The sequence below is a fragment of the Adiantum capillus-veneris genome, chromosome 22 (genome assembly GCF_014529385.1).
Source record: "Adiantum capillus-veneris isolate H3 chromosome 22, ASM1452938v2, whole genome shotgun sequence".
NCBI lineage: Eukaryota > Viridiplantae > Streptophyta > Polypodiopsida > Polypodiales > Pteridaceae > Adiantum > Adiantum capillus-veneris.
Window position 1 is genome coordinate 62,361,647 of NC_140952.1, and position 60,084 is coordinate 62,421,730.

At 44.4% G+C, this 60,084-nt stretch overlaps 2 protein-coding genes and 3 pseudogenes across 2 annotated transcripts; 3 read left to right on the forward strand and 2 right to left on the reverse strand.

Annotated features, from left to right (window-relative positions):
- Nucleotides 1-2,843: 2,843 nt before the first annotated feature.
- LOC147429466 (mRNA cap guanine-N(7) methyltransferase 1 pseudogene) lies at nt 2,844-3,578 on the reverse strand (annotated as a pseudogene).
- A 668-nt stretch (nt 3,579-4,246) lies between these two features.
- LOC147429467 (uncharacterized) lies at nt 4,247-5,265 on the forward strand. Its single transcript, XM_086495025.1, has 2 exons — nt 4,247-5,185; nt 5,242-5,265. The coding sequence occupies exons 1-2, from the start codon at nt 4,247-4,249 to the stop codon at nt 5,263-5,265; spliced, it is 963 nt and encodes a 320-aa protein (XP_086351151.1).
- A 214-nt stretch (nt 5,266-5,479) lies between these two features.
- LOC147429468 (uncharacterized) lies at nt 5,480-7,882 on the forward strand (annotated as a pseudogene).
- A 1,190-nt stretch (nt 7,883-9,072) lies between these two features.
- On the reverse strand, nt 9,073-13,435 carry LOC147429469 (uncharacterized). Its single transcript, XM_086495190.1, has 13 exons — nt 12,524-13,435; nt 12,222-12,395; nt 11,893-12,098; nt 11,678-11,806; nt 11,418-11,597; nt 11,191-11,328; nt 10,993-11,086; nt 10,820-10,918; nt 10,651-10,712; nt 10,252-10,311; nt 10,013-10,156; nt 9,617-9,718; nt 9,073-9,163 (listed from the first exon to the last, which is right to left on the reverse strand). The coding sequence occupies exons 1-13, from the start codon at nt 13,433-13,435 to the stop codon at nt 9,073-9,075; spliced, it is 2,391 nt and encodes a 796-aa protein (XP_086351316.1).
- Nucleotides 13,436-42,684: 29,249 nt separating this feature from the next.
- LOC147429470 (uncharacterized) lies at nt 42,685-44,194 on the forward strand (annotated as a pseudogene).
- The last annotated feature ends 15,890 nt before the right edge of the window (nt 44,195-60,084 follow it).

Sequence of the window (60,084 nt, forward strand, 5' to 3'; positions counted from 1 at the left end):
TCTTCTCAACATGCAGGCAAAGTTTGGATGGAGTGACACTAGCGTCACAACGCTTTTTAGGTGATCTATTACAATTAGTTTACTTTAATAAAACTCTAAATGTATAATGATCTGATAGATTTTTACACGACTGTATCGTATTTTTATGTTGTGTAGATTGCTTAAAGAGCACATACTACCAGCTGACAATGTGATGCCAGATTCCCGAGATGAAGCAAGAAAGATTTTGCGAAACTTGGGGATGGATTACAATTCTATCCACGCTTGTCCTAATGACTGCATTCTTTTTAGAGGGGAATACATAGACATGGAGAAGTGTCCGAAATGTGATTCCAAAAGATATCGAGTAGATCTCCACGGGACAAAAATTCCACAAAAGGTTTTCACGAATTCTGCAAACACAAGCGTTCCGAAGTGCAAAAAGCAATCAAGCATGGGTGGAACAGGCCAGATTGGCTGGCCAAAGAAGATTGGAAAAATGCAAAGAAAGCAGCGCGCGAGAATCCCGACAAGTGGAAGCAACAAAAGGATGCAGCCAGAGCGCGAGTAGAGGCAGGGAGCTCGCACCACTTGGGGAGCGGTGGATGGGCATCATTTGAGGCCGATTTTGTAAGTGTTTTCGCATTGCTCTTTATGTTCGATAGTTTAGGGTTTATGAGTTTTTTAATTCTAACATAATGAATTCTTTGTATGTTTTGACAGTGGTCGATGACAGGACGTGATCCCACACCGTACGAGCGTGAGTACGCAGGCAGGAAGGGCTTAAACGCCCTGATGGACATTCTCAGTTCTCGCGGCGGCATGGTTAGTATTAGGGTTTACTCTTTTCTATTTTTTGTATTGTTTTATAAATGTCCTTATATGTTTATACTTACTGAAAGCTGTCTTATTGTCTTTTTTTGCAGAATCCGACAGATACGCCGCTTGGACGCGATGAGACGTCTGACTAGACGACGTCAGTTTAGCCGTAGCTAGATAGCATTAGTTTAGGGTTTCTCATAGCTTATGTATCATGAGACGGATTTTATACGTCTTTTTGAACCATGTATATTATTACATTTGTCACCGCAATTCATTTTGCCAATCAATTCTTTATGCCTATGATGTTGTACAATTGTCATTATTACATTTGCCAATCAATTCATTTTGCCTATGATGTGTACAATTGTCAATTTTACGCTTGTCAATTTTGCAAACAATGCGTCTTGTGGGTGACTATTTTGGGTCTATTATCTACCCTTGCACTTTTTTTTAAAAGTGAATCAAGTACAATATGGTTGATGGGTGGCAGGGCATTCAATGCCCTGTCACCAAAAAAAAATTCTCTCGGGCGTCGCTATAACCGTCGCTATTTATGGCTCTGTAGCGTCGTTATGAGCGTCGCTATAGACTTCTGTGTAAACGTCGCTATAACCGTCGCTATGACCGTCGCTATGAGCGTCTCTATATAGCGACGCTTATAGCGACGCCTATAGCGACGCTATTAGCGACGGTTGTAGCGACGCCGGGGGTTATAAAAACCCAGTGTATTTCCGTCGCTAACAGCGTCACAAGAGCACACAACCTCTTGTAGTGTGTCAAGGTAAAGTAAATTCCAATTTACTTCTTTGGTATTTTTTATACTCTTCCAAAAAACAATTGATGTTTTATTGTTTTATGGAGGTAAAAAATAAAGGTGTTCATTTGAGCTACCCAAATAAGCATCTTTATTTTTGAATTGGCGTATAACGATAATAAGTGCGGTAATAACAACGACAAAGGTTGCGGTAATAGCAGCGGATATATTGTCGCGACTATTACCGAGAAACCACTACCGCATTAATACCCGCGGTTATTGCCGACCCTGCAAATTTTTCTCTCCTTTTTCCTTTGTTTTTCCGCGACAATGTTAGCGGTTATAAACAACTCCTCTTATAGTGTAATTTAGGAAAAGTTTCTACATTGGGTCTTTTGTATACCTAAAGAGTGTTCATGACCGGCATGGACATTACATTGTCTGAGTGTGCTCGGGTATGCTAGGGTCCCCATGCTAGTAAACTTCAGCAGTTAAGTTTTCATGTAGCCTTTTCTTGCATGTGTGTGCGTGTGTGTGGAGCCCCGTACATCATGTGTGAATATAAGACGGGATGATGAAGATCAATGTTACATCTCATATATTTCCTCAACTAACAAAATTGTGTATGCTTCAAGAATCTCTATTTGAACATAATAAACCTTACAATGTGGGCGAGTTTCTATGGAGAATAGCTACTGTAGTGATCCACTTGAGACTTTTGGGCTTTCAGTATATGAAGGGGTGATATAGATTGATGACGTCACATTGAAACAACGCTTACTTCTGCATGTAATGATATCAGAATACAAGAGAAACTGGGGCCTGTTGTGAAAGAGCAGTGACAATTTGTTTGCACACAAGTAAGAGTTTGAGAACTTCTTGTACAGCATCTCCTTTTCCAGATCATCTTCCGTTCCAGCCGATGAAGGTTGCGGGAAATGGGCTCCATTTGATGCGATTATAAACAAGAGCAGATGGCAAGGCTATTTTTAGCATTTTAATCAGCGAGGTAGCTTTTGGGGGGAGCGTGTCTCGCATGGAGCGGTGATGCGGATGCGTGCATGGGGTGCCCGGCATGCCCAACCTTGCGGAAGACGAAGCTCATGTACAGGTGCGCTGTGTCCCACTCGTCATCCGAGATGTGCACCAGTGCCTGGGACCTGTGCATGAGCTGTGCAAAGCAGGGGTGGTGGGCATGCTGATCGACAAATGCATGGAAGTTGTTCTGATAGAGCAGCTCCAGACCAAACTCGTTGGCGAGCGCCTCGAAGGTGGCAAAGTGAACTAGCTATTCTGGGCAATCAACTGCGCCATCGAGAAGGTGGAAGCGGTACTGGACACCGAATGGTTGAGACGAGAGGTCGAAGTCCTTGGAGGGGAAATGAACGCGGTAGCAGGAGTTGCCTAAGCGCAGGCCATCTGCGTCGCGGAGCTGCTGTACGATGACTGAGGCATCGGGAATGGTCCCGATGAAGAAGCCACCCGGCTTGAGCAGGGCAGAGATATTGTACAGCGCACGCCGGGCGGTATGCTCGCTGGCCCAGGAATAATGCAGGGAAAATTGGCAGCTTGCCACATCGAAGCTGGCGGGCGCGCCCACAGTGGCATGGGCAAGAGGGCTGGAGAAGCAGTCCGCAAGGAGGAAGCGGGCGGGGAAAGAGAAGCGGGCGGCCTCGTACCGGGAGCGGGCGAGCTGAATGGAGCCGGGCGAGCAGTCGAGGCCTGTATACGAGGAGATACGGGCCTTGTTCCACTTGGACAGGTCCCCACCCTTGCCGCAGGCGAGGTCCACCACGCGATTGCCGCGACTGGTGTAGGATGCGATAAGCGTGGACTTGACTGCGTTGTTGAGTTCCTTGAGGTGGATGAGTGCGCTTGCCTGCCTCTGCTGCCAGGATTGTGCGTAGAAGGGTCTGGAGTTATAGTGGCGCGAGATGTGCTCCACCGTAGGCTTCATGAGCTGATGAGGATCTTCTTGTCCTGATTGTTCTGCGCAATGCTTGTGCAGAGGAGACGTTGACATAGCCGGGGGCGTCTTCTTGGTCGACGGTGTGGTGATCCGCTAGAGTAGGCGGAGGGTAAAAGCTGGCAGGTCACGCAGACGAAGAAGAAGAGGAGGCAGGTGGAGTAATCAGCAAGCAAGGCAGAGATCAGGGGGGTTACGTTCTTAAGAAGTTGCGCGCACGCGCTGTTGCTTTTCAGGCCCTACGTGTGCTCATCCCCTAATAAGTCACACTTGCGTAGAGTGAAAGAGAGAACAATAAGCAAAGAACGTGTGAGCTATTTAATTGGATAGAAAGTAGGTACACACAAGGAGAAGAAAAGGTTGCCGTAACATTAGCCCCCGCTCCCTTCAGGACTATATAACACATAGCATTTAAAGAGGGGGGGTAAGGGGATCAATGGCAGGGAACTGGAATGGGGCTTATCGAGAGGATTTGGACCGTGCATACCTGTAAAAACTAAACCTGGACAGCGGGGGGGGGGGGGGGGGGGGGGGGTTGGGCAGGCTGGCCAAATTCAAGCGGATAAGGCTGAGGGAAGTGCCATGTCATCAGGGTGAAAATTTGAATTTGGGACGCTTTTCAGGGGGGTCGACAGGCGGGGAGGCCACGCTATTGGGGTTTGGGCAGAGAGGCCACGCATTATCTCTGAGAGGCAGGAGGGTAGAGGGAAGAAGCCACAACAGGTATGGAGAGCAGACAAATGCTGGACCTCAATGTACCTTGGGAGGCAAAACAAGTTATGCAGTCCATTGACTTAAACGTAACCTGGAAGGCAGAGGGAGATCGAGGGATGCCGGGCAGGATGGAGGCACGATTGGATGCTTTCAAAGATGGGGAGAAACAAAAGCAATATCGTATATTTGATTTGAATGAGGAGTTGGAGGAAGGCAACTCGTCATCAACAAACTCAAGTAGTGCTTCCATGGAATCAAGATCCCATTCTAGTGGTGGTGACCAAGTAAAGGAGTTTACCGAATTCCCTTCAACCTTCCTTGCAGATTCAATCCATAGGAGGAAACCCATGACCCAATATTTTGACCCAGAGTTGCATGCTTCTCACCATTTCTTTAGCTTTTCTCGGGAGAGCTATGACCTTATGCTATTAGATCTTCAAGGGATTTGTAAGCCAACATTGGGTATGCTGCACAATGTCGGCATGCATGATGTAAAACGGTGGAACAAGATGAAGGACAATCTTGTGATCCGAGGATCCCCTCGGCATGGATCAGTTAGGATCTTCTTGAAGGGTCTCCCTCCCAGAGCCATTGCACCAAAGGAGGAGTGGACAACCATTACAGAACAATATCATGTCGACCAGCAAGGGGCTCATTTGAGCATGTTGGAAACTATGAATCAGATGAAAACTGCATGGTGCACAGATATCAAAAGGCATGGCATACCTACTTCATTCATTAGAGATGCGGTCAGAAATTGTCAGGTATGTAAGAAGGATCCTATCCTCCAATTTGAATCGCTTATGTTTCAGAAGGTTGGAGGGAAGGGCAATGCCGGTGAGAAAACTCCAAGTGAAAAAATTATTACAGATAGATTTCATGTGTGTGATGTACTGGAGAGTATTATGATAAACCATAAAGTCAGGCTTGTTAAGATAAGATCAACCAAGGTAGGCGAAGGAAACGTAGAGGACTACTATGTATGTCATCGTGGTGGTTCAAGAAGGCATCATGGAGAAAACAAGCGTAGAGAGAGGAAAACGAAGAAGTGCGGTTGTCCTTTCAAGGCACAGGTTCAATTCAGTGAGGGAGTTCATGAGGTCACGATTTTGCTTTGTGCTACGCATGAGGGCCATGTTCCTGGCTCTCGGGCTGACTTATATCATCTACCTGTTCATCCAAGTGTGCTTCAATGTTGCATGGAGGATTATTTTGATGTTGGAACATGTCGCCATGTTGCCAAAATGTCAGTTTCAAAAGAAAACTTCCACAAGCAACGAGCATCCTTGTTAGATCTCACAACTTTTCGATTCTTCATGATCTCAAAGGAGGTCCAACAGTTGGCATATAGCCTACGACATGAAGCTAGGTAGCAAGATAATTTTCTTTTCCTGTCACCCCTTTAATTACTTAACCATTTTGTTTTCTCTAGGTCGTGCATCTGGGAATGATTAGTCTACAATGTACATGGAGGCTCTAAAGTTACAAGCCGCAGGGAAGGTACTTTGGAGTGCCCTATCTTCATTTTTATGTTTTCCTTTTTCTTATGTCCTTATTTAGTTGCTTATTGCTTTTGAAAGGTCGCATATGTGCAACCATACAACCCAAATGCTTTGCAAGACGTCAACAAGCCATTTGTCGTCATCATTCAAGATGATTGGATGCTTCAGATGTGTATTCGATTCTCACAACATAATGCATGGGCCGTGGACAGCACATTCAAGACAAACGTTTATGGGTTGCCATTGTATGCAGCTGTTTTGCCAAATCAAAATGGTACAGGGATTCCTTTGTGGTTGATGATGTGCACAAGTGACCCTGAGACATGTCAGGAGAGCGTTGCCCTTGAATTGACCATCCGGATGATATTCTCGAGAATGGGCAGCATACGACCGAATGCAATTGTGATAGACAAATGTCCCCAAGAATTGAATGCCATCTTGAGTGCCGTCAAAGATGATCCTGCTTGTTGGGCTGAACACAGTGAAGGACAACGAGTCCAAGTAGCATGTCATGTCCTGGTTTGTTGGTTTCATGTCAAAAAGGCTTGGGTGGAGAACCTTTTGCCGCAAGTGCCAAGACACATGCAAGACCATGTTTATTCTTCAATGTGTAACTTGATGCACTCCAGCTCCGAGGACGACTTTGAAGCTCGCTTTCAGCGCCTCTTGCTGGACTACTCCAATCATGAAAATATTCAGCGTTATGTCTCCAATGGATGGTGCTCGAAGTCATGCGTATGGCGTGAACGCTGGCTGAAGTTTGGACGTCTTTTTCCCCATGGCAATGTGGACACAACGAATTTGGTGGAAAGACTATGGCAATATGTCAAGTATACTCTCTTGGATGCGAGGTTAAATAGGCCAGCCTTGGATCTACTACATGCACTTGTTGGCAATGCGAGGAGTGGAAGCTGGATGGGAGGAACTCTCTTGGAGTTCTTCAAGCAAAAGCAAGAGCTAGGTGAGATATTGTCCCACTCCTTGGACTTTCTCTTCGATCTACCTCTTAGTAAAGTTCATGGCATGTTCATTGACAGCGGATTCTGGACGATTTGCTGTGTATGGTTCAAGCAAGAGTGCAACAAAGGCACTATCTGCTGGGGAGAAGCTATGCCAACGATACAAGACTAATCCTGAAACTCTTCAGGTGGTGAACGAATCTACATTACTCTTCAAGATTCAAAGCATGACATCAGACTCTTGGTACCATGTGAGCATGCAATCCTCTTACTGTGATTGCCTAGACTGGTCCTCCCAATGCAAGCATCTATATGGGCTTCAGTTAATACTTCAAAGCTATTTTCCAATGCTTCATGCAATTTTACCTATTGTGGATAGCGTGCATGCAATGGCTGACCTTGCAACCAGCGATGGAATGCAACAATGTGCCCAAGTCTTTGAAACAGGGAGTGGATGTGATGACAAAGCACTGGATACTGATATGAATGGCATTGGACCATACTTGCAACACGTTGACATGGAGATAGTCAATTGTATCGACAAATCTAGGGAGTTCTTGCAACAATTGGCTGATGTATTACCATAGTAGACATTGCAGCAAACGGAGGTTGCTCTGAAGAAATTAAAGATCTCTATGGAGAACTTGGAGAATCTCCATGAGCCGGAGGAGATCAGCTTGCCAAGAAAGGGTAGCATCAAACAAATCCAGGCAAATGTCACACAAACACGGCTTGGGCATGGCAGGCTATCGTGTATCATTGATGGCATAGGTGAGGCAGTTGAAGGTTGTCCAGAACCAGCAAAAAAAACCAGAAACACAGGTTCCTTGAAACGTAAGCACCAGCGAGGGCGAATCGAGTGCGTTTTGAGAAATGGCGACGTGTTAATTGCCGGCATTGTTGTAGCAAAACCCTTCTTGTTGATGGCTCAAATATAGTATGTTGCCATACATGCCATGCTTTGCTCCCGCTATCTCAGAAGCACATGTCTGCAAATTCAACTTCCCAAATCATGACCCACCTTGTACAGTTATGGGATGGTGAGAACCCGGCCAATGGTTCTATCATAGCATGTGACCACGAGGTATCACATATTGATTGTGAATGACATCTCACTGTGAAGCTTGATGATGGACGGATATATGAGAAGATCTATGCCTCGCGGACACGAATTACTTTTATATGACTTGCGTACGGTTTAGGGTCATCCTCATATGTCATGCCTCATTGGAACTTTGCAAGCTATGTATGTTTTGTGAACATGACTTGGACAATTGCAATATAAACAATTAGATTGATATGATGTGGTCCCCAAGAAGCTAGACTAGTTTGTAGATATCCTAAAGTTCATTTGGGTTGTCTTAATCTGGTTGTTTGTTCTTTATCACTCGTAAGTGGTCGCAACAATGAAGTGTTGTCTCTTTGATATCACCAGCAAAATGAAACCATAATGCATCAACACAAGCCTTTTGCCAGGTGGTTGACAACAAGCTCATGGACCGAGTTTTCTCTGGCTTTTCCCAGGTCTTGCATATCTATATAGGGCTATAGGTTGAGCCCAAAAGGGTCATGCTTCAACTTATCTTGATGGCGATTTTGCTAGGTTTAGGATGCGTGCACATCAGCCATGTACATATGCTTTTACCAATTCTGGGATTCTGATTTTTGCTCTTGCTCTTGCTAGGTCTTGCATCTTCCAGATCAGCCTTAGAAGAAGGTCCTTAATATAGTTTCCATCCATACACAATGGGACCTTGCCATAATCTCGGACATGACCATAAACTGATTGCCAAAAGCTCACACACCGAGCATGACTTCACCATAAACACACACACATTCAGCATGACACTAAAAACAAACCTCGCCATAATGCCCTAAACGTAGGGTCGGCACAAACACCACCAATTGGACCTCGCCATAATATTCTCGGACATGACCATAAATTGATTGGCAAAAGCTCACACACACCCAGCATGACACTAAAAACAAACCTCGCCATAATGCCATAAATGTAGGGTCGGCACAAACACCATTCGATGCTCGCCATACTCTGGGACATGACACACACAAAAACAAATCTCGCCATAATGCCATAAATGTAGAGTCAGCACAAACCATAACATCAAATTGATCGAGCCGGTTTAGGGATACATGATCAGTTATAGGAGACTCGAAATGGACTGCAACGGCACAAACACCAATCGGACCTCGCCATAATGCCATCAACCTAGAGCCGCTCGGCACAAGCACCAATCGAACCTCGCCATAATGCCATAAACCTAGAGTCACCATAACATCAAATTGATCGAGCCATTTGTATTACATGATCACTAATATACACATAAGCATTGGCTTATCAGAGAGTACATATAATAACTAAACCCGGACGAAGCCTAAACCTGCATGCAGAAATAAACATGGCCGTTGAACATACATCTGATCACTAAACCCAGACGAAACCATAAACCTGCATACAGAAATAAACATGGCCCAACAACCACATCCGATCACTAAACCCGGACGAAGCCATAAACCTGCATACAGAAGTAAACATGGCCCAACAACCATACACCATCGAAACTCGCCATAATGCCATAAACCTAGAGTCAGCACAAACCATAACATCAAATTGATCGAGCCATTTGTGTTACATGACAGTTATAGGAGACTCGAAATGGAATGCAACCTTATTAAACAAAAGACTAAACCTTGATTGTAGGAACTCGCCATAAGTCATATATACATGAGTACTAGGCAAAAAGGATAAATTGTGGTCAGAATGCATCAGTATAACAAAAGGTTGTTGGACCACTAATATTAATACACATAAACATTGGCTTATCAAAGAGTACATATAATAACTAAACCCGGACGAAGCCATAAACCTGCATACAGAAATAAACATGGCCGTTGACCATACATCCGATCACTAAACCCGGGCGAAGCCATAACCCTGCATACAGAAATAAAAATGGCCCAACAACCATACATCCGATCACTAAACCCGGACCTCGCCATAAACCTGCATACAGAAAGAAACTGAGCCCAGAACTGAGCACCTAAAACATACATGGCTCTCAGACATAGCCATAAACCAACCCAAAACCGAGCACCTATTATAGATCCAGATATAAACGTGAAACATTGCACCAAAAGCTTGTCACAAAGGACAATGCACCACAAATTGGGAACACATTACAAAACCTCGCCATAAACAAAAGAGTCGCCATAGACATACATAATTGGGGAGTCGCCTTAGACAGAATCGGACCTTGCCATAAATTTTACTCAACAGGAAATAAAAATCAAACATCACCATAAATAATAATTTAGCTGGACTAGATGCATGTCCAGAAATGGATGAGGAATCGGGGTTCGATCGAGCTCAAGCATAAAACTCTGATACAGCCCGCTTACACCATAAACACTGGCCACACCTAAACCCAGACGTGGAAATAAACTTGCAAACATAAACAAACATGGCCACTAGCCCCACATGGAACTAAACCCGGACGTAGCCAAAAACCTGCAAACATAAATAAACCCAACCGTAACAAACCTGCTTGTATACATAAACATGGCCACTTCCCACATACATCAAACATAGTCCTGAACCTGCACATAGACAAAATATGGATCTCGGATGTGGCTAGCCGCCATAAACAAGCCCACATAAACATAGTCAGTAGCCAATGATTTGCTTTCTTTGAACGAATATTGCAGCATAAAACTTGCCATACATACTTTATCGACACAAACCCCGGACATTACATGTAGGCTGATACAAAACCATTGTGCATAGACTGACGCAAAACCTCGCCCTAAACCCAATCATACATAAAGTGTCATGGGTTGTTTTACAAAACGGCCATAGACCTGGCTCCCTTTAGCGCAAAATGCAACACATTTGGTGACCAGCCATAATCTCATTCCCCCCCCACTATATGTAAGCACCAACTATGGAGGCTTTGCCTCAATGCCAACACATCATCGTGTATGAACCATGTCTTCTTCACCTGCACAACATCGACAAACACAAGAGGATTGAAGGAAATTAGAAAGGAGATTAATATCCAGATGCATATGGTAGAAAGCTAGCACTAGACACACACTCTAAGCATACCCAACTTTTTCTCTTCTCCTGCAAGCAAGACTGAATTATGTAGCGAATGGCAGCCATGACATAAAACCCACAGTCAATCGCATTTGGTTGAATTGGGCCCTGCAGCATCAAACCATTAACATGACTAACATGCCCTAAATTTTCCAAGCATGAGAGAGCACAAGGAGACATACTTTCAACACTTTTAACTCAAATTTGGTGGCAGGTTCAAGCAATGCATGTTGGACATCATGAGCTTTTACTCCTTGGGCCATCGCCTCCATAGCACTGCATATTCATAACAAGCAAGATAAAAAACCATTGATAGCCATATCAACTTGTTTCATATACCGACCTCCCCAAGCTATGATGAACAAAGTCAACCCATGTACCTGTGCAAAACAGGTACAATATCCATCATGGTCGTCCACCCAAGTGGGTCATAGTAGAGAATGTGGTTCTTTCTCTTACGTAGCCCAGCAATCTTTGCATGTGTGGCAAGATACATAACACAACATGTCCAATGCTCCCTGTTGCAAAGAGAGACAACATCAGCATGTCAATGAGAAGCCATAATGTAGCATACCTAGCAGCCCTTTGTCCTCTCCTTACAAACCACCTGTAAATGATTGGAAAAAATGTAAGCACGCATTCACCAAAGTCCCTCTCCCCGAAGAAGTTATGTAAGACCCGCATGGAATCTTGCTTGCCCAAAGTCGCATCCACAACAGAATACCACATAGAGTCCACAAGCATCACTTGCATGAGGACATCTGAGCCTAGCGTGTACTCCATCCACCTGTAAAAGTGAGTATGTTAAGCACATGCTTGCTCACCATAATTCATACCACTCAATAACAAAAACATGGCGGTGATTACATTGCAAATAGATTCATCGTGCGCGTGGATGCTTTATTTGATAAGATGAAGCGTAGAGCTTGATCATCAATGTCCACTCGTAGGCCAAAGCGAAGAGAGTTGAGCGATATAGGCAGATGTGAAGAGAATCTACATCCAACATGCCACAATCATGAACATAGTGAGTATCAAACAATTAGAAAACTGTGAACATAGGGATGGTTGACAAAAGCCACCTGTACAAGGCCCGATTACTACGTGTTGGAGTGGCAGGGCTGATTTCATGGCCTATTTTTTCAACTGTCAGCTGGTTATTACCGACATAAAATAGGAGAGCCGACAAAGATGCATCATTAGGAGAGCCTATTTCAATAGCTTTCTCTTGTGTCTTCCCTCTTTGAATCGGAAGCTTTTTCTTTGTTGGAGTTGTAAGCAATGTAGGCTAGAAATGAATGCACATTTATTAGAACACATCAGCATGCTGGATTTTTTTTCACCGCTCTCAACACCTAAACAAAATTACTTATGCACAAAAAAGCAAAAGTTACAAATCCTAGACACATACATCCTCATCGAGCTTAAGATTGCTTAATGTCTCTGCAAGTCCTGGGCCCTCTTCTCTCTTGTCTTCATAATTCTCATTGTCGTCCTCTCCTTCGGGAGCATATTGGAAAGGGTCCTCATTGTCAGTGTCCTCCAAGGCTGCCTCAAGCCAAGGAGGAATATCATGCATCCTCTTCTGTGAATTTCCATAGCATGGTAGTTAGAGAATTAGTAGAAATGAATGAACTAATCAAACATGGTGTGCAAACATACTATGAAAATTGATGACAAAAGAAAATCAAATTAGACAAATCGGAAACTTACATGTGTGTTGTAACCTTCATCAATGCGCTTTTGAATTTTTGCCAGCCGGAGAGCCTTGACTGCCATGTAGTCTCGCATCTTCCCAGCCACAAATTCCTCAATAAAAGCGGCCTCTGACATGTGCTTGTACTGATTTCCGAGGTCCTTCCATACTTGGTGAGCCCGTATGCGCGTGATGCGCTGATACCTTTTACAATTTTGCCTAAACTTCCTATCCTTGTCGCCAAATCTCTTTAAAGCTGCTTTATGCCAAGCTTTCACTTCCAGATTAGGCATGAGGTTTGCTCTTCTCTCAGCTTCTTTGTGGAGGGGGCGACCTCCAGGGCGCTTTTCAATCTCTACAGTGATTCCATGGAAAGTCTTGAGGTGAGACATCATCCGTAGTCTTTTGAAGATGAAGGCCCATCGCTTTGGGCAATCAGCACTTGCGCGGCATTGGCGTGCTAGCCGTCCATCAGGGAGCTCAATCTCTAAATAGACTTTTGGTTCTTGGATGCTGGCTGCCTCTTCTTGCTTGGGAAGATCCTCAAATACCTCCTGTGCTTCTCCCTTTGCTACATCCTCTGTCTCAACTCCACATTCCCTTGAGCCCACCAACTTCTTTCGCGGACGGATGTTTAGGCTCGAGGGTGTGCCCATCTCATGCAAGGTGTGCTTCCGTGGACTTCTCCTTGGTTGAGAAGTAGCCCCTTCTACATGAGGAGATGTGGGAGGAGTAGTGAAGCTCTCCTCATGACACAAGGGTCCCTTTTCTTGCTCTTTAGCTATGTCCACCTTCTCGGACTTCTCCGTAGGCTGGACCTCCTCCCCATTCTTTGCCTTTGGTGAGACATCGGCCTTTCCTCTTGTGATGCGAGAGCAACCACCCCTTTGCCATGTTCTCTTCCCCTTTCTAGCATGTGAACGAGCCATCCCCTAGCCACAACCTCAAGCCAAATTAGCTCATGAAAAGCATGACAATAATTCCCTCTATTTCTCTCTCTCTCTCTCTCTCTCTCACACACACACACACACACACACAGAGACACACACAGTCAGCCACACAACGCACTCCCTTTCTTCACATGGCCAAGCTCATGCATAACCCCATGGTCGAGCCCTGAGATGCTTGCAGAAAGCATGCATGGAACCCACGCATCCAACCCTTCAGCGAGAAAAAACATTGTGCTCACCTTCAATGCTTTGCCCACACAGAACGCATGCATCCCAACCTTCATAGCCAGCGAGAAAAGGAGATGCCCTCACCCCACTTGCTGCTCCTCCGCTTGGCCCTCAAACGATGCTGAGCTAGAGCGATGACCGATAGCGACGACGGGATTATCCATCAGTAGCGCAAAATCCTGTAAGGACCCTCCCCCCATCAAACCCCCGTATCCCCCCACTCGCGGGCTCACCATGCAACCAATCAGTAGTCGCCACGCGTCCCATGGCCCATGTTTTGAATTTGGCCAGCCTGCCCAGCCCCCCCCGCTGTCCAGGTTTAGTTTTTACAGGTATGCACGGTCCAGATCCCCTCGATAAGCCCCATTCCAGTTCCCTGCCATTGATCCCCTTACCCCCCCTCTTTAAATGCTATGTGTTATATAGTCCTGAGGCCCCGCTCCTTTAGGTACAATCAACCAAGATTCTTTTTCACAACGTTGTGCCTTGTAAATCTATACTATATATTAAGGAGACTGGTTTTCAGTGCCATGTGTCGTAATTTCCTTTATCCGGCTACAGTGAGGACAATGCGCACGCAGAGGGGGGAGAGAGAGAGAGAGAGAGAGAGAGAGAGAGAGAGAGAGAGAGAGAGAGAGAGAGGCAACCGAAGGCCGTCGGTCACACTAATGCTCCTTAAAAAGTCCCGATTCGATGATGTCCCTTTGTACACCGATTCTCATCTCTCTCTCTCTCTCTCTCTCTCTCTCTCTCTCTCCTGCCTTCGTGAATTTGTTGAGCCCTCAACAAGGAAAAGATTGCGAGGGGATCGCCACAAAATTAGGCTCAAACATTTAGAGAGTGAGAAGAAGAAAAAGAAGAAGAGGAGCATATATATGTATGTATATGTGTGTGTGTATATATATATATATATATATATATATAGAGAGAGAGAGAGAGAGAGAGAGAGAGAGAGAGAGAGATTTTTAACTCACTTAAGAGAAGACAAAACATTTATATTGGTAACTCACTCAAGAAGATTTAATCTCACTACCTCCATCTACAATTTCTAGGATAACAATTAAAATGGTAGAGGTTGGGAAGTAACCGTGGTTAGTCACTTTGACTTTGAAGCTTCACATTTCCAATAGAAAGGCGTTGATGCAACTTTTGACATAAAAACGAAGTCGAGTCCCATGGTTTTCTATGTGAACTAGCCCCCAAGTACCAAGGTCTAAAGTACATATTGTGACGCCTCAGTTTCTGGGCGCGTCGGGGAGGGGGCCCGACGGGGATTTATACCCGCGCGCGGCGGAGGGGACTTCTGTCTTCAAGGGGCCCGGCGGGGATTTATACCCGCGCGCGGCCGAGGGACAAGGTGTTGCTTCAAGGGGTCCTGGCGCGGACGGCACCGGCTCAGGAGGGCCCGGCTCGGACGGGACCGGCTCGGGTCAAGTTGCCTTTTCGGGGGCCCGGCTCGGACGGGACCGGCTCGGGCGTGGTTGCGTTTCATGGGTCGACGGCCGTTTGCGTTTCGCGGGTCTTCGCGGGTCTTGCGTTTCGGGTCCCTAGCCCCACGTAGCCTCAGGCTCCGCCGCACCGCCGACGGGTCATAGCGTGCCCCGGGGAACCTTGCGTGGAGTCCCCACGGTGCGCGAGTGCGTGGAGTGAGGCTACAGTGTCTAGGTGGGGGGTCCCCTCCCGTGGCCGGTCTTCGGGAGGCTCATACCCCTTATAATATTTATGTACATAGCATGCGCGCACACACACAAGGCATCAACATGTGAACAAGAAAGGGTGAAGGTGTGCAAGCTTTTGATACTACTTTTCACAAAAAAGGAAGAAGGTAGTGTTAGTCAAAACTCGAAAATACAATAGACAAAGATGAAGCTAAGAGCCCATGAGTAGGGAGCCAAAACTTTGTTTTCACAAACCTATTAATTAATTAGTTTTGTTGTTTTTTTTTTTTTGTGGGGGGGGGGAGAGAGAGAGAGAGAGAGAGAGAGAGAGAGAGAGAGAGAAAGGAAAAGGGAAGGGTGGGGAAAAAAAAGGTAAAGGAGAAAGGGTTCGGGGGGGGGGGGGGGGGGGGGGGGGGGATGTTTTTTTTTAATGCTTAAGGGGAAACCATAGGGCAGCATAGGCGTATAGCCTAGTGGTTAAGCTTGAGTCTTTGTTCTCTTACGCGCTGAGGTCAAATCATGTCCATTAGCAATGGTTTTAAATCGTGGGTTGGAGATGTTGAAGCATCTTGGAGAGATTCTGTGAAGAGAAAGTAGAGCAGGTAGTAGAAAGTAAGTTGATTATAGGAGGTTAGACAAGGCATACAAAGCAGCTCATAAGTGGATTGAAATAAAAGTTTCTAGCTCATCTCTAGGGTGGAATTAGGGACAAATTGTGCTTCCTAGTACATTGCCTTCTTGTTTTTTTGTCCAGGCTTGTCTTAGACATGACCTTTAGGCTACCATGGTTTGTGCTTTGACAATTACATGATCTAAAGCGCTTACTTTGGAAACATGAAGACGATAAATTTTTCATTACCGCCTTTTCAAAACAAAACTGTTTATGGAGCAAGATTGTATGGACATGACAACGGCTCATCAGAATCTACCAGTGCCTAAAAATTTAACTAGTGCATGTGAGTTCTAGGAATGGAGTTCAACGCCCATAGTATTTATCTATCGATTCTATGATAGTTAGACTCCAATGCAGTCTACAACAAATTCAACATAGAATTAGTAGGCGACTCTTATCAAAGAGAAGGCTAATAAGCACTTCCATTCTCTCTTTCACTCATTCTCTCTCTCTCTCTCTATCTATCTATCTATCTATATATATGTATATATATATATATATATATATGTATATTACACACACACCCCGAGATTCGTGAAAGTACCATTAATGTTAATAATTTACAACCGATATGTGTAAAGATAATTTGCATTAATTATAGAAAGTGACGTGCACAATTGTTTCTAAAATCTTATACCCTTGAGACAAAGAGAAACTTAGAGAGAGAGAGAGAGAGAGAGAGAGAGAGAGAGAGAGAGAGAGAGAGAGAGAGATGGGAAGAACATGTCTTTGTCTCGAGGGGTGCACCTCAAAAAATCATGTATCACATGCGATCAAAGGCTAATGAAAAAGCCCCTCTACACCATTTTCATAACTGGAATAAAACTACCCCTCTTTCTTTACGATTTTTTGTTTGAAAATTGGATTATGTATCCTTTCTATAAGTGTAAAGATGGTGCTAAGAAAAAAACAGTCCTTGAAAAAAGTGCAAAAATTGGTTCATTTCAAGCCTGAAGTAAATAATCACGATTCTTAACTTTCAGCTCAGATTTGACCAAGGTTCATATCATTGACTCAATTGCATGTGTACAAACAACTTTTGTAAAGACACAAAAGATTTGGATCACCAAACTGACAAAAAATTAGGTAAAAACTAAAGTTTGTACTGACTTTCTGAATCTTGAGTATAAATTGGGGAAACATTTGTCCAAACTTGATGAAATTTGTTTCATAGATGTGATAAACATGTGTACATGCTCAGTTGACGAAAAGATGAAAAAAGTTATGAGTTGTAAATAATCGTGATTATTTACATCTATCCCATTTTTCAACTTTTTTGACCAAGTTAGCATACCATTGGTTTTACCATGTTGTAATAAGCCCACAAACCAAATTTGGTAAGATTTGGATAATTGGATTGAAAATTGTGACCACATTTGCAAAGTTAGTTTGCAGATAGAAAATTGATGACCATTTGACCAAAACTTGTTCAAACTTGATAAAACTTGGCTAAAGACCTTAAGTTGAAGTGCTTAATAGATCTGTGCAAAGGTTGGGACAAAAACTTGTAAGACATTAGCTAGAGTAGAGAATCGTGATTATTTACATTTACTCCAAAAATTGACAATTTTGCAAATTTGAGTATATCACAAGGTCAAGCATATCAAGTAGACCACACAAATCAATTTTGGTGAAATTTGGATCACAAAAGTGAGACTTAGACCAGATAAAATCAGAGTCTGTGGACACAAAACAGTTGATAAACTTGAATAGATTTTGTCCAAACTTATTGAAACTTGTCCAAGGACCTTAACAGGTTGTACACTCGGCAAATCAAGCCAAAAAGGGCAAAAAACTAACAAAAGTTAATAATTGCGACTATTTACTACTGCTACACAGAGCCACCAATTTTGACTTTTGAACCTGTACAGTGTTGGACCCACATAATACAAAGCCACCGGGCAATTTTGGGTTCAATCGGATCCAAATTGATACATGTTCACTCAGTTTCCAGGTTGCATATTAATCCTTTGATTTTTGCCAAAGTCAAGTTTGAAAATTGCAACGGTTGACTCAATTAGCTTGATTTGCAGTGATACACATAGACCAATCACAACAGCTAGCAAACACTATCGTGTCTTTATAGAAGAATAACTATGCAAAAGAGTTAAAGAGGGTAGTATGGATCATATGGAGTAGAAAGGAACCGTGTCAATCGGGTTCCCGATTAGCGAACTACAACGGATCAAAGTTAATGGCTAACGCCAAGCTGGTGAATGCATATGTTTTTTTTCTAATTTTCAGACTCTTGGTTCGAGGCCACGACAAAGTCTAAAGACGACGAGATCTATGAATTTCAAAGCCAACGTGGTGAAGCTTCGTCTGGGCATGGTGGCATGGGAATCCGACCCCGGACCGAGATGTTGTAGGCTGGTGAAGTGGGGCAAAAAAACTGAATATGAAGGATTTTTCTTTAAAAAGGTTTGTTTGGATTTTGGAAGTCACCCTAAGAGCCTAGGGGGGCTTAGTGACTGCCACATGGCGCAGACCAGATCCCATATGCACAATATGCATGGCAAGTAAGAGCCTATATAGGCTAGTCCATGGCCACTTGGTCATGTGTACAAGGGGGAGAGAGAGCTCCCCATTTCGTTGGCCATGGCGAGAGCTGTTGGCGGCAATGTGAGCGCGCGGGCCTGGCGGTGCAAGGCGGTGATGGTGCCATTTTGGCCGGTGGCGGAGAGTCGGTGGTTGTTAGAGTAATGCATGTAGATGACCGGGCAAGTGCCTGCGGGCGGCGGTTCTCGTGCCCTCGAGGAACTTTTGGAGATAAGCATGCATCCCCCCCCCCGGGCCACTAGCGATATCGCTAGTGGTAGGGTAAGGGGCAGTCCCACGGGGTTCAAGCAAGAGAGAGAGAGAGAGAGAGAGAGAGAGAGAGAGAGAGAGAGAGAGAGAGAGAGAGAGAGAGAGAGAGAGAGAGAGAGAGAGAGAGAGAGAGAGAGAGAGAGAGGCCGGGCAGAGCAATTGGCGGCAGGGCGAATGCAAGGAGAGGTGTCCCCATGAATGAGAGGGAGAGAGAGAGTTCAAGGGCCGTTGAAGGGGGCTGCCATGTGAGCAAAGGGTAGAAGGGAGCAATCCGAGGAGATGGCCGGGAGGAAGATAGCCGAGTAGAGCAGAGGGCCACCTAAACGTCGGGACCAAGAGGGAAAGTGGGGAGAGAGAAGGCTAGGGGAGGGAGGATCAAGCAAGAAGCCAGTCAAGGGTCAAAAGAGGGAGTCAAAGGAGCAGTGCAAGGCTAGGCCTCCCAAAGGGAAACAAAAAGAAGAAAAAATAAAAATAAAGAATGATCCCAAGGGGCAATAGCGACATCGCTAGTGCACCCCCCCTCAAGCACAAGCCAAAGAGAACCAAAGAGAGAAGATGAAAATGAAGTTTCTCCCCCTTCCAAAATTTCCAAATTAGGATGCGAGATGGGCCAATGAGAGTGCATATTCTAAAGTTGAAGGCCCCCCACTATAAAAGTCATATTTTAATCAAATTAGGGGCTTTTTTTGTGTCATTTGAAGGCTACACAAAAGAGTTGTTGGGCAGAAGAGCGTGCCTATCAAATCCTTTTGTAACTTTTCTTGAAAATGGCCATGGTGATGGCATTGCAAGCTCTGTACATGCCTTTTGAAGCATAAGCAATCCATTGTTGCCTCTTTTTGCTATCGTTTCCCCTTCCCCCCCTTCTCTTTCTCTTGCTCTTGTGTCTCTGTGCGGTGCCTACAGTGTGGATGTGCGTGTCCCCCCGGACCATTGGTGTTTTTTGTAAGAGAGTGAGATTGAGCAGCTGTGTGTGTGTGTGTGTGTGTGTGTGTGTGTGTGTGTGTAAGGGTGGAGACCGACCATGGCAATAAGTGTGCATTGTGTGGTGGACTTGTGGAGTGTGTAAGCATTGGAATTAAAAGAGCAAGCAGTGGTTTGCTAGTGAGAATTGGTTTTTAGAAGGTGTTTTCTGAGAGGATAGGGGTGTTCTGGATACCCTGAGCTATAGAGAGGCCTTTGTTGTTGTGCCGGGTGTGTTCCCCCATTTCTCCTCTCCAACGATATGTTTACAATGGGTATGAATGAGTTGAATGGTTGAAGAAAGAGGGGTGAACGAGGTGAGGAAACCCTTATGATGATGAAACATTTGGATAAATTTGGAGTTACCTTGTGTAGACCATCCAAAATGACCGCCAATCATCTTCTTCTTCTTGTCTTCTTTACATCGCCACCGTCAGGTTGATCAACACGATGAGAATAAAAATTTTGTTTGATGAGAACCCCTCATTTGCAGAGGTCAAACATGGTTTACATGCTGACTTTTATGTATATTTAGAAGTGGTAAGATGGAATTGTAACTTGAAAGTGATAGAGAGAGGCATAGAGATGATGTATGTATGTAGAAGTCCATATGAGAGCTATGCAGTTGAGAGGGGAAGATAATGGTAAGATGGAATTGTAACTTGGAAGTGATAGAGAGAGACATAGAGATGATGTATATATGTAGAAGTTCATAAGAGAGCTATGATGAGAGGGGAGGATAATGGTAAAGAGGGTGAGAGAGGTCGTTAAAGGTGCAGGTTTGATTGAGGTACGGAGAGAAATGAGCGTACGTATGTGTGGAAGTGTGTATGGAAGTGTGAAGGGAGGTGAAAGGAGACTAGGGGCAACTTGTGAGAAAGTGCGCAGAGTGAGGTCCACCAAAAAATTCATATCTCATTATTGGTAGCTCTAAAAATCACAAAACAATTTGGAGAGATTTCTCAACTTGGACTAAAATTTTGATATTGACCATTTTTTCAAAATCAGAGTGGAATTGGATGCCAAAACTCCATAAAAATACCTCTTTTTCTCACTGCAAAAGTATTTCAGGGTAGTAGCAAAGATACATGTAAAGAATTTATACTTTACATTTGTGCACTTTAAAGCAATTACTTTAGAAAAGTTCCTTTACTTATTCATGACTTTAATACATGTGTGGATAACATGAATGGCTCAAAAGTTACAAGGATATATGAACTCTCCTCTAGGATTAAATACTCTCAAAATGATTGATTACTAGGTAAGATATAATAGGATTTTTTATACCATCAAAGCACTGTCAAGGAAAATAGCTTTTTGTACATGTAATCTTATTGTTACCCTTCGGCTGCCCTCCTTTTGTTGAATTTTCATAAAGTTCCAAGAGAGATCCCTCCTTGTATAAGAGCATGACCTAATAAATTCTTAAGGGCCTGAAAACATACATGGATGTGGATTATTCTCAAATACAAAATATTTACATGATAGAAAAAACAAGTTAATGCATAAATTATTCATAGGATCTAGAATAATGGCACCGCCAATAAATAAAAATAACAATGAAAGTTATAAAAATATAGGGGAATCAAGTGAGAGGGCCCTTAATGTTTTTTATTGATGCTATATATTTACTTGGGATAAGAGAAAATGCATGTAAAAAACACTTATTTAGTAAAAAAAGAATGACTTAGTGAAGTATTTTTAAGAGGCCTCAGCTTATGTTTGGATCAAGTAAGCTCGAGATGTTATGGCTCGCTCCCTGTGAAGTCTCTATCCATATTAGAGCAGAAGTGGATAGGTGGACTGGTCGATCCCTTCATAGGGTCTGTTGCTCTGTTAGTCATTTATATTTTAATGTTATGGTATACCCAAATTTTATTATTGCATTAATTCATGATTGCCTGTTCATTTAAACGGGACATTTAAAGATTCTTTTTTTTCATTCTCTAGTGTTTTGTGCACTCTATTTCACCCTCGACTCCTCATACTCTTGATGCCGTTTACACATCTATTCACCCTCCACTTGGTCATTTCCTTGAGTAGGCTTTCATTCACACCACCCATTCAGAGGTAGCACTAGTTGTTAGGTGTCTCTAGATGCGATTCAGCTCATGGCTCAAAGTCCATGCTAGATCGGGTGGTGAGAACTCCTCCCCTATGTAATTGCTTTCGTAAATATGATGTATATTAAAATTATAGAAAAGTGTAAATTGTGTAATTTTTGCATAGACACCTAGGGAGGGGTATCTCTCACTTGGTATAGCATAAGGTTATAAGAATAGCCTAAAGCCTAATATAAGTCGGGTTAGTCATCATGTAGGCATTCATGCATGCTATTTGAGAAAGAATATTTTATTGATGATGAATTTATGAATGACATTGATTGGTGACACTTGTTTGAATTGTCTTCTTGTGTGGATTTATATGGTATTGGGTCACAATGAATTGATTGGAGTATCATACAAAGCATATCAAGGATTTCTTTGAATGTTTATTTTGTAGCTACCAATGGCTCCTAAGGTGACGTCTAAATGCTTAAATAGTAAGGGAGTCAAAGCAACCATGCAAAAGAGTTCTAGAGGGTAGTATGGATCATGTGGAGTAGACAAGAACTGATTGCGTGTCAATCGGATTCCCGATTAGCGGACTACAACGGATAAAAGTTAAGGGCTAACGCCAAGCTGGTGAATGCATATGTTTTTTTTCTAATTTTTGGGCTCTTGGTTCGAGGCCACATTGGCTTTGAACTGTTGTAGATCTCATTGTCTTTAGACTTTGCCATTGCCCACCCCCTCGTTGCACTTTTATGTTCAACCACATACAAGATTATTGCACCAAAAACTGCACGCCCAAAAGAAACTCTTTGCACACCACAAAGCACCTAACATATGTACCAAACCTGGCATCTGTCACCCGCCGCTTTTGTTCAAGCGGGTTGCCCAACCCCTTGGTTTACATGTTCTCATCTGCTTGGATAAAACACCTTCCATTGGTCTCCTCCACCCACCTGTAACACCGTTCCATAGTGCCACACCAAGGCACATAGCCTACTGCATACCCAAACTGCCAGCAACATACTTCTACCACTCCATGCATCTAATGGCCTACTGTCCACTCGCAATAAAGAAACTAAAAGAACACCAAATAGAGCACCATCCTGCTCACCATCCTGTTCAACTAACACTCTCGACTCGTGCTCACCATCCAAAGACATACTTGCACCATCACTCGCACCGAACATACTTGACCCACCATCCCATCCATGTAAAGCTAGATCCTCATCTAGCAGATCTTGTACCTCTTCAACAATCCATTGCACAATTGATTTTATTACCATTCCCTTCAACCACCACTCACACACCTCCTTGGAAATCTTGGAAACCACCTTGGAATCCGTATCACTTGTCATAGAGTGCACTTGCTCCATAGGAAGCATCTCTACCTTTGACTCCGCACTGCCCTTCTCACCTGCCATGCACTCAATTCTAGCATCGTCGAGCTCTTCCTCGTCTATTGTCCCTTCAAGGTCGATCAACACCACCTGCTTGTCGACTGCAATCACTTGCTCTTCTACCGTTGCATCACTCTCCGCCACCATACACAAGGCTTCCCTATCTCTTTTGGCAAGACTTTGCACCTGTTGCACCATCATGGCACATTTGACCGCTACCTTCATCATCATGGCCATCAACATGGCACCACACACAAGTTTTACATGCTCATCATCACCTCTAGGCCTAGACTGCTCCACTTGGTCTTCAATAGGCACCTCGGCTTGCATGTCATGCTGCTCGTTGCACACACTCACTACTTCTCTACTCAAGAGTAAGAGGTCAAATTCATCATACTTGGATTGAGATGGATTGGTTTTCCAACTCATGTCTGCATCCATAGAGCTACTGTAACTCGGCTCAATCTCTTCCTCTGTTTCAAGCTGAGTAATCTCCTCTAGATTTACTGCTTTGACCTTGTCTGCAAATCACACTCTTTGGCCTTTACCACATTTCAACGGAGTTTCTAGGGCCACACCTTGACTCAACAACACCTCCTTTGTCCATCTTGGAACCACCTGCACATCCTCCACAACTGAAATCGTTCTAGCAGGCATCCTTGGCATAGGAATCACCATGTCTCTTTGTATCCAAAGAACCCTTGGTTCTTCTTGCACTTGCACTTGTCTTTGCACGACCTGTGGCTCGGCTACCACCGCATCACACTGCCTTGGCATCATAGTGCCTTGCAAACCCTTCCTAGCTTCGCACTTCTTCATCATATTTTTGATCCGCCCTTTCGCTAGAGCTACTACCTCTTCATACGACACAAGTCCATCTATCTTCAAAATATCATGCACTTCCTCATGTAGGAAATAGATGAACTTACTCAACTTTTAAAAACTACCATTTTTTGCAACAGTCACCTTGATCAATTTCCCCCAAAGGGCCTCAAACTCCCACTCAAACGCTAGAAAATCACCCTCCAATCTTTTCTTCAACCCGTCCAGCTTCCACTTTACTTCATCCAAGTGTGCATCCGCTACAAATTTGCTTCGAAAATCCACCTCTAGGGCTTCACAATCACTCTTGTCTTCTTCACACACACCATCAAACCATAGCCTCGCTTTACCATGAACTAGGAGCGAGAACATCTGCATCGCACTGTCTTCTCTTGACAAACCGTTTTCCAGAACAAACAACCCGTAGTATTGAAGCCTGGTTTTTGCATCTTCAACTTGAGTGAAAATGGGAAATCCCACCCAAGCCATCACTAGCAGAATCTGCTCTTCAAATGCTGCACCTTTGGCATTATCAAAATTACCGCTTTGACATCAACTAGGAGTGTCAGATAGCTCCTCAATGGGGGCACCAGAAGATGGAGAGGGGGAATGGGGGAACACAATTGGCTCAACAACAAAGGCCTCTCTATAGCTCAGGGTGTCCACAACACTATCCTCTCAGGAAACACCTTCAAAAAACCACTTCTCACTAGCAGACCACTGCTTGCTCCTTTTCCAATGCTTACACACTCCACAACTCCACCACACAATGCACGGTCTCCACCCTTACACACACACACACACACACACACACACACACACACACACACACACACACACACACACACACACACACACACACACACACACACTTAATCTCACTCTCTTACACAAAAGATCGACGGTCCAGGGGGTCACGCACATCCACACTGTCGGCACAGTAGAGAGACACAAGAGCAGGAGAAAGAGAAGGGAGGGAAGGGAAAACGATAGCAAAAAGAGGAAACAATGGCTTGATTATTCTTCAAAAGGCATGTAAAGACCTTTTAATGCCATCACCATGGCCATTTTCAAGAAAATTTACAAAGGGATATGACAGGCACACTCTTCTGCCAAAGAGCTCTCCTCTATAGGCTTGGAACGACACAAAAAACGCCCCTAATTCGATTAAAAAATGACTTTTATAGTGGGGGGCCTTCAACTTTAAAATATGCCATCTCATTGGCCCATCTGGCATCCCAATTTAGAAATTTTGAAAGGGGGAAGCCGCTTCATTTTCATATGATCTCTTTGGTTCTCTTTGGCTTGTTCTTGAGGGGGGGTGCACTAGCAATGTCACTAGTGCCCCTTGGCATCATTTTGTAGTTTTATTTTTTCTTCTTTATTTTTACCCTTTGGGAGGCCTAGCCTTTCACTGCTCCTTTGACTCCCTCTTTTGACCCTTTGATTGGCTTCTTACTTGATCCTCCCTCCCCTAGCCTTCTCTCATGGGGAGCTCTCTCTCTCTCCCTTGTACACATGACGAAGAGGCCACGGCCGCGAGCCTATATAGGCTCTTACTTGCCATGCATATTGTGCGTATGGGATCTGGTATTTTCCATGTGGCAGTCAGCGAGCCCTCCTCTTAGGGTGACCTCCAAAATCCAAAAAAAACCTTTTTAAAGAAAAATCTTTCATATTCAAAATTTCCCTCCCACTTCACCAGCCTACAACATCCTGGTCCGTGGTTGGATTCCCAAGCTCCCAGGCTCGGCCAAAGCTTCACCACGTTGGCTTTGAGCCATTGTAGATCCCGTCGTCTTCAGACTTTGTCGTGGCCTCCAACCAAGAGCCCAAAAATTGGAAAAAAAAACCGCATTCACCAGCTTGGCGTTATCCCTTAACTTTGATCCGTTGTAGTCCGCTAACCGGGAACCCGATTGACATGCAATCAGTTCATGTCTACTCCACATGATCCGTACTACCCTCTAGAACTTTGTCGAGGCTCAAGAAATGCCTGATGGCACGATTCTCCATGCGGTCGACTTGGCCCATAATTGGCCCCCTGAACATCTTCAACTAGCCATAACTTGCTATCCAGATCTCTCATTAGCAATCCGAAAAGACATGCATGCTCCATAATTCAAGATCTACAACTCTATCTGCTGACATACACTCTAGCCACATGTCCCCATGTGCCCTATCCATTGGGGATCTGCTAGACCTCCTACCTTCAAACTGTAGTATCTGCACAACGGGGCTCCGTTTGACAAGCCGTCTAGACCTGCTTCTAGAGCACCTAGAACACTACACTCCAGAGCACAAACATGGAATTATGGGCACCTTTACATGCTATCCCATTTGGACCCTTCTTGAAGCCTTTTTGGCCTAAAAAGCCCCAGTGAGCATACATTCCTGCTGCCACTGGTCTGCATAGGACCTTGGTACCTGCCCAAGCCTTCTGCATTGCACCTGCCGACAGTCTTTGCCTGACATTGATCACTTTCCAACTCGGACCAACTTTGGATGCACCATCATTGCCCACCCCCTTGTTGCACATTTATGTTCAACCACACACAGGCTTATTGCACCAAAAAACTGCACGCCCAAAAGAAACTGTCTGCCCACCACAAAGCACCTAACTTATGTACAAAACTTGGCATCTGTCACTCACTGCTTTTGTTCAAGCAGGTTGCCCAAACCCCTGGTTTACCTATCCTCATCTGTGTGGGTCAAAAATGTTCTATTGGTCTCCTCCACCCATCTGTAACACCCTTGCATAGTGCCACACTAAGGCACATAGCCTCCTACATACCCAAATTGCAAGCAACATACTTCTACCATTGCATGCATCCAATGGCCTACTGCCCACTTGCAGCACCTCCAAGAACACAAAATAGAGCACCATCGTGCTCAGCATCCTGTTCAACCAACACTCCTGACTCGTGCTCAGCATCCAAATACATACTTGCACCATCTCTCGCACCAAACAGACCTGACATATCTGGCCCACCCTCCCATCCATGTAAAGCTAGATCCTCATCTAGCAGATCTTGTACCTTTCAAGAATCCATTGCACAACTGCTTTTATCACCATTCCCTTCAACCACCACTCACACACCTCCTTGGAAAGCTTGGACACCACCTTGGAATCCACATCACTTGTCATAGAGTGCACTTGCTCCATAGGAAGAATCTCTACCTTTGACTCCGGACTACCCTTCTCACCTGCCATGCACTCAATTCTAGCATCGTCGAGCTCTTTCTTGCCTAGTGGCCCTTCAAGGTTGATCAACACGACCTGCTTGTCAATTGCAATCACCTGCTCTTCTATTGCTGCATCACGCTCCGCCACCATAGGCAAGACTTCCCTATCTCTTCTGGCAAGACTTTGCACCTGTTGCACCATCATGGCACATTCCACCGCTACCTTCAGCATCATGGCCATCAACATGGCACCACACACAAGTTTTACCTGCTCATCATCACCTCTAGGCCTAGACTTCTCCACTTGGTCTTCACTAGGCACCTCGGCGTGCACTTCATGCTGCTAGTTGCACACACTCACTACTTCTCTACTCACATATAAGAGGTCAAATTCATCATACCTGGATTGAGATGATTTGGTCTCCCAACTTGTGTCTGCATCCATAGAGCTACTGACACTCGGCTCAATCTCTTCATTTGTTTCAAGCTCGTCTATAAACTGCACTCTTCATTTGTTTCAAGCTCGTCTATAAACTTCTACCTCGTCTATAAACTGCACTCTTTGGCCTTTACCACATTTTAATGGAGCTTCTACAGCCATACCTTGACCCAGCAGTACCTCCTTTTTCCATTTTGGAACCACCTGCACATCCTCCACAATAGAAGCCACTCTAGCCAGCATCCTTGGCATAGGAATCGCCCTGTATCTTTGTAGCCAAAGAACCCTTGGTTCTTCTTGCACTTGCACTTCTCTTTGCACCATGACATTGCCTTGCAAACACTGCCTAGCTTCGTGATTCTTCAACATCTTTTTTGGTCCGCCCTTTTTCTAGAGCTATTGCCTCTTCATACGACACCGGGCCATCTATCTCCATCTTACCATGCGCTTCCTCACATGAACTTACTCAAATTTAAAAAAAGCCATTTTCTGCAGCAGTTACCTTGATCAATTTACCCCGAAGGGCCTCGAACTCCCACTTGAATGCTTGAAAATCACCCTCCAAGGTTTGCTTCAACCCATCCAGATTTTGCTTTACTTTTTCCAGCTGCACATCCACTACAAATCTACTTTGAAAGGCCGCCTCTAGAGATTCACAATCACACTTGTCTTCTTCACATAGGCCATAGAACCATAGCCTCGCTTTACCACGAACTAGGAGCGGGAACACCTGCATCGCACCGTCTTCTCTTCATAAACCACTTTCCAGCACGAACAATCCGTTGTCTTGAAGCCATGTGTCCGCATCTTCGACTCCAGCGAAAATGGGAAATATCGCCCAAGCCATCACTAGCAGCACCTGCTCTTCAAAGGCCGCACCTTTGGCATTATCAAAATTACCGCTTTGAAATTAACTAGGAGCATCAAACAACTCCTCAGTAGGGGCACGAGAAGATGGAGAGGGGGAATGGGGGAACACACCAGGCACAACAACAAAGACCTCTCTATAGCTCAGGGTATCCACAATACCCCTATACTCTCAAAAAACACCTTCAGAAAACCACTTCTCACTAGCAGACCACTGCCTGCTCCTTTTCCAATGCTTACACACTCCACAAGTCCACCACACAATGCACACCTATTGCCACGATCGGTCTCCACCCTTACACACATACACATACACACACACACAACCACGTAATCTCACTCTCTTACAAAAAACATCGACGGTCCAAGGGGTCACGCACATCCACACTGTTGGCACCGCAGAGAGACACAAGAGCAGGAGAAAGAGAAGGGGGGAAGGGGAAACGATAGCAAAAAGAGGCAACGTTGTCTTGATTATGCTTCAAAAGGCATGTACATAGCTTGCAATGCCATTAGCATGGCCATTTTCAAGAAAAGTTACAAAGGGAATTCGACAGGTACACTCTTCTGCCAAAGAGATCTCCTCTGTAGGCTTCAAACGGCACAAAGAAAGCCCCTAATTTGATAAAAAACTGACTTTTATAGTGGGGGGCCTTCAACTTTAGAATATGCCCTCTCATTGACCCATATCGCATCCCAATTTAGAAATTTTGGAAGGTGGAGCCGCTTCATTTTCATCTGCTCTCTTTGGTTCTCTTTGGCCTGTGCTTGAGGGGGAGTGCACTAGCGATGTCGCTAGTGCCCCTTGGCATAATTTTTTATTTGTATTTTTTCTTCTTTATGTTTATCCTTTGGGAGGCCTAGCCTTGCACTGCTCCTTTGACTCCCTCTTTTGACCCTTTGACCGGCTTCTTGCTTGATCATCCCTCCCCTAGCCTTCTCTCTCCCCACTTTCCCTCTTTAGGTGGCCCTCTGCTGTGCTCGGCTATCTTCCTCCCGTCCATCTCCTTGGACTACTCCCTTCTACCCTTTGCTCACATGGCTGCCCCCTTCATTGGCCCTTGAACTCTCCCCCCCCCCCCCTTCATTTCATGGGACACCTCCCCTTGCATTCGACCCGCCGGCTCAGGTTGGTTGCTCTACCCGGACACTCTCTGTCTCTCTCTCTCTCTCTCTCTCTCTCTCTCTCTCTCTCTCTCTCTCTCTCTCTCTCTCTTGCTTGAACCCCATGGGATTGCCCCTTACCCTACCACTAGCGATATAATCGCTAGTGAAGGGGGGGTGGGGGTGCTTGCTTATCTCCAAAAGTTCGTCGAGGATGCGGGAACAGCCGTCCGTGGGTGCTTGCGAGGTCATCTACACGCATTATCAAACAACCATTGACTGTCTGCCACACTGGCCAAAATGCCGCCGTTGCCGCGTTGCGTCGCCAGGCCCACACGCTCACAGTGCCGCCAACGGCTCCTGGCATGGGCAACAAAATGGGGAGCTCTCTCTCCCCCTTGTACACATGACCAAGAGGCCACGACCCAGCCTATAAAGGCTCTTACTCGCCATGGATATTGTGCATATGGGATCTGGCCTGCCCCACATGGCAGTCAACGAGGCCCCCTCTTAGGGTGACCTCCAAAATCCAAATTAACCTTTTTAAAGAAAAATCCTTCATATTCAATTTCCCCCCCCACATCACCAGCCTGCAACATCCCGGTTTGAGTTGGATTCCCAAGCCGTCAGGCCCGGCTGAAGCTTCACCATGTTGGCTTTGAACTGCTGTAGGTCCTGTCGTGTTTAAATTTGGTAGTGGCCTCAAACCAAGAGCCCAAAAATTGGAAAAAAAACATCTGCATTCACCAGCTTGGCGTTAGCCCTTAACTTTGATCCATTGTAGTCCGCTAATCGCAAACCCGATTGACACGCAATCACTTCCTATCTACTCCACATGGTCCATACTACCCTCTAGAACTCTATCAAGGCTCAAGAAATGCTAGATGGCACAATTCCCCATGCGCTCGACTTGGCCCATAACTGGCCCCCGAGAAATCTTCAACTATCCATAACTTGCTATCCAAAGCTCTGATTAGCAATCCAAAAAGACATGCATGATCCATAATCTGAGCTCTAAAAATCTATCCGCTGACATCCACTCTAGCCACTTGTCCCCATCTGCCCTATCGGTCGGGATCTGCCAGACCTCCTACCTTCAAACTGCAATATCTTCCACACCAGGGCTCCGTTTGACAAGCCGTCTGGACCGGCTTCTAGAGCACCTTGAACACTACACTCTAGAGCACAAAAATGGCATCTTGGGCACCTTTACCTACTATCCCATCTAGACCCTTCTTGAAGCCTTTTTGCCCTAAAAAGTCTCATTGAGCATACATTCTCGCTGCCATTGGTTTGCCCAAGACCTTGGTACCTGCCCTAGCCTTCTGCACTGCACCTGCTTGTAGCCTTTGTCTGGCATAGATCACTTTGGATCTCGGACCACTTTTGGTTGCATGATCGTTAACCTTCTTAGTGATTACTAAGTACTAATCTACTAGCACAAATATCCACTGACAAAGCCTTCAAAGGAACCTCGCCTGAAGACATTGAACGGGAGCAAAGCGATACCTGAACCCCGACCGCCTCTAAAATGCCGCGGGCCGATGACACGCCTCGAGCCGGTCACGGTAATGTGAACAGGGGGCACCACCTAGCTTTGAGCGGCTAGGACGCAGACCATGGTGATGTGAACACTGCAAACTTACACACACACACACACACACACACACACACGCACACACGCACGCACGCACGCACGCACGCACGCACACACACACACACACACACACACACACACACACACACACACACACACACACACACACACACAGATTGAAAAATGATGAAAACCCTTGGGGGTGTGAGGGAGAATTCTTTCTTGCAATATTTACAATGACCTTCCTTCCGGCGAGGTGGCACACCGTGGTGATAGAGAGGTAGGGAGAAGAGGGTGAATCTACTTGGTGCGTTCTCTAAAGACGACTCGATGATTGTGAAACTTGCTACCAAGAACGTGTATGTGTGTGTGCATCAACCATTGGAGTCGAGAGGTGGACGTAGCTCCCTTCACATGGTGCAATTCCCAAAGCAAACCATCACACAAGTCCCCTCCCCGTGATGCCAATAGTGTCAATTCTTCCCACTAAAACTCTATCAAGTGCTGACCGCTCATGAACTGCCCCCCCCCCCCTGATAGTGACCTCTCAATGCCCTTTTATAGGTGTTGGCTGCTTGGATTAGGGTAATCCTGGTTTGATTGGGGTAAGCTAATCGGGGAGACAAAGCAAGGTGGTGGGTCCGATGTGGTTGACCCTTGATTTGTCTTGGGAGTTATTAAAAATGAAAACCTTTAGGTGGGCCTTTGTGACCATCACCTAGAGAGAGGGAATTTACAAATTGGGAATTTTACAAGGCTTGGGTAAAAACTGAAAAATGATGATGATAACCTACGGTTTACTGAAAATGGTGTCGTGGTTGCATGATACCGGCAAATGGTGTGTTGCCGGTGCGTTGGTGTAGCACGTACGTCTTTTCGGGGTCGGCCGGGGCATACCTTCGGCGCCTTTGTTGTTTTTGTTGTCGGTGTCGCATGGTTTGGGCCGCTTTCTTCTGTGGATGGTGTCGATGCCTATGGATCTTCCAATTTTTTTGTATTTTATAGTTCGGTGTGTGCTTTTATGCGTGTGTGTGTATGTATGTATGAGTGGGTAGGTGTGTGGATATATGTAGGAGTGCGTATGGGTGAGTGTCAATTTTTATACGTATATGTGTAAATGCGTGCGTGGGAACGGGGGGTGTGTGTGGCTATATATATATATATATATATATATATATATATATATATATATATATATATATATATATATATATATATATATTCTTTATTTTTTTTAGCGATGCTGTGGTGACGCAGAGGCGGAGGGGAGATGAGGTGAATGGGGTGAGAGAGAGGGGTGCGTTATGCTTGGGTGTGTGTGTGTGTGAGTGTGTGTGTGTGGGTGGGTGTGTGTGTGTGTAGCTGTACTGTGTGTGTGCATTCGGGCTCCAGAAGGGTGAGCACGACAGAGAGGGGGGGGGGGGGGGGGGGGGGAGGGGGGTTTGATGGGGGTCCTGCCTGCGGCATGTGCGCACAGAGCACGCGGGAGAGGGGAGGGGTGAGTGCTGGAGAGAGGGGGGGGGGGGGGGGGGGGGGGGGGGGGGGGGGGGGAGGGGAGGGGTATGGATGGTGTTCACAGTGCCCGCAAGGGCCGGGTGAAGAGCGCGTGACAGAGAGCGGGGGGGGGGGGGGGGGGGGGGGCTCTGTGCCGATAACAGGGGGGATTAGTCAACGAGAGAGGGAGAGAGAGGGGGGTGAGCTAAGAGAGAATAGGGGGGGGTCCCACCATGGGAGTAAGAGAGAGGGAGAGCAAGTGGTGAGGGGATAAGGGAGGGGCATGGGTAGAGAGAGAGAGAGAGAGAGAGAGAGAGAGAGAGAGAGAGAGAGAGAGAGAGAGAGAGAGAGAGAAAGAGGGAGGGAGAGTGTGGTCTGCCCTAAGGCCCACGGGGTCGCTCCTAAAGGAGAGAATGAGAGATAGCTAGAGTTAGGGTTAGGTGGGGGGGGGGGGGGGGGATATTAGGAGGTGGTCCGCCAGGAAGAAAAAAGGGGGGAGAAAATAGTAAAGCCGGAAGGAGTGTGGACAAAGGGGGGGGGGGGGGGGGGTATAGCGGCCAGCCGGGGCTAGGGTGTGGACAAGCAGAGAGAGAGAGGGAGAATATTTGGAAGAGAGAGAGGAAGGATATACAACATCTGTGGTGGCGCGTTGGAGGGTGTGACAGAGGCACCAATGCGCCTACCGGGACGGGTGATGCAGCGGCATAGTAGGAGAGAGAGAATATTGGGCGAGCCGGGTAGTAGGAGAGAGAGGGGTTCGTCTTCTTGCGATAATGTAGAGATGTGTGGCCAAATTGGCGGCGCCCCGCTAGTGGTTAACCTTAGAGGGGAGGGGGTATGGTGAATGGTAAGAGCTTTTCTTTTTGTTCTTTTTTTTTTCTTCTTTTGGTAACAAGCCCTCCCTTCCTTAGGGTGTGGTTCTCACGGTCACGGTTTCGAAAATCGACCATCATTAGCCCTCCCATCTGGTTAGAGGCATTCATGCTTCTAGCCATTCCTCTGCATCTTTAGTTGTGGAGTTAGAGGGTTCTCCCTCTTCTGGAATGTCTAGCATGAACTCTGGATCAAACCTAAGAAAACACCTTTTCAGCCTCCATCCATTGACTCTAGTCTTGTAAATTCTCCCATCTACTTCCATCAGCTTATAGCTATTGTTGTCATAGCACTTTTGAAAAATGAATGGTCCTTCCCGTCTGGGTTGAAATTTCTTGTCCTTCCTGGTGTCAAATTTGTTGTCGTATCTCAGCACTAACATACCTTTTTCCAGGCCCTTCTCTTTAAGACCTTGATTGAAGGTGAGTCGGCGTCGTTCTACCTGCGCTACATAGTGATTGATTGCTTCTTCCCTATCTAGTTGGAGCCTCTCCAGATCTAGGATGTGGTTTCAGAGATTTATAATTGGGTGATGTATCTGGCTAGCCAAGACTCGTAAGCTGGCTATCTGTACCTCAATGGATAGAATTGTCTCTTTCCCATAAACTAGATGGAAAGGGGTGAAACCTAATGATGTTCGGAATATCGTTCGGTAGGTCCAAAGAGCTACATTGAGATGTTTATCCAGTCTCCTGTGTGATTGTTCACCTGCTTTGTGATGATTTTGCAAATCATTCCATTTACCCTCTCTACCAGACCATTGCATCGTGGATAGTATGGTGTGGAATGTCGACGTGTGATGCTTAACTTTTTCATCAGTTCTCCCACCAGATCACCTCTGAAACCTGGTCCTCTATCTGATATTATCTCTAGAGGAGTGCCAAAATGGCAAGAAATATGCTCAAAAATGAACTTTGCTACCTCTTGAGCTGTAATGCGGGTGGTGGCTGTTGCTTCTGCCCATCGAGTCATGTAGTCTACACCCACTATAATGTACAGTTTACCTAATTGGGCCCTTGGTAAAGGACCGATTGCATCTATTCCCCATTTCTCAAATGGACCATATGAGAAGATAGGAGTTTGTGGCTTGTAGGTTAATGTGCGATCACTGGCCACTTGACAAGCCTTGCATATTTTGCACCAATGGTGTACATCCCTGTTCAAGCTAGGCCAAGAGTATCCTGCTTGTAGAATCTTCCTATTGATGATATCTAGAGCAAAATGACCATCGTAGACGCCATCATGGCAACTTGAAATTACCTCTGTGATCTCACTGGAGGTCGGCACTCGCCTGAGAATCTGATCCTTGCCCTTACCATACAAGTGGTCGTTTACAAGGCGGTATCTGGTAGCCTTCCTTACTAGCCATTGTTTCTGGCCTTTGGTGTACCCTTCAGGACATTCCTCTGTATCTAGAAAGTTAATGATATGAGGCATAGAATCACTACCTTGAAAGAGGGGTAGCTTCAATTTGATTGCTCCTACGGGAACGTCTTGTATTCTTTCTTTGGCTAGAGCATCTACCTCCTGATTTTCTGCTCTGGGGACATGAAATAGTTTCACTGCTTCAGATTTCCTTAGAAGATCCTTAACTTGGCATAGTTGACCAAGTAAAACTTGATTTTTACAAATCCAAGTGCCGTTTATCTGCCTTATCAAAAGCAAAGCATCGCCAAACACATTTAGGCACTGAATTCTTTGTGAAATACATTGTTCCAACCCAAGAATTAGGGCTGCACATTCTGCTTCATTGTTGGAGTGGGAGTGTAATAACTGCCCGATGGAGAATACTCTTTCTTGTTGCTCATTGAAAATGACTATGCCTGCAGACTGGTCCACTGTTCTTTTGTATACTCCACCAAAGGAAAGAGAGTGAGCTCTTTCTAGCCTATAACTCTCTACCATTGGTGTTTCTTTCTTTGCTTCCGTGTTGACCTTCAGCTTCTTCTCATAGTGGCGATGAGTGAGAATTCCCGCTAAACTAGCTCTGGTGGAGTTTTCTACTTGCATGGTGTAGTCAAACTCTTGTAATCTAATTAGCCACCTGGTGATCCTAGATGAGACATCCATGTGTTGCATTACATATGGGAAAACATCCTCCATTGTCAGGATTACAAAGGGTCTAGGCAGAAGAAAGGAGTGGAACTTTGTGGTAGCAAACATTAGTGCTAGAACCATGTGTTCTACTTTGGTAAATCCTTTTACTGACGGGGTCATGACACGAATAGAGAAGTAAATAGGATGCATGAAAGAAGTTTGGGGGTCCTTTTGCATTAGCACGGCTCCGAGCGTATCACTTCCTACACTAGGGTTCACATAAAATGGCTCGTCCCACTTAGGGGGTGAAATGGTGGGAAGCTTAGCTAGGATTTTCTTCACCTTGGTAAATTACTGTTCATTTTCTTCACTCCATGAGAAGACATCCCTCTGGGTGATTTTTTGTAGAGGCAGGACCACTTGAGATTGCAAGTGAATGAACCTGCTTAAGTATCTTACCTGAAGGAAAGAAACCAACTACTTAGTGGTGGTGGGTGACGGCAAAGATACCAGGGTTTGAATTTTGCTAGGGTCAGCCTCAATCCCTTTTGTTGAAATTACATGGCCAAGGAGAGTGACTTTGCTTTCACCAATGTGACACTTATCCACGTTGAGCTGGCTACCCAAGGTTTGTAGTCTGGTTAAGCCATCATAGACTTTGTTTAAATGAAGGGCTCATGAACTATAGATGGAAAAATCATCTATGAAAACCCGATTTGATGTTCCAAAGTAGGGTTGGAAAAAAAAGGCCAGATAGCGCTGAAATGTGGCCGGGGTGTTAGTGAGGCCAAAAGGCATCACTCTGTAAGCAAAGAATCCCCAAGGTGTGATGAAGGTTTTTTTCTTCTGATCTTCTTCCGCAATGCTAATCTGGAAGTATCTTGAGTAGCCATAGCACACTGTGTATCATTCGTGACCCGCCACTCCATTGAGAATTTCATCCTGGAATGTAAGGGGAAAGTGATCCCTCTTCGTGGCTACGTTGATAGGTTTATAGTCCACACAGACTCTCCACTACCATTCTTCTTTGGTGTGACTACTACTAGGGAGACCCATTCAGAGTCTTCGACAGGGTAGATGAAACCTGCCTGTAGCAAAATTCTCACTTCTTGAGGTAGTGCCTCTTGTTGGATTACTCCAAGTCTTCTGAGATTATGCACTACGGGTTTACTGCCTTCCTTGAGTTTTATGTGGTGTTGCACTACTGTAATTCCTGTGATCTTATCATAGCCATCAATGAACAAGGTAGTGAAGTTACCTAGCATGGAGACATACTCCTTCCTTTCTTCATCGGTTAACTCATTTGAGAGAATCCTTTGTAATTTACCTGCATCCTCTAAGGACTACGTACCTGATGGTTCCTCTTGGTTTGTTGGGGGTGTTTCAGATTGTGTCAATCTTTTTGGGTCTTTAAGAATGACCCCATCACTTCAATGCTACTATCGCTCGCGTCAATGGTGGTTGTCTCTTCTCTTGAGGTAGACGAATAGTCGCTGGTGAACTCATCTTCTGAAGCCTCCAAGATCATGTTGCGTTGCTTCCCAGCCCTCATATCATAGAATATGGACTTCCCTTTAGCGTCCTTCATCTGAATCCTTTTGGTGATCTAGTCTTGCTTAGCTTCCATTGCCATGAGCCAGGGTCTCCCAAGAATGATAGGGTAGCCCTCCCCTTTGTGTGGCATGACAAAGATGTCTACCTCCACTCCTGTATTGAATGCTTTTACTTTGACCGCATTCACAATGCCCATGCATTTCACTCTTACATTATTTGCCATTTTAGCTCGGCAAGGTGGCGGTCTACTTACCTCTAGTCCTAGATGGTGCATCATTTTTTCACTCATGATGCATATTTGCACGCCACCATCTATGTAGACGTTTGAGATTTGTTGCCCCTTGATGTAGGCATCCATAGTTGGTAGGACGTCGTCGAGAGCCCTTCCAGAGATAGCCCTAGATATCCTGGGTCTTGATTTCCTGGTACTCACCATTTTTGTCCATTACCTCCTCATTCTTGGTGCAAGGTGGAGTACCAGGCTTGGGTGATCCAGAGAGTCGTGCCGGAGAGACGAATCAACGACAATATTCCATTAGAGGTGGACTATTATTCAGAAATGGAAAAGTCTATGTGCCGGAAATTGATGAGGTTCGACAAAGGATTTTGTTTGAATGCCACGATGGATTTCTATCTCTCTCTCTGAGGGCTAGGTCGTTCCGATGTCTATCTTCCGTCGTGGTTTAGCTGCTTGCTTGCTAGACTTGGCCTTCCCTTTCATTTTCTCTTCTCTTTGAGAGGCTTCCTCGTGCCTGGCATGCTTCACTCCCATAGCATCCACTTCTTCTACCTTTGCTTTCCCTTTGTGCTTCTCTTGAATTGATTCTTCTACCTTTGCCTTCCCTTTAGTCTCCAAGCTAATAACACTCACCGCTTGGTTCACAGCAGGTGGTGGGGGTAGTGGTGGTGGTTGTTGCTGTACAGGTGGTCAAAGGATCTGGACCTATGGAATCGGCCCTGGTTGCCTAGGTGGTGGTGGTCTTGCTCTTGGTGGAGAGATCTGATTATGTCTCCCCCCTCTATTGAAATTCTGCCTCCTTGGATGTGGGCAGTAGTACATACCATGGCCGTCTTCCCCGAAATTGTAGCAGTGGTACTCTTGGTTTTGCCTTCGTTGTCCTCTTCCTTGTTCTGGATTCCTGATAGGTGCATGCCCTTGCTGCACCAGATGCACGGATAAACTCTCTAGTTGGGTGGTGATGCAATTTAGCAGGTCTTGCCGCTCCTCTGATGCCTCTTGCAGTTGGGCTCTATGACTGGCTGTTGCGGCCACTGGGTTTGGTCGGGCCGAGCTTGTTTCCTCTGACTCGTTTACTCTTGCTTGCATGTGCATCTTCTTGTCTTTAAGACGGGCTACTTCTACTGCCAACTCATATGTTGCAGGAAACCTTCCCTTCACCTTCTCTCTAAGCGGCGACCACATACTAACAATGAAACGGTCCTTTTTTAGGAAATTAGGTGCTCCTTTGCCTTCCTCCAGTGAGGCAACCCATATCTCCCATAAGTCCACAAACTTGGACTCGTAGGTGGCATACTCTAGCAGATGTCCCTGCTTCAATTCTATCAGTAGCTGCCATAGCTTCTCCGAGGTTGTGCCTCCACAAAACCTCTTTACAAAGGCAGCCCTTAACACATCCATGCATTCTTGGTAGCTTGGGGCAATGCATTATACCAGGACTTGGCCTCTACTTTCATCACTAGAGGAAAAATTCGAAGTCGTGAAGCGTCGTCATCTTTATTGGAAACGACACAAGCAATGTCAAAATCATCCAAAAAGTCGGTGGTGAGATCTTCTCCCTTCTTTCCACTGAACGTGGGGAAAGAAACACTTGCCATGGTAGTGACTCAGGAAATTACAAACCTTTTTTTATTTTTTTTAATTTTTTAATCTTAATGATAGTAGCGGCTCATAGCGGCTTTTTATAGAGTTGAATGGATAGGCTAAAATAGGATAAAGATAGAAACATTAAAGGAATGGTGGTAATCCAATATGGGGAGAATGATAGGGTTTGGGGAATTAAGGATTTCTCCTAGCACCGCCGCACCGAATAGGTACACGATCTTCTGTTGGTAGAAGATTTTCCTATCTACATATATATTCACATGCATATGCTGCAGGATTCTGAACGGGAATGCTATCAGCCCGTTTTCCATCATGCACAGAGGGTGGTGTACTTACTTATACTCTTACCATGCCAGTGTTGATGAGTGGCGAATCCACAAGAGGTCGTTGCCTTTCATGGGCTCTACCTTTCCTTCGTTGCTCAGCACGTACGGGGTGATGGAAACACGTCTGGCCACTCCTAGCCTCTTGGCTAGTAGCAATTGCAGATATTTTCTGTAGTCGGCATGTTGCATGAATTCCACTCCATTCAGCCGCAACTCGTCTCCAACCCACTGGGTTTCACCTGTGGTGGGGAGCTTCTTCAAGATAAGTTGTACAGGGAGAGGAGGAAGACCCTCTACCCGTCTTCCAAAACAGCGAGAGCAGTAGCCGAACGACTCTTCCTTAGGACAAGGGAATCTTCTTACCACTTCTTCTTCAGGATTGCTGAAGTGGACTGGTAGTACTCCCATACGTTGTGCAAATCGGTAGGTGACCTTCCGCTGCTTAGCTTCGGATGACTTCCTCCTTGGCAAGCTGGGTACGACCCGGCTCTCTGAGCTTAAAGCACTTGCTTGGCCAGATGCTTCTCCCTTCGGGGTCATGTGTTTCTAGACTTCCTTATCTTTTCCTTACCTTTGGATCGAGCAGCCCCTTTAGGCCATTTTGGAGTGAAGGTTATAACTTTGACTGCAGTTTCTTTAGGGAAGAGAGGCCTCACCGTTTTCTTTCCTCCTTTGATGTGGATGATTTCTTCGCGATGAATGTCGATGTAGACGATTTCAGCCCCTTCGCTGCCTTCATTGCTGGCACTCATTGACAGTGTGTTTTGGTTGACAACAATGATAACACTTCATAGACCTCCCACCTGATGCTCTCAATTTGTGGTTAGAATGAGCAACACGGGATGGAGAATTTACCTCTTGAATACTGACGACACTGCATCCTGGCAGTAGTACTTCAATGAAGGTGGCTAGTGCCTCCTTAGTCTCCTCTTCTTTGGTCCTCCAGTTAGAAAATTCCTTAAGCCATTCGTCCATGATTGATGGCGTGCGTCACTTTCAACATTGTAAACTGAAGGTTTTGTAGAATCCCTCCTCAGTGGGGGCACCAAATGAACGGGAGCAAAGCGATACCTGAACCCCGACGACCTCTAAAACGCTGGGGGCCGATGGCACGCCTCAAGCCGGTCACGGTAAAGCGAACAGGGGGCACCACCTAGCTTTGAGTGGCTAGGACGCAAGCCACGGTGATGTGAACACCACAAACTTACACACACACACACACACACACACACACACACACACAGCGAGAGAGAGAGAGAGAGAGAGAGAGAGAGAGAGAGAGAGAGAGAGAGAGAGAGAGAGAGAGAGAGAGAGAGAGAGAGAGATTGACAAATGATGAAAACCCTCAGGGGTGTGAGGGAGAATTATTTATTGCAGTATTTACAATGACCTTCTTTCCCACGAGGTGGCACACCGTGGTGATAGAGGTAGGGAGAAGAGATGGTGAATCTACTTGGTGCGTTCTCTAAAGATGACTCGATGATTGTGAAACTTGCTACCAAGAACGTTGGTGCACCTAGAATTCGTCGACCGACGGAAGTGTCAACAACAGGTACATGGAGGTGTGCAGGTTGATGGGAGAGTGATGATGCATTTCATAGGTGCAGATTGAAACAAGCACGACTACGGTGTGTATGCCAAATCCGGCATTTTGCAGGCACTTGTCCAATGGGGAATTATGGGAGCACAAGGTGGTCGACGGTCGTGTCGGTCGTCACAACTCCAGCAGGCGAAGATCTCCTCATCTGGGAATCATTTCTACTTTGTGGATCGGGCTTTGTTGATCTGTGGCCATGTGGCCTTCTCAATGGCACCAGTGTTCCAAGCGAGAGAGCAAACTTATATGGCGTTTTCTCGGTGTGTGAAGCAGAATTAAGGAAGGATTTTTTTAAAAGCAAAGCTTAAAATGGACAGAAAAAGAAAACTGATTTTTTGCATGGAGAGGGCGCCACTGCAGATCACGGGTGACCGAGAGTGGAAAGGGAAGCACAAGGTGGGGAAGGGAGCGCCATCTAGGTGCCTTGCATGAGTCAGGCGAGTGGCGGGTGGTTGCAAAGGTGAAGGGGAGTTGGCACGAAGGAGGCGCCATCCTCAGGGAGAGAAAAGGGCCACGAGGACACCTGCATGACAAGGAGAACAGCACGCAGGGCAGAACAGAGGTGGCAAGGCCACTTGGAGCCTGCATGCAAGGAGAGGAGCCACGGGGTGGCTGCATGACATAGGAGGTGTTGTAGTTGGGGAGGAGGGCCGCCCCTTGCATGGGAGTAACCAGAGGCCATTGAGAGGGCCTAGAGAAAAACCAAGGACGGGGGAAGGATGCAGTAGAGGTGGGGGGCTACAGGGCAGCCAATTGAGAAGGGTGGTGCTGGCACTGCTGAAGGGAGACAGGAGACCTCCTTGCTGAGAGGAAAAGGCCACAAGGAGTGCTGTCAACCAAGCCGGGGGGCCCAAGGACACTAAGCAGGACCGGGTCCATAGCACAAGGTGGGGAGTGGTTGCAAAAAGGAGGAGAGGAGCGCCGTGTGTAGTGGGGGAGCCTCCAGGGTTGTGGACGATAAGGAGATGCAGGTGGCGCATCTGACAAGGGGACCAGGTTGCAGTAAAAGAAGGGCCCGTCATGGGTAGCTGAGAGGGAAGTCGATTGCATGGGAGTAGCTAGCCACCATCGACGGGATGCCACCCGCGGTGTCGATGATTGAGGGGTCACCAGTATTGATGAAGCCGACGACATGCCTTGGAGCAAGCATAAAAGGTCGTCAAGGATTTACGGCTACTAGCAGTCGAGGATGGGTATCCAATGGCACCCATGCACAAAATCGACAGTGATCAAGATTGTGTTACAGTTTTGTTTGTTTACTATGCATAACTGAGTTTATCGTTTGGCCGAGTTATCTAGTATTTGGCTGTCATCTTCACGCTTATCTCATCTTGTGCTTCTGGCCCGTGGTAGCGGTGGCTCCGGGTCTTTTGTGTGTGTGTGTGTGTGTGTGTGTGTGTGCGCACAGAGAGAGGTTGGGCGAGCTTAATGTGTATTGAAAAGTTGATGAATGTGATTGTATAGAGCTGGTGTTGGTCATAAGCGAGTCGTTGCATAGAAGATTGGCAGAAAGTGTGCATGTGTGTGTGATTCTGTGTGGGTAGGGGTGCTGCATACCTGCTGGGCTATAGAGAGGCATCGAGTTTTTGTCCTGTGTGTTGTTCCATTTCCCCCATCCCATCAGTGGTGCCCCCACTAAGGAGCTACTGATTGATCCTTGGTGAAGTCGAAGACGGTGTCGCGGTTTGAAGAGCAGTGTTTAACAAAAATGGAGTGGTCGGGTTTTCTGACTTTTACAGGTGCTGAAGATGCTGAAGTGTGGCTACAGGACTATGATCTTTTCCTGCTGGAGAGCGGCCTGTCGAGAGAAGAGGGAGTGGCTCAAGATTTCCCGCTCTTGGTTCGTGGCAAAGCAAAGGTATGATATGAGAGCTTGCAGGCTGAAGAAAAGCTGAATTGGAGTACATTGAAAGCGGCATTTCGAAGCCGATATGTGGTCAACCCGCAGTGGAGTGAAGTGAAGCAGATGATGGACGACCTAAAGCAAAGCCTTGATGGTGATTTTCGAGCATTTGTGTGGGAGTTCGAGGCCATATGGAGCAAGTTGTTTAAGGTAACTGCTGTAGAGAATGCCGATTTTTTGAAGTTGATCAAGTTTATGGACTGCTTGCATGTCAAAGTTCGAGATAAAGTCGAGATGGATGGGCCGTGCACATACAAGGAGGCAGTAGCCTACACATAGAGCAGAACGAAGAAGCTTTTAAAGAAGCAGCAGGCGAAGCAGGTTCTCACGAGTCCATTGGTGCCAAGGCCAATTGCTAGGGAAGAGGCTCATGTAATCCAACCCTTTGTTGATGCACATGTGGTAGCAACGGATAGGCGTGATGACAGAGTAGAAACGATAGCATGTGGGCCTATGAGGCCTCAGCAGTTGCAGAGAGGAGTCTACCGGGCACCATCTGATGTGGTTGACCAAGTGGCTTCTAAAAGGCAAGCAGTGGAGAAAATAGTTGAAGTGCCAAAGTCGGTGAGTTTTGTGGAGAAAACCGAGCTGTGTTCGAGCTATAGCAGTGCCTTGGATACAGACAACACATGGGAAATGGAGTCTGCTTTCTCAAGGTATGAGACCTATGATGTTATGTATGTCGATAATTTGGTCAAAGAACAACAGGTAGCAGGTGAAGAGTCAGTTTGCAAAGACCAGGGGGTTGGGAAACCCTCTCTCGTGCCTTGTGATGGTCAGACCATGCTGACTGAAGAGGAATGTCCTGATGAAGATGAATGGGGATTCGATAAGCCGATGGTCGATGTTGATGACGAAGTGCAGATTTTGGTTGCTAAAGCTATGGTGAGGATACAGGATATACGAGGCTGTGTGTTTACTCCATTACCGCTTGAAGAGCCTACAGATGAGGTTTTGTCAGTGTTTGCTTTGGATGATCGGATGCCGCAGGTTGTGTTTTTCAAAGACAATGATGTTGTGGAGAGCTCTCTAGCCGTTGGCAAGGAGACATGTGAAGAAAAATCTTTCCAGATCTACAGGCGTGTGTTGGGCATGGAGATGGCTCATGCTTGCAATTTTTTGAAGGGCTATGCTATCAAGAGCTATATACATGGATGACTTAAAGGGTTACAAATGCAAAGCAGGGGTGGTGCGTATTTGTGTTACAGACGTATGGTGATGGCCAATGCCATGTGTTTGATCCAGTGGAGTTTACATCATGCTTGGGGAAGTCTATGGCTTTCCATTTGACCCGGGCGGGCTCTATAGAAGATGAAGATCTCTCTATCTATCTAATTCTTCTGTACATAATATCTATCAATTTTCTTCTTATGCAATGATATCCTACCTAAATAATACTACGATTGAGCAGGAATGCTCAACAAGGGGTTGGGCAATGATGGTGCACCTAGAATTCGTCGACCCACGAAAGTGTCAACAACACATACATGGAGGTGGGCAGGTTGATGGGAGAGTGATGATGCATTTGATAGGTGCAGATTGAAACAAGCGCGACTACGGTGTGTATGCCAAATCCGGCATTTTGCAGGCACTTGTCCAATGGGGAATTATGGGAGCACAAGGTGGTCGACGGTCGTGTCGATCGTCACAACTCCTGCAGGCGAAGATCTCCTCATCTGGGAATCATTTCTACTTTGTGGATCGGGCTTTGTTGATCTGTGGCCATGTGGCCTTCTCAATGGCACCAGTGTTCCAAGCGAGAGAGCAAACTTATATGGCGTTTTCTCGGTGTGTGAAGCGGAACTAAGGAAGGCTTTTTTAAAAAGAAAAGCTTAAAATGGACAGAAAAAAAATGATTTTCTGCATGGAGAGGGCGCCACTGGAGATCACGGGTGGCCGAGAGTGGAAAGGGAAGCACAAGGTGGGGAAGCGAGCGCCATCTGGGTGCCTTGCATGAGTCAGGCGAGTGGCGGGTGGTTGCAAAGGGGGAGGGGAGTTGGCATGAAGGAGGTGCCATCCTCAGGGAGAGAAAAGGGCCACGAGGCCACCTGCATGACAAGAAGAAAAACACGCAGGGCAGAACAGAGGTGGCAAGGCCACTTGGAGCCTGCATGCGGGGAGAGGAGCCACGGGGTGGCTGCATGACAGAGGAGGTGTTGCATTTGGGGTGGAGGGCCGCCCCTTGCATGGGAATAACCAGAGGCCATCGAGAGGGCCTGGAGCAAAACCAAGGAGGGGGGAAGGATGCAGTAGAGGTGGGGGGCTACAGGGCGGCTAATTGAGAAGGGTGGTGCTGGCGCTGCTGAAGGGAGACAGGAGACCACCTTGCTGAGAGGAAAAGGCCACAAGGGCTGCTGTCGACCAAGCCGGGGGGCCCAAGGACACCAAGCAGGCGCGGTCCATAGCACAAGGTGGGGAGGGGTTGCAGAAAGGAGGAGAGGAGCACTGTGTGCAGTGGGGGAGCCGCCAGGGTTCTGGACGATAAGGAGATGCAGTTGGCGCATCTAAAAAGGGGACCGGGTTGCAGTAAAAGAAGGGCCCGTCATGGGTAGCTGAGAGGGAAGTCGATTGCATGGGAGTAGCTAGGCACCATCGACGAGATGCAGCCCGCGGTGTCGATGATTGAGGGGTCACCAGTATTGATGAAGCCGACGGCGTGCCTTGGAGCAAGCATAAAAGATCGTCAAGGATATACGGCTACTAGCTGCCGAGGAAGGGTATCCAATGGCACCCGTGCACAAAATCGATAGTGATCAAGATTGTGTTAGAGTTTTTTTTGTTTACTATGCATAACTAAGTTTATCGTTTGGCCGAGTTATCTAGTATTTGGTTGTCACCTTCTCGCTTATCTTATCTTGTGCTTCTTGCCCGTGGTAGCGGTGCTCCGGGTCTTTTGTGTGTGTGTGTGTGTGTGTGTGTGGAAGCAAAGAGAGAGAGGGAGAATATTTGGAAGAGAGAGAGGGAGGATATACAACATCTCTGGCGGCCCGCCAGAGGGTGTGATAGAGGCACCAATGCACCTACCGGGCCGGGTGATGCAGTGGTAGAGTAGGAGAGAGAATATTGGTGGAGCCGGGTAGTAGGAGAGAGAGGGGTTTGTCTTCTGGTGATAATGGAGAGATGTGTGGCCAAACTGGCGGCGCCCCGCTAGTGGTTAAGCTGAGGGGGGGGGGGGGGGGGGGGGAGGGGTATGGTGAATGTCAAGAGCTTTTCTTTTTGTTTTTCTTTTTCTTCTTTTGGTATCAAGCCTTCCCTTCCTTAGGGTGTGGTTCTCACGATCACGGTTTCGAAAACCAACCATCAACATGTACATAGTAAAAACAATCTCTCTCTCTCTCTCTCTCTCTCTCACTGTAAACTTAACATTAACCTTTTTAGTGATCACTAAATACTAATCTATCAACACAAATGTCCATTGACATAACCTTTCAATGCACTTGGCCTCAAGACATGTTTATAGTAAATCTCTCTCTCTCTCGCCCCACCGACCTACCCTTAAATCTCTAATTTCACCTTATCTATCATCAATAATGCTTTCTCTTGAGTCTACATCCATGACTCAAGTAGAAAAAGAAGACACACCATATTTTGATACTTAAAAAATTCATAATCTCAATTTGTTAATTTTTAAAATAGGATTATCAATAACCTTAATGAGGGGTCTCTAGCCTATAAATAGGCCTCTATCCTTTTTGTAAATCATCTCTAATCACTTACATAGTACCCCAACACTATATGCGCTAGGAGAGACTTATGTGTAGTGACCACTTTGTGGGATTCACACTTGGTGTAAGGGAAGTTTCTACATATTGCAAGTGAGAGAGTGTGAGTGCCATATCTCAAAACCACCATTGTACCTGATCTTCTATTATCAACAAGTTGAGGTTTTGGTACCTCAAAGATATGATTCGGATTTTAAACCTTTGTTCTTCCACTTGTGCAACTAAGAGATACCAGAAGCATTTGCACATGGTAGAAGTTCTCAACGCCCAACCTAGCATGAAGTTTAGATCATGAGCTAAACTGCATCTAGAGGCACCTAGCGACTAGTGCTACCTCTCAATGGGTGGTATGAATGAAAGTGTACTCAAGAATATATATATATATATATATATATATATATATATATATATATATATATATATATATATATATATATATATATATATATATATATATATATATATATATATATAGATATATATATATATATATATATATATATATAGAGAGAGAGAGAGAGAGAGAGAGAGAGAGAGAGAGAGAGAGAGAGAATACCGGAGAGTGATCTAGAGTGTGCAAAGACACATGAGAATGACTGAAGAGAATCTTTAAATGCCCCAACCTTGTGTAGGGATCGACGGTCCATCCATCCACTTTTGCTCTACTGAGGACATAGAGAATTTCACTTTGTCGGGAGTGAGCTAGAACACCTCCAACCTACCTAAGCCATACATAGGTTGAGACCGCTTCTTCTCTCCATGAACCTGAGATCTAAAAGGATCCCAAGTACTAGTAGCTGGTAGGATATAGAAACCAACCATACCAATCTAGGCACCACACCTCTTCGATTCCTAGCATTGGGTGTTCAAGCAAAGCCAAGGCATGATCCCTAACGCATTAACCCTGTAGGTATTCAACCCCCGACACACTAACCATGTAGATAAGCCTAACAAAAAGAAGACTTAGGGAACACCCCCGATTGAGCAAATCCCTAGGTCATCGACATGTTTAAAGCTATGTGATGTAGGTGATCCTAGTTTTGTAGCGACGCTGCCATGAGAAACTTAACACATGAGTCCAATCACAATAACATCTTCCATATGCACAAACAATATTTTCCAAGCAGTTGGATTGTATAGGGTCTCTTTCCTTACACGTCCAACATAAACCATCAAAACCCTTTTAGCACATAGCATGGATGCAAAAATGTTAGCAGTATTTTGACAGCACATCCATATCGCAAAGAAAGATCCAAGAGCCACACCGGCTTCCACAATCACAATCACAACCATAATCCATGAGGGATCTTAGCCCTTGACTATAAACCATATTCCGTACTGAACCGACTCCCACACTTGGAGCTTAACATATCCAATGCAATCCAAGTGAGCCCACACACATGGCCCATAAGACATAAATTTTTTATGCTTAATATATATCCAACCATATACTAATCATGACATCATAATCAGATTTTAACAATGTCTAACTATGCATAAGTGACGCACTATGACCACACCTCACCCCCTAGTACATAGAGCTAGTTATTTGACCTTGAAGGATGGAAATCAGCTTACACATGCACATGAGGTGTCAACATCCATCTGAGAGGTTCCATACATCACATAAAATCATTCTATCAACATAAACATGATGCAAAACACTTTGATCAACCATGAATCATAACATCATATATATGCAAAAAACAACTTTTTGCCATTTTTTAGTGATACATAACATGCAAATGAAAGCATTTGACCTAGAGCCAATGCATCAAGCTCAAATCCATAATATAGACTAACACCTTATGAGATCACTTTTCCCCTATGAGATTCATGCAACAAACAGTAACACGAAAAGAAAGGCACTTTATTCATATCTGCTCATACGGTTCAGGTTGGCTAACCATATACCCCTATATAAGTTTACGGAAATCAAGCACTTGAAATCAACTCACAAAACCAAACCATAATTCATATATGAATATCTCATCCAACTCACGATGGCATATGGTACTCCCCTTGGGTAGCACCCATACACGAGTGGGTAAACCCATACATGGAACTGTCAATAACTTATTATCAAGTTTAATCAAGGTTTTGATTTGGCTAAGTGGGTTTGCCCATACAATGAATCTATATAGTGGTTCTCCAAGGAGCCTGGGGTCCAAAATTTCGACTGTGAAGTGGGTAGCAAGCTATTTTTTGACCATAACTCTTTGCTCGTGTGGAATTTTCACATGACATTGAATATTTTTTTTTCTCTAAATGATGTGTTTAATCTCTAGCTTAAAGGGTTAGACCCGATTCATAGCGGTTTGTGAGGTAAGACCAAAATAGTATTCCTACCGTCTACATGACGTGAAAGGAAAAGCGTTTTTAATGTACATATATGACCATAAACACATCGTGTGAATAAATTAGCGTACTAAACATGATGAAAAAAAAAATGGATCAAACTTATATACGCCCGAAACGTCCATACATAACCTTGTATACGAAAAAGAAACCATCGAGAGGGTAGATACTAAAAAAAATGGAGCAAAGAGAGAAAGAGATAATGTGGATGGACTTTAAAGCTTCTTACTGTGCTTTATTATTGATTATGGTATGTCGAGAGACTAATTTATATTTCACAAGAGAGAGGTGATGAGAGCTACGTAAAGTTTTTCACCACAAAGCCGTTGAAGAGCACACACTCTATGAAAAGATCTTCTTCTTCTTACTGCGAACGAGAGAGAAGATATTATGGAGATGGTGATGGAGATCTTACACCACTCTGTATAATAGATACATATTTCCGTTTGGTAGTAGACAAAATGGCAAAGACCATCTATCAGGAAACAAGACTGAAACTACAACCTATGGAAATACTAGAACAAATCATAATGTCCTCATGTGGCATAGAGTACGAGCATACCTTTGTAGTAGTGGGTTTTGGAAAGAGCAACAATTTTGACATCATTTTGGGGTGTTCATTCATGAGAGAACTTAAAATGATGCAAGATTGGGGCTATGACCATATCTACTTGTGGCATAAGGGTGCCACCACGAGGGTCAGCATTAAGAATTATATTTATAGAGATGTTAATCAAACCCCTGTGGATATTTTGACTTGACTTCAATCCATGGAAAGAAAATATTTTCACGGTTGCCAAACAAAACATGTATTTGGATGTGTGGAGCATCCAAATGTGGAAGCCTCTAGAAAGTTGATCGCATCCTAGAGAGATCTGTAGAGGACGAAGAATTTATTCGAGAAACATTCCCATAATTTTTGTTTGAGCCTTTTGGATGGGATTAGATACTGGTTACTCTAGATGTGTGCGTAAATGAAATAATGCCTACAAAGTTTTGTGATGAGAAAGGTTATAGCTCCCTTTTTTACGATAAAGGTGTTGAAGGAAGGTAAAAAGAATTGTGAGTATGAAAGTAGAATATGTGAGACAAACATTATCATGAACCATGCTACACAAGCACACAAAAATGAGAAAAATCAGCCCTGATAATATTTCATCATTAATAGATTGGAAGAATTGACAAACTTTGTTTCAAATAATTCGACTCTAGAAAAATTGAAATTGAAAGCAGATGAAGAAGCATTGTTTTCAAGTTCCACATCAGATAAACAAACAACACCATATTAAAGAGTTTAAGACTTTAGAGAAATTTTGGGAATCACCAACGTTTTGAAGATTTGACCATATGGACCAAAGCCTTCCACAAGGAAGTATTTGAAGTGAAAATGCAAACTTATTGCTCATAGCTAACCTCATGGGTTGCATTCTTTCATTTCTATTGGCCCTACCAAATATCTTTACCTCACAGGCCTTGCCTGTACTTGCTAATTGTTCACCACTTTGGAGCAAGATTTGTTTACTGAAGCTTTTAAAATTTTTGGGAACACATCCTACCATATGGAAATATTCATAAAGCTAAAAAAAAACTATAAAGAATAGGAATCTCAAATCTTAAGGTCATGTGTCGTCAATGATCTCAACATGGTGCCATGAAGATGAGAAGATGATTATTTTGCAAGGAAATTCAAGAAATTTCCGTTTAGAGGACCATGTCCTTTGCATGCCAAATCTGCTCAATTGTGGTGAAATTGAAGTTGTCAAACTTTTCCTTGGCCCTAGCTCTCAGCCTGGTTACTTTCAAATCTTATATGTAGGCAAAAAGAACCTCATCCAATTGTGTCGTACAAAATTTATGAGAATGATTCGAGTATATTCTCAAAATCCTGAATGAAGTGACCGCTTGGATTGTACCTAAGACTTTGTTGTAATCTTTCCCACCTCGTAGAGCTCAAACATAATTTCTAGCTATGTTGAGGTGTAGTAACTTGAACTGTTTTGAATACTCAATTTCTTGGGAATCTCTATAAATTTCAAAAAATCACAGAGATTCAACAACCATTGAATTACTTTCTTGGATTTAGCAACCTTTGTTGAATTCACCCCTGCTGTTGGTTGTTGTGCTTTGCTCACAATGAGAGAGGTCGAAGGGGTGAAGGGGGGATTGGTCCATGGGCATCCTCACTTGGTTCAATAATTTTTCTCTAAGGCCTTAGGTTTTGGGAACTTGGGTATGAAAAGAAGCTCTGAATAAGATATGGAGATGACTGCAGCGTAGAGAGAGAGAGAGAGAGAGAGAGAGAGAGAGAGAGAGAGAGAGAGAGAGAGAGAGAGAGAGAGAGAGAGAGAGAGATAATGAGAGTTTGTGACAGCTTCAAAACTCCCCGACCTACGTACTCGAGGAGTTCACCATTCAGTACCCCCCTATATAAGTGCGTTCATGGGGTGTTTTAAAAAACCCTCTTTTAACACGTTTGAATGAAAAAAATGACCCCATATTTTAGGAAAATTTTCCAAAATTGAATATAAAAACCCCTTATTTTAATGTATCTCTGTTAAATTACCTAGAATTTTTGCATTTTACAACCCCTCCTTTCGAACTCACGTTATACATTAACATGATTACATAGTGCACCCCCTGAGCCTGCGTGCTCGTGATATGAAATGCATAGAAGTTGAGTGCGACCCCGCCGATTCCCTCTACTTGGGGTTTGGTGCATGTTGATCTTGCCTCCCTCCCTTTTTGCCCACGGTAATTTTTGGCTTCATCTCTATGGATCTCTAGTGCAGGTACTACATGCACATGTAGTGGAAAGAGACCATGCCCTTTTATCCTAGAATCTCTAATCTCTGATACCAATGAAAGAGCCTTGGGAACTACTTAGGAGAACCCTCCTCCCTAATGCCTGTTATATATCCTTTGCCTTCTAGGGTTCCCTGACTAGCTTAGCAGTCGACCCTTGGCCCAGGTCTGTAACCCCCCAAGGTTGCCCTTGGCATGATAAGAACATGAAGTGGTTTTGAGGGTTTATGGTGGACGTGTAAGGGTAGAGGCCCTCTACAATCTTACTACTTTGAAAATATTGTTTGTGCATATGGAAGATGCTATTGTGAATGGACTCATGTGTAATGTTTCTCATGGCAGCGTCACTACAAGACTAGGATCACCTACACCGCTTAGCCTTAGACAAAAGGGTTGATGACTTGGGGATTTGCTGGATTGGGGATGTTTCCTAGGTCTTCTTTTTGTTAGGCTCATCTACACGGTTAGTGCATCAGGGGTTGGATTACCTACATGGCTACCGCATTGCGGATCTTGTCTTAGATTAGTCTAAACCCCTGATGCTGTGCATCAAAGAGGCGTGACACCTAAACTGGTATGGTTGGTGTTGATAGTTTACCACCTACTGGTATTTGGGATCTTTCAGAGCTTGGGTTCATGGAGAGAGGCAAAGCGGCCTTGGCCTATGTCTGGCTTAGGTAGATTGGAGGTGTTCTAGCTCACTCCCGGCAAAGTGAGATTCTCTCTGTCCTTAATAGAGCATAAGTGTATGGATGGACCGATTGATTCCTACGCAGGGTCCTATGTTATGCTAGTCATTTTATATTTTTAATGTTATGGTATACCCAAATTTTGTTATTGCATTAATACATGGTTGCTTATTTTATTAAGAATGGAGCATTTAAAGATTCTCTTTTGTCATTCTTCTGTGTCTTTGTGCACTATTTCACCTTCCACTATTCTCTCTCCCTCTCTCTCTCTCTCTCTCTCTCTCTCTCTCTCTCTCTCTCTCTCTCTCTCTCTATTCTAGCAATGTGGTGTACACATATATTCACCCTCCACAATATTATTTTTCTTGACTAATCTTTTATTCATACCACCCATTTAGAGGTAACACTAGTCATTAGGTGCCTCTGGATGCAATTCAGCTCATGGCCTAAACTCCATGCTAGGTCGAGTACTGAGAACTCCTCTATGCAAATAATTTTGCAACTTTGATGTATGTCTAAATTGCATATTGAAAATTGTATAAAAGTGTAAATTCTATATGTTTTGCATAGACTCCATGGGGAGGGTAATCTCTCACCTGCTATCAGAGCCTAAGGTTATGGGGATATCTTGAAGCCTAATACTAGTCAACTTATTTATGCATCATGCACGCATTCATGCCTGTTGTTTGCGAAAGAATAAAGTTGTATTCACAATTTTTGTACAATTGTATCAAGAATTTCTTTGAATGTTTGTTTTGTAGTGACAAATGGCTCCTAAGGTGACTTCTGAATGCTTTAGCAACGGGAACGAGGTTTTGACCATAGTATTCAACAATATGGCAACTTGGTTATCAAAGAATGTGAGGGAACTATGTTATCTAGAGATTAAGACTAAAGTATTTGCAATGCCAGGAATCATGACTTTTTGGAAGAGTGTTGATCGTAGCTACATTATCATCATCAAGATTCCTTTTGCCAATTCTTTATTTACATTGATGATAATTTGAGGGATTGGCTTTTCAACCTTAGGCTGCTCCAACTTAAGATGTGGCTAGGCCAAGAGGGTATATACTACTACTTTGAAATGCATTCACAAATGCTCAAGATTACTGAGGTTTTCAAGAAATTTGAATCAATTGCAACTATCATAGGAAAGAAAAGCTAGGGGAGAACTATAGACCACATTGTTGTATGGGAGATCTAAGAGAATACCCAATTATGATAGTTAAAAGAGTATTTAGAGAGTTAGTCCCAAAGCATCTATAATGCTGTGTGAAACCATAAAAAAAACCAAATTTTGATGAATAAAGAGTATAGACTCAATTTTGGTATACATATGTACTAAGTCTTATCTCTCTTTGTCTTGTTTTTTGATGGATCTTCTTAACCGTCTAGATAAACTTCCAAGTGATTTTGCACAAAATGTCTTTTTCAACTATGTAGTTGGATTCAATGTTCATTGTGGAGTTGAAGTGGTTCAAGCTTCAAAGGGGACTAGAGATCATCTTGTTCCAAACATCTACGTAGCATGAAAACTGTATGTCAAAGCATAACCTGACAACGGACCCAAGTGCCTGATAGGTACATAGTTGACCCACAACTATGGGTCAAGGAGAAGATTCAAGAGGGAGACATTAAAGTACAAGGATATGTTATTTATCTTAACCTATGCTCACTTTCGGACATACCAAGCTGCAAAATCATCCTTAGTAAGAAGGCACTCATGCTCAACCAAAGAATGGCTTTATGAGAAAGTCATAAAATGGGTTTGGAAGAAGTTAAATAGCAATAATTGATTCTATTATGTACCTTAAGACTGATTTAGTAAAGTCTATGAACCTATCCTTAAGTTCAATCCCCACAATGTCACTATCACCTTTGATGACTATGAGAAGTTGGGAATTTGCTCAAGCATATCTAATGGCGATGAGCCCAAGTGGGTATTTCTATAGAGATGATATCAATGAACGTCATGCCCATGTAAATTGCTTTCATGCATTACCACCAACAGATACCTCTCAAAGGAAAGAGTGGTATGAGAAAGAGGATGTAAATCTTACTGCACAAGTAGAAGTTCTAAACTTTGAAACCCGAGATGTAAGCAAGTACAAGGGTCGAACCTTGAATGTGGGAACCAAGAATTGGTTTATCAAACCTTTTTGCATTTACACACCTTCTTCAAAGTAGCATGTAACCTTTTAACATTTATAATATGTAAAACAAAATTAATTTTTATATAATATGTCAAATCTTTGAGTTTCAACGTATATTTTATCAGTTCTAACTAACTTGAGAAATGTGTGTGTGTGTGTGTGTGTGTGTGTGTGTGTAGATGACTGGCATTTTACCTCAAGGGATATGGGTGGATATAATCTCTCACCTTATGGTGGAGGAGCTTCCTCAGATGGGAGAATAAGTGAAATCACTTAACATGACCACACTGATGGACTGGAGAAGAAGCGGTTACTATCAACAAATTATATTGTACCAAATACATTCCAAGCATGGTACCATTACACTGCGAAAAACCCAAAATTTAGACCACCAAGATATAAACCTTCACCTATTGGGAGTATCAAATGGGTGCAACTAAGCTAGGAAAAGAAATCATTCTTACTAATAATCAGTTGTTGTATATAAATTCCCATGAACTTACCTTAAGACCAACAAAGGAAACATGGATAGCTAAGAATATATTTCCCTTAGAAATGAAAACGGGTTGCTTTAATATTGTCATGTTTAATGTATGGGATCGACAATGTTTAACCAATGAAAAACATTCCTTTAGCCCAATACTCTGGAAGTTATTCTTTGACTTATTTGAAAAATCCATAATCCACAACCCACACAATGTAAAGATCTTATACAATGCCTACAATCGACCCCAATGCCAATAGCATATTGTGCAAGCATACAAAGGAATGATGGATAGGAAAAACCAAAAGAGTTTTCCAAGGAATTTTCTTATTTTGATGACTACTTTGGTTACAAGAATGCAATAATTCACAGCAAAATGGGAGTGGTTGTGACCAATGTTCACTCACGCACGAGTGGTACGACTCGCATGCCAAAAAGGAAATGTTTCAGCCAAAGATTGTGAAGGATTATTGGGATCTTCGCTATCAAAGTGGAAACAAAGAAGTGAATGTGCAATAAAATGTAAAATTGCCTCAACAATTGAATCCCACCTCCAACCAGAATACATCAAATATAGATCAATCAATAAAGGGGGAGCATCATCAACTACAAAGCACTTTCAAAGCTAAAGAACAACATGTAGACAACATAGCAACCAGATTGCACATGGTGTATCAAGGGAGGACATGAGCGGGGGGAATGTAAGGTGGATTCAATACATGAGTGCCCACCTAGCTGGACACCACATTATTAATGAATTTGTACTTTATTTTTCAAGATGGTGTAGCTACACTCTATGTAAACCTGATTTCATAGTAGCAGGTGGATTCTCTGAGTTGTAATTCTATCATGATAAGTATAAAGGCCCCAATGAGCCGGCCATTGGCTATTTAGAAATCCCTAGGTATAAAAGATAATAACATTAATGTGAAAGGGGGGCTTCTCTTTTGGAGAAAAAAAGAACTCTATTGTACGTATGCTCAAGAGGCTTCTCCAACTTGTAATCAATATATCTTCTGATTAGGTAATTAGATTTCAATTCTGAATTTTACATTGTGTTCTTGCTCTTTTATTTAAGTATAAGCATTGCTAATTTTGTTGTGGTTCACGCCTATGCATCTAAGAGCTTAATCTTCATATTTGAGTGCTTAAATCACTATTTCTTGCTCTTTTATCTAAGTATAAGCATTGATAATTTTGTTGTGGTTCCACGACTATGCATCTATGAGCCTAATCTTTAGATTTGAGTGCTTAAATCACTGTTTTTTGACGTTGCAAACATAGGAGAGAGTGATTTGCAGCCTGTTTGGGATTTTTGTTACAATTTTCATGACTTGGGTCAGGATGGGTCGCGATCCATGTTCCTTGTCGTATTGCGATGATACCTTGTAGACTTGTTTCTTTAGGCCTAGTGAAGCTTCCTTTAAAGTTTTGTGAATGATCCAAGTCCATTTAGTCACTGAAATGGCTTAATGACCTAGAGTGGTGAAAAAGAACATATGAATTTTTTAAAAATAATCATTGAGTGATGATTTTCTTGTTGAGTTGATGCATTTACTTGTTAGGTTCACTTCTTGAGAACTGACAACCTCAAAGAGTCTTCATGTCCCATCCAAGTCACTTTACTGAGTATTGACGATAGCTATGCTACAGATGTCCGTTGTGGCGACACACTAAGTTGACAACACAATCATATCCCAAAAAAGATCCAAGAGCCACACTGACTTCAACTATCCAAAATCACAATCATGATCCATGAGGGATCTCAATTAGTTTTCATAAACTATAATCCTTATTGAAGCAACGTTCACACTTGGAGTTTGACCATACTCACTGTAATCAAACTGCACCCATAAAACATATATGAAATACTCATCAAAATCAAGACTCAATATGGTACTCCCCCTTGGTAGCACCCCTATATTTATCGTCAATTTTAATCAAGATTTTTATTTGGTTAAGTGGTTTCCTTTATCCAATGAATCTATATGGTGGTTTTCTAAGGATCCTGGGGTCCAAATTTTTCAGTGTGGAGTGGGTAGCAAGCAAAAATTTGACCATGACTCTTTACTGGTGTGGAATTTTAATGTGACACACAGAGGGAGATTTTTTAAAATGATGTGTTTAGTCTCTAGTTTAAGGAGTTTGACCCGATTCATTGCAGTTTGGGAGATGTAATCAAAACAATGTCCCTACCGTCTACAATGACGTAAAACAAATGTTAACTGAGTCAACATCAGTTAACAGAAGCTGATAAAGATTAAAGACGTACGGATGCACATCAAATATGAACAGGAAGAAGCAACAAAGATTGGAGTTACACATTTTTCACATTTTCCCAAAATGGTCATGTATGGTAAAATCCCGATTTATTTCAAGCCGTTGACATATTTTAATGTGTTACGGGCTCAATGGGAGTTCCAAGCTGTAAAGAACAAGTTAGTTAGTGTGCCTAGGTGGCAGATTCAGTAAGTGGTGGAGCCCTAAAGGCCTTGGGCACCCGGATATTGCATATTTTTACCCTAGGTACATAAGGCAGTGTGTAAAGAAAATTATGGTTCTCAAGCTCATTTGTTGAGAGCACTCTTTGGTGAGATCTCTTGAGGTGTGTGGCTATGGAGTCCTTGAGATTCTCCTTGCTCATGTGACTTGGTTAACACTAATCAGTGCTTAATTCTCTTTTACTATGCCTCTCTCATGCTTCTTATGATTGCCTATGATGCTTAGATTAGCTAGACCGTAACTAATTAGTGGTTAATCCCTCTCTAATCTTGTGTGATTACCCTGTTTTGCTTGTGTGTGCATGTAGGTTTGATTGGAGTGTGGTGCTCAATAGACCTATGTGTGTGTGCTTGCGATTAGTGTGTTGCATGATGATAGGATTAGTGTTGTGTGCGTCTTGAAATCGTTAGTGTGTGTGATTGGGTTGATTGAAGGTGAAGAGAAGTGGATGTGGAGATTGCCTTTCATTGTGGCTTAGCTCTTCCATAGGCCGAGAAGCTCACCTCATAGGGTTAACCATTCATGTTGCCATGATTTGCTCACTAATCGTGTGAGTGTTTCCATGCCCTAGCTGGGTAGCTCATCCCTTCGGATTGATAATTTTGTTGGTCATTGGAGCTATGCAATAATGGGACCCCCAACATTTTGCGCCACTGTCAAGGACGATGCCCTATGCTAGTGTAATTGTGGCATAATCGAATGTGTTTCCTCATTAATTTCACTACTAATTTCTGTTAACCCTCGTGGCTCACGGACACCCTATCGCCTACGACGGACACTGTAACCATATTATTTATTTAAGTAGAGTCAGGCACCGGGCTTGTCGGACCAATAGGGAAAGGTAGAGTGATCGCCGATGAGAGGCGCACTCTAACACGAACATGCTAGGGTTAGTTGGCTAAGCATGGGCGCCCAAGTGTGAATGGGGTGAGCTCCTATAAAATCCAACTAAACCTAATTTTTACTCATTCTCTCATTTGTGCAATAGAAGAGTGCTCTTGCTCCATCTCCATCTTCTTCTTCTTCACCTCCTTGTGTGTGTGTGTGAGAGAGAGAGAGAGAGAGGGAGAGTGTGTGTGCGATCGAGCATTACGAAGGCACGACGGCGGCAAAGCGGTTGAGCGCGGCACGACTGCAGCTTCTTCTTCATCGCGGTGAGGAATCCACCACGAAGGCGAGCGTAGAGCGGTGAGTGACACACCCTTTGTTCTCTTGAGCTTGCTAGTTTAGGCTTGTTGTGTGCTTGGAGCCGTTTGTGGCTCGCACACGGTGTATTGGCAAGTCCTTTGCTTCGACAGTGCGGCAAGGAGCGCACATTTTTGGCGCCGTTGCCGGGGATATGCCCTACACTAAGCTCGGTTAGCACTTTACGCTTTCTTGTGGTGCAATTTCTATCATAGGAAAGGCAGGGAATGAGGGTGTGTAGTTGTGTGGAGATTTCTGTTTTTTGCGTTTTCTACGTTTTCTGGTTTGCACTGCACAATTAGCATTTCTTGCGTTTTTGCATTTTCTGTATTTTCTGCATTTTCAATTTCTGCGTTTTCAATTTCCGCATTTTCAATTTCTGCGTTTTCTGCAGTTCTGCATTAAATCTGGAAAATTTAAAAAAAAATTCTGGAAAATAAAAATAAAAATAAAAAAACCCGGAAAATAAAAACGCGAGTGAGCGGACGGTTAAATTTTTCGAAAATAAAAAACGTGACTCTTAAAACGGACGGGTTGGTTTGTATAAAAGATAGATCGGGATCATTTCCCCAGGCCCAGGCCCAGGCCCAGGCCTCAGTCCTCAGTCTTATGATATATACTAGACTCACTCTAATATATATAGCCTACTCCCTCAAGAGAGAATGAGAGCATGTGGGACAAGTCCTCCACTCTCCTCCTTTCTCTTCCCACTTGCACCCTTAGACTTTCTAGTTTGGGCCTAGTTCCCTACTGGAAATTGACAGTTTTAGGGATTCCGAGGGCATAGAGTGACCAAACGGAGGGCTGTAAATCACGGCACGACCCTCTGACCGATACGCTCGTTTCGAGCTATCACACGGTCCATTCCACGACACGCTCTAAAAAATCTAGCAAAAAAACAAACAAAAAACACGCAAAAAACTAGTCACAAGGCTTCCTAGAGCAGCTTTTTGACACCTTAGGGTATCAAAAGCACATGCACTTACGCTCTGGGCGGGTGCTAGAACACGAGCATATTGAGGGTGCCTCTCTTCATACGGACACCCATTACCCATCCACGATAAGCTCTAGACCCTCAGCGGGGACACAAGGTAGCACCACCCAAGACCCTAAAATAGCCGCTAGTGATTCCTCCTCCGACTCAGAAATCATGGAAGCATACCCTACCCAAAACACTGAGAGAGAAGGCCATGCACCTCCCGAAGCTCCACAGCCTAGTACTAGTATGTTTAGCCGTTTCATGGAAACATTAGGTAGAGCTACTCGCTCGGAACCTGATGCAAATGAAGCACACGAAGGGGGTGGGGAAG

Excerpts from the sequence above, each read along its gene's own strand:
- LOC147429467 (XM_086495025.1), top strand. The coding sequence starts at position 4,247 with ATGGAGAGCAGACAAATGCTGGACCTCAATGTACCTTGGGAGGCAAAA. Across the intron at positions 5,186-5,241 it reads TTAAGATAAGATCAACCAAG|GCATCATGGAGAAAACAAGC; the intron begins GTAGGCGAAGGA and ends TGGTTCAAGAAG.
- LOC147429469 (XM_086495190.1), bottom strand. The coding sequence starts at position 13,435 with ATGGCTCGTTCACATGCTAGAAAGGGGAAGAGAACATGGCAAAGGGGT. Across the intron at positions 11,598-11,677 it reads ACGATGAATCTATTTGCAAT|GTGGATGGAGTACACGCTAG; the intron begins GTAATCACCGCC and ends TCACTTTTACAG. Across the intron at positions 11,087-11,190 it reads ATTGTACCTGTTTTGCACAG|TGCTATGGAGGCGATGGCCC; the intron begins GTACATGGGTTG and ends ATGAATATGCAG.